Source organism: Epargyreus clarus, unplaced genomic scaffold (assembly GCF_041222505.1).
Source record: "Epargyreus clarus isolate Ecla_fem2 unplaced genomic scaffold, WU_Ecla_fem_2.2 ptg000005l, whole genome shotgun sequence".
In the NCBI taxonomy this organism is placed as follows: domain Eukaryota; kingdom Metazoa; phylum Arthropoda; class Insecta; order Lepidoptera; family Hesperiidae; genus Epargyreus; species Epargyreus clarus.
Genome location: NW_027332213.1, coordinates 10,993,594 through 11,061,645, shown reverse-complemented (window position 1 = coordinate 11,061,645; position 68,052 = coordinate 10,993,594). Strand labels below are relative to the sequence as shown.

Sequence of the window (68,052 nt, the reverse complement as noted above, 5' to 3'; positions counted from 1 at the left end):
ATATTTACACTTTTTACATTATTAGGATTTTGTAATCTTATAATTTTATTGAAAATATGAAAAGTTATTACTTAAATTACAAAGATATGTAGGAAGAAAACTTATTAGTAGCTGTACTCGGTAGTTGACTAGAACTGTCTGGAGTTAAATAAGAAAAATAAGGATCCTGTGGAAGCGCCATACTGGCTCTGCTCTCATCATACGTTGGAGTCGTCACGGATGGTATCGTTGTAAATCCATAAGCTTCTGAGGTAGCTGGTTGCATCACTGCTCCATTCGGGATTGAATTATAATATGGTGTTCCAACAGAGTAGCGCATCATATCATCGCTGAGTTTCAAATTTACACCGTTTGGTACGTAACTTTCCGATGACAACGAAGGTAACGTAGAATTCGGTTGCAATGAATCATCGGTGGCGTAGCGATAAACTTCGGACATTGGTGAGTAAGCAGCCCTACTCGTGGCACCGGTGTAATATGACGAGTATGACAAATTTGGCGTGTACGATGGTAGTTCCAGAGTATTTTGCGGCTCCTTTATGACAGATTTAAGAGTATTTATCGAAGAATATTCCGGTGGTCTTGCAAGAGTGTCGTTTGTTGATAGATATATTTTATGATGGCTTGCGTGGCTGTCTGTTAACAAGCGCCGATGACGATCGTGGCCGCCACAACTTCTCCCGTGGCTGGTTTTATGATCTTGACTTGGTGAACGGTCTTTAGAACTAGACGGGCTGCTATCATCTACTGAAGACGATGGTTTATTGTGCTTATTATCCTTTTTATATTTCATGCGTCGGTTTTGGAACCATATCTTAATTTGCCGTTCTGACAGTTGCAAGTAGTTAGCGAGCTCGATTCGTCTTGGTCTACAAAGGTATCGATTCTGATGAAACTCATTTTCCAACTCCACTAATTGTGAACTTGTGTATGCTGTTCTAGCTCTTTTAGTAAATCCCTTTTGATAAGACGATGATTCCGAAGACATATCTGAAATAGGAAATATTTTATTAATTATATATTTATATATTATATATTTACACTCCATGAGATGTTTAATAAAATCATCACTACTACTAAAATGATCACACGAATTTATTTAATAAAAAAAATAATAAATCTTACCGTTTGTAAGTGAAGATTCAGCATTAACCATTGGGTTACTCAGTTCAATTGCGGATTTATTTTCCCACGAAATATTCTGAAATACCAAAAACACTATTAATTTCACAGTATATATTACGTCTGACTTAGTCGCAGTTTGGTAAAGCAATGTAGGTTCAACCTATTTCTTAATTACCGCTATCTACTACAAAATTAAATTGTCGTTATAGATCCGGTTAGCCTGTGGTAAATCACATAGCGATAGAAGTCTTTATATCGTGGCTTTCGACCGTTCTGTCATTTGTGTATTAAGGTTTAAATTACTTTGTGGTTTATTTACCTCAGTTGGAAAACTTGATTCGTTTATTTCTCTGTCAGGGTCTTTAGCATCATCACTAATTCGTTGATGACATCGAACAGGTTCATTAGTTGAGTAGTTTCTGCTAAACATTGGATTTCCAATGTGATTGTTGTCATTCATGTTGATGCATTCTTCTGAAAGTATTTCTTCGGTTCCAGATGCATAGTTGTTATTTGAACTGTTGCTTATATTTTCATAATTAGGCATATCGTATTCGTATCGTGGTTGCAAATCGATGTGTGCATGGGCAGCGTTATACGACTGGTGCAATCCCAGTATGTCTTGGATGCTGAAACCAGTGGAGTCTCTGGAGTTATAATCTTGCACGAATGGATTCGAAATTGCTGCCAAGGCTTCCGTTTTGCAATCTTGGAGTGCAGTATCTTGGGCACTGTAGGCGGTACCGTCGGACAGAATATCTTGAACACCATGAGATGTAAGCGTGTTGATCTTGTAAAGATGCTTTTGAGCTGGATCAAAAGTATTTGAGAGATGTTTTGATGGGTCTGTCGATGAATATTCTGATGAAAGCGAGTCTCTGGAGTCTTCATCCGTCTGGAGACTAGGCGGCGGAGAAGGTGTCGTAGTTGACATTTTGTGTTGCAATTTTAGACACGCCTAACCACGTTTTAAGTATATTGACACGGATACGCACTAACACTAACGCGACCACACGGTAAACCATTTGTTTACTAAATGGTTTTTCTTCACCTGAATATCGTTAATTTGGTAATGACTTTGTTCATTTGTGTGCTACATTTCTTGGTTTATTCGTTTGTGTGCAGCCGATAAGACGGACATACCGGGTCTCTGATAGGAAACCAATACGAGATAAAACTTTAAAATGTATTTCGGTGGCTAAAATGCTTGTCACAATGTTTTAGAAAATACAGTACAAAAGAGATTCCACTTCTAGATAAGTACGAGTAAGTAGTGGACACTCGGACATTACCGAGTTACTTTACTCATTTGATAACGGACAAATTTAAGCAATCTTATCGAATAATTTTGTTTTTATATATTTATTAATACCTCATTAGTGAAAGACAATTAATACCTTATTAAGTTATTAGTGAAAGACATAATTTTGAACAGCGTTAGATGAATGTTAAATCTATTTCTGTGTCGATTTCTAAATAAAAAATAGACAACAACATTCTACATCAGACATCTAGTTTATAATAATACTTATCTTAATTTTAAAATTAAATCTTTGTCACCATGTTTATTTGTGTAAATGTTAGGAATTGCGTTAGGTACTTAAAATAACTGATCATGTTTTGGCAAGTAAAGACACATACGACAGCTAGTATGAATTATACGAAATGAGGGTGCAATATTCTATAAAATACTAGATTGAATGACTTCTTAGTTTTATTTAAAGTCATCAGATTTTTTACTTTTGTATGTATTGAGTAACTGCAACTTCTCTAACGTCAAAGGCTATGTAGGTCTTTGCGTGTCAGCCTGATAGCAAAGTCATTAAGATAAACGTATCACAGTGCATCATCGCGTAAAAATATACATTTTTAAGCAAATGTAACAAGTATGATGTCTCTCGTTTGTAGGATCTATGTAGCATAATTATAAGAAAGCTGACAACGATCTTCAGAATATTATTCAGATATCTGTAACATTGTTACAGAGGTAAATGCTTTGCGGTCGAAAAACTATTTATGATTATCTGCGACATCCCATTAAATTGACCTTATGAACATATTAAAGCTGTTCTGTGTTCTTGTTAGAAAATTGTCCAAAACAAAGATATGCCCTTACGGGCTAAAACTTTAGACTTCAACAATTTTACATAATCTTTTTTTTATATATATTTTTTTATAATATAGGAGTAGCAGACGAGCATGCAGTCCACCTGATGGTAAGTGGATATACCTAAGGTGGGCCACAGATGCGCCGCTACCCCTAAGGACTATGCTGAGCGCTTCGGAAAAGTATGTCTCCCTTACCACACAAACGGAACACAGCAGCGTCTAACACTACTGTTATTAGGTAGAAATAGGTGTGGCGATGGTGCCGCCGGAGTCGAACCACAAAGGGTTCTACCACCTTCAAATTGTTTAAAAGATAAGTCCTGTAGACGACGTATCCACTCGATACTATGTTTTTTAAGGTAACAAAAGCAATAAGTACTATAACTAGTAGGTTAGATTACTAGTCTTTTGCTACTTAGCTATATTTTAATTGTTTACCAATATTTAAAGTGGGTTTTCTACCAACATAAAAAGTACAGATTTTAGTAAAACTATTTCAAGAATTCCTTTATTGTGATAACATTGTATCAAGTCTGTTGCTCAGCTGCGGTCTATCCAGCCTCCTTTGTGGCGTATGATAAATGAGTTGCGTGTTTGATCGGCCCTTTCGAGGCTTACTTATAAACCTTCCTTGAACAAAATAAGTATGCCATGTACTATTATTAGTTATTATAATGATTTTAAAGTTTAACTAAGGGGTTTTGCTATAAGTTTAATAAAGAAATACCATATTGCTAAGTAAAAAGTAGTTGATAAACATAGAACACCTGAATACAATATTAATTATCGTAGATAAAGTAAAATAGACTGAAAATTTAAATAAATAATACTTTTTGTCAATTCGTCCTATAGTCGTCCATATATCTTATATCCGCTACGCTAATACGCCTTTAAAATGAAATTTATTATTCATTTTTTTTACTATCCACATTAACATTTTTAAGAGATCTTGGTTAAGTGCTCCAGACTCAATAAAACAAAATTTAGAGTAGTCTTTCCTTGATTCACATGTTGCAGTAATCATTGTGTGTGTGCGTCCGATGAGGAAATCTTACAAACCAACCATGTCACTAAGTACTAAGACTAAGGGAGCGTAGGTGACAATAACTATTTCCATGACTACTTTTGATTTCTTTACTATACTCACGTATCAACTGCTAACACTTCGTTGCTTTGAACCATCCAGCATCCATTGTTATTTTTGATAAATGAGTTCGACCCGTGAGAGCTCGGGCCTTATGTGGCTTATTGGGTCATTTTATTGTTGATGCTGTTACTACTATACTTATAAGGTTCGGTAACAAGTAAACGTAAGCGTAAAGCAGTAAAAAATATTTAAAACAAAGTTTTAAATAATAATGATATTTTGCCTTTTTGTGTCTTTTAATATTATATTCTAAATTAACTTACTCTAACTATAGGACGACATTTAAGGCATTTCGCTTATGAAAATATTTTTTTATTATTAAGTGGATGCATTAATATTGTAAATTTTAAAGTCAATAAATTTTAGTAGCATCAGAAGCAGAACTTAATCCGGTACAGGTATTGTACATACAAAGCGGGTTATGCGGCATTACGCCACCTTTTTGTATCATAAAACAACAAAAGGATAAAACAGTTCAAGTTTGGCGTAAGTTTGCAAGCTGGTCATTAAAACCGTTAAACCAATAAATTTGCCGCTTTTGGACAAAGCAGAACTATACTGGCCGAGGACCCTAAGCTCATAACGTCAAACCGATGATATATTACGATTTGCTCGAAGGGGACCCTTTTTTGTTCTCATGGTAATGGTTTAACTTTAATCGACACCCTTGAGACAGATGTATATGGGTTGAGTAAGAGTGAAAGAGAGCGAAGATAAAAGTGCATCCGTTCCCGCCAACAGGAATGATTCAGTCATTGAGATGGTTTACACACTGTCAACAGTTTGTTGTGAGTTGTCTGTGATGCTGGTCCATTACTGTGTTTTATTTTTATAAACGTATTAAATTCATGATTCTACGAGGACAATTGTAACACCGAAAATGTGGTTGAATTAGGAAGTAATCTTCAAATTGCCCGAAATGAAAAATCGATGAAGGAGATGGTTAATTTATTCAAGAGGAGTAAAGGTAGGTTACAATAATTTAGGTAATAACATTAACATAATCTCTGAATCAGGATGTCGAGAAGGAAACATTTCAGACTTAAAGGACATCCTTTTCATTGCGTCTTTCATGTTACATGTGTCATGTGTCACATCTCATTAACATTATTACAAGACGACATGGTAATGATAATTATTATGAAGTGTAATTAAATACTTCTAAATTAGTCAAGTGATATTTAGTAAAAACAGTTACAATCATTATTTGAATCGTAATGAATTGCTAAAATTAGTTGATTTTATATATGGTATGTGTTGTTGTAGCGTATATACTAACAAACAATAATAATTGAAAGCAGAAAGTAAATAGTTAGTACCTTTACAAGATTAGTATGTACGTGTTTGTTTAACATTATTTACTTATTGATATAGGTGAAATATACAATTGTCAAATGTTGTGTGATTATTGTATTTATAAGAAGTATAAATGTAGAATAAAATTATAAAAATTTAATGGAAAAAAATACTACATACTACCTATATTAATGACCGAATTCAGTTTGTACATAACAAGTTACTTAAGTAACAGGAAACCGTTTACCGTAAATAGTACATTACAATACGAGGACGAAAAATTTTTTTCTGACAAGTGTGAGTTTGCAGGCCGAGCCGCAGGCGAGGACTGCAATCACACGAGTCAGAAAAACATTTTTCGTCCGCGTGTTGTATAAAATTTTATATTACGGGGTCGGAAATGGGGGTTTTGCGCACGCGAAGCGTGCGTAAAACGTCAATTTACGCACGCCGTGATATAAAAAATATTTTTTCCAAATTGAAATATAGTGTAAAATAATGCCATCTGTCTTTCATGAACAAACTAACATACGAGTACTTGAAAATCTGATGCTATACAAAGCTATCTGAAACTTTAAACTCGAGGAGGCTTTCACGGCATCTAGTTCTATTACCAATCCAATAGAGGGCGTAAGTTTCAAACAAACCTTTAGATCTTTTTTGTGAAAATGTTTTGTTCATTTATTTATAGGTTATGACACAATTTGTAATAAGTTTTGCACAATATTTCATGGAAGTCGGCAAATGCAGTTTTAAATTTCCACGCCATCTGTTGTGTTATGTGTGAAACTACAGTTTAAACGCGCGTCACTGCGGACTTATAAAGGTTCCTTTTACATTGAACGACACGACTATAAATCGGGAAACGATATGCCTGTGTCTACATAGTGTCGACATAGGTCTATCTATATATCTAGTTGGGATACCTTGAGGGCATAATACACGTAAGTGTAGGATTCTGTTATAATAGATTGGATAAGTAAAGATACTTCGCCGCTTTGAAATTGAATGAAGCCACAAAAGGCTGATTTGTTAGTGTTTTTTTTTTATTTTGACAAATAAAACACATTTTTAGAAAAAAAAAATTGCGAATAAATAACTAATACTGCGTAATTTACATAATAAATAAATAAGTATTTCAAATATTTTAGGGACATTTTAGCATCGAGACGTGGCAAAACGTTTTTACGCAACTATTTCAATTCGCAAAACTGGTTACATTTTCTTGTTAGGAGTGAGTAATCTTTACTAATCTATAATAGAAGCAGATGAACTTACATTCCACGTGATAGTAGGTGTACGCTGCCACGTATGATCATCTATATCCAATTCCATGGGAGGCCAACATAGGGGTCTACCTGAATCGATTACGTTGCGTTATTTGTAATGTACATAGTATTAAGTGACATAAAATCAGTGTTAAGTGAAGGTAGTAGAACCCTTTGTGGTTCGACTCCGGCGACACCATCGTCACACCTATTTCTGTCTCATAACAGCAGTGTTAAGCGCTGCTGTGTTCTGGTTTGAAGGGTGTGGTAAGGGAGACATACTTTACCAAGGCGCTCCGGTTTAGTCCTCAGGGGTAGCGGCGCATCTGTGGCAGACCTCAGGTAGGAATATATAATCCTTTGGGTTGATTACAAATGTCCATGGGCGGCAGTAGCCACTTACCATCAGGTGGACTCCATGCTCGTCTGCTACTCACATATTAAAAAAAAAGTATCTCGTTGGCAGTTGTACATAATTGTTTTAGGTACGGTGTAGTTTTACAAATAGGTACATTTGTAACATACGAAAGCTTAAATATTTTATTTAAAACTTATTAACGTGCCCATTGACACTTACAACATACAGGATAAATTTCGGTCTCTTATGCGAGGTGTCGCTGTGTGCGAAGTCAGTACCCTTACCATGAGTTTTTACGTTTTGATAAATATTACTGTTTTGGTACTTGTTTACGTATTTGCCCATACAAATTCCAATCAGCGTCCCTAGAGGATTGTATCAGAACTATAGTGTCAGTAACGTAACATTAAATGTCTTAATTGACAAAATGGCGCTTTATGTTGTGTCGCTTTTTTTTGTGAACATGTGAGGCAGGCAGAAAGACTTGAGCACGTACTTATTGTTACGTTTACTCAGTCTACTATGTAAACGGAACATAATAATGGATTGAGTAAACGTAACCTAAAATTGTGGGATGTTTTGAAAACTCATGGTAAGGGTACAGTACCAACTATCGTCTACACTATTGCTTCGGATGGTAAAATTTGGTACCTGCGATGTGTCTCGTACCAATTTGCGCCCTCTCACCCAGTTATCGTTGTGGTGTGGTTTTGGTACATGTTAATAGGTTGTGAACACAACTTCTGACAGTATGTGTTGAAATTTCAAAAGCAGGTGAATATAACGTGTGTGTAAAACATCTGACGACCCGCGTGGCGGAGCGGCCACCATACCAGTCTGACGCGCAAAGGGTCCCGGGTTCGATCCCCGGCCAGACAGATATCTAAATGATGAATTTAGATTTCTGTTTCTGGGTCTGGGTGTGTGTATCTATGTGTGTGTCCATGGCACCCACGTCACAGGGAATCCTAGTGTGGGGCTGTGAGTGTAGAAAGCGTTTATCTACTTTATTAATTACTACTAATTGTAAGTAGTCATGACTTGATTGTTAATCTGCAAAAAATGTGTCGGCGACGACAGTAATATCGGGGTCGTGTCGGTGGGGGCAAAAGGGTCACGGCTATACAGATACTACTGTACTTACAGTTTTAACCCACGTACGAATCCGTTTCAATACTGAATGAATCGCAGGGTTAGAATTAAAATCTTTATTTCGAGATGATATAAGTCGTTACTTGTTACTGAGATAATTCGTCGTATTAGTAGAAAATAAAATATTTCATAAACCTATATATCGAAATATTAGATATTCTCGGTCCATTGGTCCCTCCATTTGTGAGGGAAGATACGTGCCTAGCAGTGGGACTAAAAATGCAATTTTTGAAATTACGGTATTGCGGTTTGATAGAAACTAACTTAATATTGATCGTAAATAAAGTGGGTAGGTGTGTAGCTTATTGATTCCCCATTAAAAATAAACTCCTTGCATTTCTTATCGCAAAAATATAGTATTGGCATAAATATTCAACTTAAAAATTAAATTATCGAATAAGCGAATTTTGCTTTACTGCTTCTGTTAAAAGTATTGCAATTTCGCAATCAGTGCTTCCATAACTCACGGAAATATTCACGAGGCGAGAAAGAAAGGAAATTCGAAACATTGTGGGCTGTCGACATCTAAATTAATTTCGTGTTGCAAAATTACAGACTGTGTTAAGTTGTTGGCGTGTAGTTTCGTGCCAAAATGTGCAGTTGAACTCGTGAATGGTAAAACTTTGTCATGACTGTCATGGGGAGAAGTGGGGTAAGGTACAGGCGGAGTATTAGCGGGGAGAAAAATAAATGTATCTAGTTCTTGATACTTTGTAATTTATTTAAAACTAGTTTTTGCCCGCGGCTTCGCCCGCGTTTTTCAAGAAAATAATATAACATACTAACATACATAATTCGTAAAGTACGAAAATTCGTACCTTCAACTTTACTAAAGATTATCACTCGATCAAATGCATAGTTTACGATTCAATACTTACTAATATCGATTAAAATAATCTATGTTTTGGGTCCAAAACATCGATTCTCCGATTAATCGATCTTAGATCGCCATCCCTAGTTCCCGTGGGATTTCTGGGATAAAAACTATCCTATGTCCTTTCTCGGGCCTCAGACTATCTTTGTACAAAATTTCATTAAAATCGGTTCAGTGGTTTAGGCGTGAAGAAGAGACAACCAGACAGACAGACAAACAGACATACAGAGTTACTTTCGGATTTATAATATTAAGTAAGGATTATTTATTTTATTTATTGCATCCATCGGACTATAAAAGTACATATCTTGTTTTTGGAATTTCATATCATGAAGTTCATGTTCATTTGTATTTAAGTACTTTCAAAAGTAAATAATAATGGCACGTGGATTACGAGTAAACAGTTCTTGAAATCTTTGTTTATAACATTATAAACATTTTAGCGAATTTATGACCTTATGACTTCGAACCCACTTGTTACATTTTCTAAATCCTGTACTACTCGTAGACGTGTATGACTCTTAATACACCTTTATTAACAAGTATAATATTATCAAATTTCGATGGTAAAATACCTCGTTCAATATTACTTACGTAGAACCTATTGCCAGATACGAATAGAATCTTTAGTGAGATAACGCTTCAATGATCGTTAAGATACTTTATCACACTATGTATTCGCACTGCGCTTCGGCACAAAGCTTGGTGCGCATAAGTGAATAGTTATTGGAACTTTAAAACGATAGGTAACTGTTTCTCAATTTCATACGCATTTTCGTAAACATTGATATTTTTCATTCGTAGCAATGTAAAGTAATTGACTTACAAATTATGTTCCTAATATGTATAGCGTAAGTCATTTAAATACATTTCCGACGTTCATAATGTTCCAATGAATTTGTATTTGAAAAATCGTAATAAATTCATTTTAATGTATATTTATGGATGAATAATAACAGCGTAATAACTCTAATTATTTCTATTAAAAAAAAAAAACAATTAATGATGTAAAGACTAGACATACGACATACATACGAAAGTGCGTAGACAACCTTATTGTGCTATACCACTATTTGGTTAGGTATGTAGTGAGAAAGTGTTATATTAAAAACGTTCGGGCGCATCCACACAGATGCCGGGAATGTCCGATAAAACCGCACTTCTGAACTCATGCCAGAACTTGCTACGAAGCGCCACACTCACTTTTATTGTTATGCCCTGATACTGATATTCGTAATATTCACCACTGGCTTCGCAAATGGCTCCATCCGAGTATAGAGTGGGACTTCTAATTTATGTCGCGACAAACACCGTGTAATCTCCGTGGTCATGCCTCCATATTTCAGTAAAACGAAAGTGCGAAAAGGACCTTATTGTGCTATAGCACATTTCCGTTATGTAGCAAGAAAGTGTTATATTAAAAACATTCGGGCGCATGCTCAATTGCACACAGATGCCGGGAATGTCCGTTAACACCGCACTTCTGAACTCATGCCAGAACTTGCTACGAAGCGCCACACTCACTTTTATTGCTATGCCCTGATACTGGTATTCGTAATATTCACGACTGGCTTCGCAAATGGCTCCATCAGAGTATGGAGTGGGACTTCTAATTTATGTCCCGACAAACACCGTGTAAACTCCCTAATCATGCCTCCATGTTTCAATAAATCGAAAGTGCGTAGAAGACCTTATTGTGCTGTAGAACTATTATGTTAAATATGTAGAAAGAAAGTGTTATATTAAAAACATTCGGGCGCGTGCACAATTGCACACAGATGCCGGGAATGTCCGTTAACACCGCACTTCTGAACTCATGCCAGAACTTGCTACGAAGCGCCACACTCACTTTTATTGCTATGCTCTGATATTGATATTCGTAATATTCAGGACTAGCTTCACAAATGGTTTCATCTGAGTATGGAGTTTGACTTCTAATTTATCAAAATTAAATTTAAGCTTTGTTATTAACATAGTCTTTAAACGTGACGTGTTAAATCCATTTGATATTAACACGTAGCTACATAGATATAGCTTATATGTACATATGATTGTCTGTTTAGTTATTATTAAAATAATTGTGTAGACCGTTTAGAATGTAAATATGATATTTAAAAGTACATTGGCACTTTCATAAGATTAAATTTTACTTAATGCGTTGAGACAAACATTGCGTAATCTCTCTAATTATGCTTCCATGTTTCATAAGTAGAATAGAATAGAATAGAATAGAATACTCTTTATTGCACACTTACAGTAGAATTTAACAGTAGTAATTAAGGTAAAAAGTAAAAACAGTATGCAATAGGCGGCCTTATCGCTAAGCAGCGATCTCTTCCAGACAACCTATGCATGGGAAAGAGAAAAGGACAAATAGTTAAGTAGTTGGCGTTATACATATTGCATATTTTTTATTTAATTTCATAGAAAGATTAATGTCATACACGTACTCCCATTGTCGTCTGAAAACACTGTATCGACAAAAGTCCGCAAAATGTTGATTTAAAAAGCTATTTGCAGTGTTTCATGGTAATTTTACGGCCGCTATAAAATTTACCATCCAATTATAGGCTGGATAATTTATTTTTTATGTCACGGACAGTACAGATTACTGCCAGAAGGAAAATAAAACAGCAAGCGGTTGTTCTTTGCTTTACGATTAGTAAATTTATTGGATGATTTATCGATATCAGGCTATTATTTTCAGCTGAATAAGAAAAATGGCCACATAAATTGCGGAATCGAGATAGCGGAGCGATTTATAAATATTTCAAACAAAACAAATTCTCTATGCAAAGTTATGTGGCGTTGTGATGTTTGCTTTTAAAGTTACAATCTAAATATAATATATAGAAGATTCTGTCTGCTTCCTTCTCATGTTTTATCTTAAGAAACTGAGGATAAGAAAGTTAAGTAACAATATTTTAGCATAAAAGTTTGAAATCCAAGAAATTTTACAGTAAAGAAAGTTCTTTAGATAAACTCAAGAATTAGTCAAGTGCGCATCGGACTTACGTACTGAGAGTTCAGTTACACGTCATTGTCCATATTTTCTTGCTATATATTTACAATAAAAAACAAACTGTATTTATTATTGTTTAAAACATAGAGAACAGACATTTTTTGTAAATAATACTTATTTATATTATTCTATGAAAATTTCAACTGTCTAGGTACCTATCATAGTCCAAAAGATATGATTATTGACGGCCTGACAGACGATATAAGGAATTCTACTAACCCTGCGTGTTTCAGTAATACGATTTCCTTCCGTACGGACCCCTAAAAATTCAGTATCAGATCATTAAGTTTGCAAACTAAACCAAATATTCTATCGACACATTTATCTAAACTAAGTATGAGCACGAGGTGTTAGTTCCCCACGAGTGCAGTTCATTGCCCCCGACTACCGCCGGTGACAATTATCTAGGGTGTACGTCCCTTGTACAAGCTGTCCGAAGCTAGGTACACCGGATTCTGTTCCGATAAAACCAACCAACCTGCTTTCTTTGACCTCCACACTACCTAAAAACAACATACCGTTATTTGCAAACCAGAGGTCAGCTTACATTAGTCACCGTTGTTGGGAAGTGTTAATCGTTCAAATAGATGGCCATTGTGGAAATAGTAATTCATAGCCGCCGTATGTAAATTTGGCGATATAGTTTAAAGTTTACAAATTTATTTCAGTAAAGTTTGTTGTTGTATACATTTTACCATGTGTTTTGCAGGTTTCATGTATGTGTTTTTTATTTTAAGATACTTTAGAAACTAAATCTAAATTATTTTAAGATTCAAGATTTTTTGTAACATAGACATAGCAAACAGCGTGTAATCCATCTGATGGGAAGTGGCCATTGCCGCCCATAAACATTATAATATAAATATAATCTACTCCAGATCCAACGGTAGACTAATTTGGAACGCTTTGGATAAGTATGTCAGAATTACCTATGCGAATTTTGTTTAATTAATCCTTTTCAGTTGGTTTTTTAGGTTTATCTATTATTTTATTTTGATACTCGTATACTACGTATATTTCTTTTTAAACTGGCTTTTCTAACGGTACGGCCAAGCCAGGCAGGCCAGAGGACTACGTATTGGAAGGATGGGATTGATTACCGTTTTTATAGTTTTCTGGGCCATCAGAATTTAAAGACGAGGCTTCTGGATGGAGTCTAATTGGTGTAGATTTTCACTGTTGTTGATAATGATCTGTCTCTAGCAAGGAACAAAGAGATACAATTCAAGTAAAATAATGCTATCACACTTTAAGTTTTAATTAGTAAATAATCTTACAAAAGTAGTCACGGCTCCAAATGAAATGCAAATAAAACTAAGTCTTAGCGATGTAAGCTTAAATGCAAGCGAACCAGCTTAATCTTCGAAACATGCTCCATCTGTTTGATTATAATATGGGGATGTTTAATTAATCGGACTAAACAAATATGGCTTGCAGCCTAAATACATAAACCCTCCTCCGTTTTCAAAACTGTTTATGCGACGAAAAAATATAATTTCAAAAATCCACACCCTTCTTCGATAAGTGTAGTCTTAGCAAGACTATATATTTTAAGATATTTTTCATATTTAACATCAAGTAATTTGGCCTACTGGCCTTAAACTCGATATAAATTAATATAAAGTTACATAAAGTTTATGACCTGTAAACAAGTACAGGTCATAAACTGTACATAAGTAGGAGCAGGTCATAAATTGTGAATTATAAGTACCATTTATAATGGATTGATTTATTGATAAGTAAAGAACGACAACTATGCCGATCTTGCCGGATGTACTCAGTTCTAACGGACTAACAGTTTTTTTTAATTAAACGATCACTAAATTTAAAACATATACTTACTCCTTGATCAGGCAGCGATAAAGTTGATGTATAAGAATCTAAAATCAAATTATACTTGACTTTTACTTTATGCATTAATAATTGCACACTATACTAGAAAAGTATTTAAGTTTGACATTAGTTATTAAACCGATACCAATACTATGTCATGCATCATAGCAGTAATGGTCATCTGTTTGTTGTAGCCTTTAAATCCATAACCCTCAACCCGGAAATGTTAAATTGGTTCATGAAAAAAAAAACAAAAATTTAATATCTTAAAACTCCCAAAAACATGCTCAATTCGCTGTATAATTGCTAACATCCATGGCGGAATGGGCCCCGTGGGGGGAGATCTGTACCCAATTTAATATCGGCATTATTTTTTATTAGCTTAACTTTATTTCGTTCATCCGATACAAGTTTATATTGAAATTCATAACTTTCCTGCATTGTTTTTGAAGTTATTGTTTCAAATATTTTTCGATTTATAGTTTCAATATGAGTGCGTTTTACTGAAACTTCTTTTTGAACAAGAATCATAATTACCTATTAAGATAGCAGAATATGAAGATGGCTGTAGTAAGAATAGTAAAGCTCTAGATATGTATTAATTTGTATGCCACTACCAAATCATAACGAACAATGTAGCTACCTATCTAAAAAAATAATGTACCGACTACATCAATGTTCATAACAGCTCATTATAAAAATGCGTGTAGATGGCCATGTATACATCGGCCTTCATTCTCATCACAAGAAAAATGCTAATTCACATCAGCCAGCCCATGTTTCCCTTTTAGCCGAATAATTTCATTAAAAACAAAAATGACAGGCGAATAAAAGCTTCTCTTTTTTCAGCCGTTGAGCCTTGTACATGTGACGCCCAAAGCGAAAATGGCATGAACCAAAATGGCGGGTGAAAGATCAATATGACCTACCAAAAGGTTAGTCTATCTCGTTCCCTCTTAGGGGGATAATGCGTACCTCTCTCTCCCACGCAATGTCGACACACAATTCCGATATGTCCTATGGAGAGGCGAGTTTTCATTGCGAATTTTCCTCGGATTCCTTACAAATATAAATCTCTTAGAGCTCCATGTAAGCATGCTTTCGAAGCGATTAGCGACGAATGTCGTACCTCTGGTTTAGATAATGCTTGATGATGAAAATTTGGTGGCGCTCAATTATTGTGTGACGTATTTATATAATGTTGCTCATTTTATCACTTTGAATATCTTACACATTATGGTCTGAGTGCAAAATAAACCATAAAAATATATGAAAAATTTAACATCACAATAAAGAAGGAAAGAATTTTAAGCATCGGTATTTCATGTTTGCGATGTCTGAGATTTATATTGATTTTATGTTTTGTTTCTGTAGTTGCGGTTGGATGATGCTATGGGTTGCGGCTGGGTCTCGTTAAACTTTTGGAAATGGACACGAAATTCATTGTCATAAAAAGGTAAGCGTAAGTTACACGATTATAATAAGATTGAATAAGACTTACCCTTAAATCCGGTTTTATACCAGGATTATCCGTATTTGCCTTTTTAATTTCCAAAATATAACAAAACTGAAAATATATTTAATGAAAATCTATGTAATTATTTTAAGCTGAAAATAATAATAATATGTGTATTGTGTACACTCTAAATTAGCCTAAAATACAATTTGTGATACTAAGTACGTATCTAGAACTTAAATAGTGAGTACTTACTGAAGTATTAATTTTCTCTAAAGTTCTGTCTGTACGAAGGTGGTTTTTGCGTCTAGACAGTTTTAAGATTTTCTCGATAACGATTTTCTTTAGTGTAAAGGGAGGTTGTGTTTCTACCGTTACAAAAACCATTACAACTTAATCTATTAAATCTATCATTCGTCCTACCGATTTTATATTATATTTGTGCCTATACACTTGTATAGTAAATCTGTATTTAGTAAAGAAATAATAACATTACACACACACACCCACACACCCACACACACACACACACACACACACACACACACACACGCGCGGGTTTGGGTTTGGGTGTAAAGGAAATGGTGAATCAATAAATCATTTTCGTTTTTATTTTTTTACTAGCTGGACCCGGCAAACGTTGTGTTGCCATATAAATAAAAAAAATTAAGGGTGAACAACCCTTATCTTCTATCATAACTTTTTCAATAAGGGATGACTGAGAGTGTTATAAACGTATATAAGGTTGTAGATCATTTTGTGGTTCGACTCCGGCAGCACCGCCACACCTATTTCTACCTAATAACAGTAGTGTTAGGCGCTGCTGTGTTCCCGGTTTGAAGGGTGTGGTAAGGGAGGCAGACTTTTCCGAGGCGTTCCAGCTGGGGTTGATTGCAGATGTCCATGGGCGGTAGTAGTCACTTACCATCAGGTGAACTGCATGCTCGTCTACTACTCCTACATTATAAAACAAAAAAAAAAAAGAAAAAAACGTAGGAGTACACAAATATAATCAGAAGGCTTCGAACTGCTAAGCTATCGGGAGTTACACGTGTTATTGTGAGTCAACCATAAAAGATAGACATATGCTGGCGTGGCATATTTTTTATATAATTTTAAGGAGAACATTTCCGTCATATATCATATCTGTGTAGCTTTAACCATTAAGGTTTCACACGCGACGAAAGCTTAAAAAATGGAATAACTTCTCCCGTTTTCCCAACATTTCCCTTCACTGCTCTGCTCCTATTGATTGTAGCGTGATGAAAAGTATACTATAACCAGCTCAGGAGTATGAAAAATAACTGTACCAAGTTTCGTTAAAATCCGTCGAGTAGTTTTTGTTTCTATAACGGTTATACGGACAGGCAGACAGACCGACAGACCGACAGACAGACAGACAAAAATTTTACTGATTGCATTTTTGGCATCAGTATCGACCCCTAATCACCCCCTGAGAGTTATTTTGGAAATATATTTCATGTACAGAATTGACCTCTCTACAGATTTATTATAAGTATAGATAATGCTCTAAAGCAGCTAGTTCACTTCATTAAATCTTTTATATTTATATGTGTTGTAAGACAAAGCAAAATAGAAGTTGTTAGACAAGTTATATGAAGAAATAATGTCATGACAATATCATGTCCTTATGCACCAAGTTTTGCGGTCAAGAATATTCCACGTACATTTCGAATTCATGAATAACAATATCATATTTATACGGGACCTATCATTTTCTTCTCTGACAATATTATTACCGAGTGAGGAATAAATGTCTGTTTTGCACGACAATCGTTTTAGAATAAATACGAAAAATTGGTTTGACGGCTTTAGTTACAAACGAGTATGCTGAGCCAACTGATGGTAACTGGCCAATACCGCCCATGGATATCTGTTATCAACCCCAGATAGATAGTTTTATCTGAGATTGGTTGTAGCGTCGTTATCCTTGAGGACTAAGTTGGAACACTTTGTGTAAGGACCTATTTCTATACTTACATTCTTAACATTCTTCTAACCAGAATACAACAAAGCTTAAAACTAATTTAAAGAAGAAATTATTATAATTCGAAATTAAGCGATCAATATGTCGATTTAATCTGTTATAACAAATGAAATGAAATCAATAAGCAATTTAGATCACGGAGATACGACCACGATAACACTATCGCTAAACGTTCCTGAAGTGACAAACGAGCCTGCGGTCAAATGTTTCAAATGGGAACGGAGATAAAATAAACCGAGATGGGATACCATTTATAATAGGATAGATAATTGGCAATTCTTCCTCTTTAGAACCTCTTTTGTTCTTTTTGGACAAAAATCTTAGTGGAAATTTTATTATAGTGAAGTTTGTATATTAATAAGCAGAGATTATAAGAGAGAGATTATAAGAAATTTGATAATTTCTAAATGAAAAATTTGTCAAATATCGATCTTTGGTTTGGAAATCATTGGATAGATTGAATATTAATAACCGGCGTAAGGTAGGGCAAATAAAGTTGTTAAGTTAAATTTTAGATTTATTTCACCATTTTTAAACCATACTTAACTTAAGCCGTAAACAGTTTACCTATACGCCCGTAATTACACCTCTTCATATAAACCAAATTCATATACTACGAGTATTTAATGACCTATTCAATAGCGTTATCGATTTTGCAGAAAGCGTGGAGAATCACATTCAGTTTTATATCTTCATTAAAGCGCTGCTTAGGGTCGGTGCGGGTCGCCGGTAATCGAAGAGTTAGTGCGGGTAAAGGTGGTGGATTTATGGCCAGCTTTCATTGATTCCAAAGCCAATTTTTCTAGGAGCAAGCCAACCACATTAACAGATAATATATGTACTTACTAAAGAGAATTGCTGGCCAATGTAGATAAATAGAAAGGGTAATGTAACTAGGAGAACAGATTTAAGTTTTAGCTTTTGGGTATTGAAAGACAATTTGATACTAATACAAAATCGGGAAAATTATGTCGGCGGTAAATGATTTGTTTGAAAAAGTTAGTGATATATAGCACACGTTCATTTAAGTTATCATTCAAAGAGTTCAATAACGATTTGATTTAAGATAAGATACAAGAAAAAATTAAAATTGCGGAATATATAAAAATCTCTCGTTTCGTCATCCTGAACGGACCGAATACTTAACAAAAGCTTTCCAAATCCCACAGCAGCAAAAACAAGAAATCTAAGCTTACACTTAGTAGGCATATATCTTCCAAGCGGCTCTCAAACTCATCGGGACTGTAATGCCTTGTAACTTAGTTCCTTTTCCAGTGGTTCAGATAAGTTGGTTGCGTCATTTGTAATGAAATGAGGGATCATCCCAAGAGGAGGTAAAAAACTGAATAATTCGCGTACACATCTCGTGACATGGTAGGCATCTTGGGAGTGGCAACAATTTCCTATTTGGACCAAACGTCAGGCACCGCTATAAAATACGCCATTTACTAGAACGAATATGAGCCGACGTGATTGTGAAGCATGTAGATTTGTTATAATATTCCCATTCCATACATTGTCAGTTGTTTGAGGATCTATTCAATGGATAATATAAAGAAATGTTTAAATGTAGCGGTTACTAAAGTTGTATTTTTAAGGTATTGGATTATGAAAGATTGAATTAAAAAGTTAAACATGCAACCTCAAAATATAAAGCTTAACTGTCTTCATTGAAGATTACAGAATCTAAAGATACAGTTCGCTTTTAATGCTATATTGCTACATTGGCTTTTACATGTCGATAGAATATATCCCAATTTACTTATCCCTTCGTGAAAAAACGCTAAGGCAGCATTTCGCTGGGGATGAATAAAATTGTAAGAATTAAAATTCAGACAAAATATTACAGGTATATTACACTTATTCAAACGAATTCTATGTGATGTTATCAAATTTAAAATAATGTTGAATTGGATAATATTACTGTTGTTTAACTTTTTTAATTAATTCCATTATGAATTATATATGACGTTGCAATAATGTATATTTTTTTTTAGAAAAACGTAATAATAATAATATAAGTATGTTGATTAGTGTACATGATAAAAACTATTTAATATCATAAAATAAATATACACTGTTGAATAAAGATAAATAGGTTATTGGACATCACCGTTGACTTACAAAAGATTGGCCACCCTTACAAATAGGCGTTATAAATTGTTGATATTGGGTCATCTTGAAAAGTTTATGTAACAAAATTAAAGGGTGGGATCCCGATGATTCCCGGCAAGTTTGCGAGGGTCGGTCGAGTGCAGATAAAAAGGGTGAGGTGAAGCCGCCAATATCGGGGCCGGTGACAGGTCATGTTGAGTGTTCAACTACTTTCGATGATCATGGAGTTTTTGAAAAAGAGCTGTATAATATTTTAATATGGTTACAAAATTTTACCCTTTAAGGGTGGTATACGACTTATACGAGTAAAAAATTAAAATATTTGTGTTTAGAGATTATTCCTTATATTCGCTGGTATGGTAGTTAATGTGGCTCTTTTATGTATCTTAAGAACTCAGTGTTACTTTACTTTACTATTTATTAAATGTATTACTTACCCATAGATAAGTAAAGATACTTCGCCGCCTTGAAATTGAATGAAGCCACAAACGGCTTATTTTAGTAAGTTCTTTTTTTGAATTCTTGACAAATAAAAACATTTTTAGAGAAAATTTACGAATAAATAACTAATTTACGTAATAATTACGTAATTTACGTAATAAATAAATAATTATTTCAAATATTTTAGGGACATTTTAGCACGGAGACGTGGCAAAACTTTTTTACGCAACTATTTCAATTCTCAAAACTGGTTACGTTTTCTTGTTAGGAGTGAGTAATCTTTACTAATCTATGTACTTACCTATAAAAAGTTAGTACAATTAAAGTGCGTAAATTTGTAATGTGTAATTTGTAAATGTGTCAATTGTAGATTTTTTTGTATAAATCATTTGCACTTAATTTTTACAATGTACATCACATTTATATCGATAAAGTCACATTTTAATGTTATGCCTAGAAATTTTTATACAATATTATTGTTAGGCTTTAAATCAGGGTTGTTTTGTAGCAGTAAATTGTTGGTTGTGGTTTTATTACAGGCAAAATACTATAATTTATTATTATGTTTGAATTTCGGTTAAACAATGATTTTTGGCAATGTTCTGTGTTCAGATATCAGAAGTTTGTGCCAAATGATGATTTTGGCTTCATTATAAGTCTGATAAGCTTTAAATGTAACAGAAAAAGGTATTTAAATTATGTTAATGCATATCTAAATGTTGTTAATAAAATATTACATGAATAGAAACGATGATAGTTGTTCTATAGTATATTTTATAGTATATAGTGTAATATAAGTAACTCTCAATCTTATATTAAGTGCAACACAGCTCATGAACGTTCAGAATGTTTGTAACTTATTTCTAATGGAGCATGAAAGTGAGTGAAAATTGAAGTTACATGAAACTTACGAGTTACTACTCTTTACTATAAAAGTTTATAAAAAATATATTACTAAAGATATACGTGTGAAGGTGATGCCAATAATGAAATTATTAAAAAAAAAATTCATAACCGACTTCTATGTCACTACAAAATAAAAAATAATTGAAATAAATGTTGGTTTAGTACATTTTTCTGAAGTCGGCGCTCAATATATTTCGTTGGATAACGATGTAAATAGCGTGTCTAATATGAATAAAAGAAAGAATTATTAAAATCGGTCCACTAACGACGGAATAATTCGTGTACATACATAAAAAAAAGATACCGGCCGAATTGATAACCACCTCCTTTATGAAGTCGGTTAAAAAAATACATACTATTTAATCTTGTAAATGGTTAAGAAATAGAATTATATTCATTTTTTTAACCCACAAAACTTAAAGAAAACGGATTTCCAATATCAATGTTATTTACACGAATGTCTGATAATATTCCGAGGATGAGCATGGCCGTACCTTCGGGAGCGCATGATACGCGTAATCTCTTGGAAAGGGCTCCGCTCAAATCATACCGGTCAGATGATGTCAGCATATCTTATGAATTCGACCGAGAATTTTGAATAAATTACCATTTCCGTAAGGAATTAATGAAACTAGTAAATTAATTATCACTTTCTTTAGAGGGTAATGAAAACAGTATCAGCCAGCGTGGTACTCTATGACCTAAATCTTTTTATTTTAAGTAAAAATCCAACAATGGAATAGTAGCGATTTGACGATAATGAAAATCAAATTACACCAGTCTCATTTCTTATAAACTTATTGCATTTAATCATAATATCTCGGGTTTATTTAATTCTAATATTCAGTACGTCTGTAAGTACAAGGACTTTTCGGTCTGAATGTTATTTACATAAGTTTCCGGCCTATTTACCTTCGGCAACCCATAACACGCACGATCTACCGAAAGGGTTTTACTAAGATCACGCTAGTTGGACACACTTCAGTTTATTTCACATTAAAAATCTTTATTTAAGTTACAGTTTTTTCATTTTTATATGTACCTATACATAAATGTATAACAAAATGTCATTGTACCTATATCAATTTATTATGATGTTACGAATGTATCTACAATGCATTATACTCGTAAAGCAGCAAATTAATTATATTATCCACACAAAATCGGTATCCAGAGAACTGACCAGCTTATACGCGCTTTTGTTAATATCTTCGATGCACCTCTTTAAATTCTTTGAATTTTAAACAAGCAATGATTGTAATATGAAAAATATATAAGAAACTACTGAAACTATGCATATTTTTGGACACTTAAGGGCAATAGTTCCGACTTCATGACTATTTCGAAAGAGACTGGATTAACTTTTAACTTGAACTTGATTTAGGGCTAATTCTTGTTAAAATCATGTAATCGGATGATCGCTAGCCATCTCCTATTAGAAACAAACATACAAGTTTTTACAAACCTAACTTTAATTTCTAGATCTGTCATGAAAATTATGATTATGATAGACATATTGCAAATTCATGTTTCAAGATTCATTCAAATCTTGAGCATTGAGGTGTTATATCTATGGAACACCTCTGTTTGTCTGCATAGCTACAAATGGCTGCTGTATAATTATTATCGGCCTGATTTATAGCGAAGGTACCGTCCGCAGAATATAAACGTGGGCATTACACCGATATTACGCGCTAGTTGCTATCGCACACGTGACTGCGTTTCTATCGTCAATAATTAGCTATTAGTTTTATTTATTTCATCTATAATCGGTTTTGGGGTTGTAAATCGCGGTAATGCGATTATGGTGTGCTAATTGAATGTGCATGAAATTCTGTCAATTAATATTAATTAAGTATCGTTTGCAAACGTCATAAAGTGTCGAAACAAAAATATTTAAAAAATCTTTAATGGTGAAAACCGCACAAGAATAAAACTTTACGATGTAGGATTCAGAATTAAGGGTTGTATTAGAAGTGTATCGACTACGCAGGAAGGATTATTTATCGAGGCGTAATTATAAGGCAAAAGAAGTACATAGTGGAAAACTAGTTCTAAAAAAGTAGCTAAATGCCTATAAAAAAAGCAATAGAACAAGTTGCAGCGGTGATAATTAGGGAAAGCACAGCAGTGGACCCCCGAAAAAATGTATATCGGCATGAAATTCGGCGTTCACATACGAAACAGACTTGACTATATGCGGCGCTAACATATCTCAATACTTTTCAGACCAATCACTGAAGACTAAAACCATCCAAACAGTTTTATTAATATAATTCATCTTGTTCAAATATTGTATTATATATGCATTATGGGAAAATTCTCTTTCGCCGATTGTTCCTTATTAGGGACGTACGTCAGAATGAATGTCAATTAGTATGATGCAATCGCTTGCAACGTGATTGACCGGGAACCAGTGCATCGCTCGTCAGCAATCAACCTCCCTGATTCATATTGTCGGTTCAATTACCGGTATCATTTCAATTGAACCGTGCTTACTGGTACTGAGAAAGCAACAACATATCTTTTACAAATTCGGTATTTGTTAGAAATCAAAAGTAGGTATGTATAAGTATTGAAGGTGTATCACGAAAGTTAATATGATTTTAAAATATATAACTTCACTTTAAGTAGTCACTGCAGCAGGATACGTTTTTTGCACAATTGTCTACTTTTTAAAAGTTGCTTAAAATATAACTACATATAAATTACTTTTTTTTATTTATAAAATTTGTTGAAGACTTTATATTGTTTTATATTGCTAAAATTAAAACGCTGGCACGAGACATGTTTTACAGAGGAACCAACTTTTTGTCATCTACGAGGAAAGTAGCTAAGTTAGGATTTTTTGCAATTAAGTTGCTAGCAAGCGTGCTCATGTGAAGTTTAAATTATAGAACAGCTTACCAAACTTTTTGAACTTTTTAAATACTGAAAAAAATTAAATATTAAAATAAACCATTTCTTTATAGATCAACAGTATTTGTAATCCGAACCAATTTATTGTTATGATATGTAACAGATAGAAATGTTAAATCCAATGATAATTCATTAAGTGTAGATATTTTTTGCTTTTTTAACCCATGAATGTCCCACTATAAAACAAAGGACGCATTGGTAGATTACGCAATTTGTTGAAAATATTTAATTTTTCAAATCTACATTATGATATTCGTATATAAAATTATTTTTATAATATGCGAATATTATTAAATAACATTATTATTCATTAATTAAATATTCTATTAGGTACTATGCTTCTGACCGTACCACACATTTTACTCTGCACTATTTCTGCATCAATTTAATGACGTCATAAATCCTCAATTAAATTCGGTCTGCTTGTAGGTACTCGGCATAACTACAAATAATACGGCTTTCTACTTAAATGGACTTAATATATAAATTTGCCTTTAGTGAATTTATGTCGGTTTGTTCCAAAGTGGAGCCATGTAGTGATAATATCCTTTTCAAGAGCAAAACGTTGTTAGTGTTGCACTTAGACGAATAAATAAAATATTATATATATGTATGTACTTTTAGTAGCAATTATAGGTAAGCCAATTATAGGTAGGCCAATTAATTAATGCGATTAGAATGTGTATAAGTAAAATTATACACTAACTCAACGCACTTTATATTTTATTTCGTAATCAAGTTTAAATGATAATTTACGGGTTATATTTGACACATTAAGGATATGCTTGTGAATTCGTTTTTTTTATATAAACAATGTACTTTATTAAAATACATACATAAAAAAAATAATAAACGTTTTTGTAAAGCATATTATAGTTAGTGAATATTTTACCATCATAATATGAATGTCATACTTTCTAGTAATTTTCTGAGCTTTTGTGTTTTCCGGTCCATATAGGTAAAACTTTCAGAGTTTGCTCTGTTGAAAATTTTCTCGTTTCGGTTCGGTATACAGAGGAAAAATTTCGCACAGTAATCAATAGTTTGAACAGATGCGCACTGCATTTGGCTCGCGTCTAGATATTTCGAGCAAATTGCCTTTTTGCATCTTTTGAAAAAGGTCAGCTAAGATCGAAGTAACTTAGTGAATAATAGACATACATACAGGGTTTATTGTTTATATGTCTCCATGAGGTGTTAGCAATTACATTCGCTTTATATTTGTTATTGGAATTGGAAATAACGAACGCAGTCTATCTGACAAGTGCCTATAACTGCCCGTGGACATCTGTAATCAATCCCAGATAAGATTACGGTCCTACTTAAGGGCGACCACAGGTGGTATCCCTAAGGACGAAGTTGAAACGCCTCGGATGTTTCGCCTTGGATGTTCCTTAACACACCCTTCAAACAACAACTTGAACACAACCCTTGGTACCAAACGGCGCTGAAAGATGCTGTTATTAGTTGTAGAAAAAAGTATGGTGGTGGTGCCTATTTCCTACATGGAGTTCCTGATTCTCTTATGAGATTGTAAATTGTGTACCTATTTTATATAATTTCAAGCATAAATTTAAAGACTGCAGCATAGTTCTCATCAATGTAATGAAAATTATTTGAGTTCACTAAATTCGGTAGGTAAGACAGTTCATTTTCAAAAATGCTACGATATTTGAAATTCCGTAAAACACCGCAATGATACACCGTTACTGTCTGAGAAGCATAAAAAGAAACTCTATTTTACAGTATCGTATTTGTGTTAAAATTTCCAATAAACATTTATATCTTACCAGCTTTAAAATTTAAATTCAAATTTTGATGCAATCGCCTTTGCAGCATACAGATTCCTATCTACCAATAGAGAGTGATTTATCCGAACAACGCTCTCAATCGCAATATTTTACAGAAACAGTAAATGCTATAAACCACGTAGATGTCAAAATTCTCTATTACCATATAAATCGTTCGAATAGACGAGTTCGTTTGAAACGTTCGTTTGAAACAAAACCATGTTTCGTTTTGTGAGATTTATATCGATTATGGACTAACCATTAGTTCTCTTTGCTAATTAATAGAGTTAGTGAGGTTTGAGTTTAGAGTGAGGTTGGGTTAGGTTGTTTAAGGTCAAAAGATTTATCGACAGCAATGTAATATGGTATGAAAAAGAAGCTTAATTTTTTTTTCTTATAGCGTATTTTATTTTGTACCTAATTGTTACGTTTTTGTTTAGAAAACATAAGAAGAAGACGTGGAAAGAAGATTGGATCTGCAACGCAATTTCAAATTCTCGAAGCAAGAAGTTGGCAGACTTTTTCAAGTGAGTATGTATTGCAGAATCAGATCTCGCCAATTTTTGAAGTATGTTAATAATTGTATTGTTTCGGTTGATGGATTTAAAAATTTATAGAATGTTAATAGTATATTTAGTCATAGCAATATCTAGATATTAAATCTGTCTAGGACCACAGTGTCTGCCAAATAGTACAAACTGAATTCATACTTTTCATACCAGTACCTACCTCCCCTCCCAAAGGAATAGTCGGCTGACATTCTACGATTCCCAATAGTGTGCCAAATATATATAAAGATTATGTATTAGAATAAAATCTGATCTGAGAACATCGCCATAAACGTTTATTTTCACTGACAAAACGGTGTGGTCTGAAGTAGTTCCAGCAGCAGTGAAGTAGTGAAGTAGTTGAAGGTGGTAGAACCCTTTGTGGTTCGATTTCGGCGGCACCACCGCCACACCTATTTCTGCCTAATAACAGCAGTGTTAGGCACTGCTGTGTTCCGGTTTGAAGGGTGTGGTAAGGGAGACATACTTTTCCGAGGCGTTCCAGCTTAGTCCTCAGGGGTAGCGGCGCATCTGTGGCCGACCTCAGGTAGGAATATCTAATCCTATCTGGGGTTGATTACAGATGTCAATGGGCGGTAGTAGCCACATACCATCAGGTGGACTGCATGCTCGTCTGCTACTCCTATATTATAAAAAATAAAAACTCCACATGTATCCATTAGGTTAAGTTTAACATTGTGTTATGGAGTTTCTTTCGCCGCTTCTTCTCAAAAACGAAACGCCTTGTGAAGTGGTGGTAGTTGTATTGACATTCAAAAAGTGCTCTGTAAAGAACCTATTTTGAATAAAAAAAATATTTGATTTGATTATTATTATCACTTGTCACGACCACATATTATATTTACGCGACCAAAACGGCGAAGGTGTTCTTCTCTTTATCCGTGGCATAAACAAACAGACAGACAAATCTTCAGGCGGCATAAATTAGGGTAATTTTCTATAAAGTACCTACTAAGAGTCCGTTATAGTACTTTAATGCCATGAACTGTATATTGCCAAATTCTAGAAACAGGCTTGATATACGACTGTAATATGTTGCGACGGTAATTACGCTCTGTCCTTGTAAATCACACTGGAACAATGCATCCGCTAGTCGATGCGGCAAATTGCCGAAGACTAAGTAGGTATACGGCTATCTATATTATTTAATTATGCACTAGGCAATTAACTTCTCGTAGATATGTTGTATAGTAAAGTAATTGTATAGATAGTTGTATAGTAGGTAAAGTCTTAGCCTAAAGTTTCTTATGTCGTAATAAATTAATTAAATAATACAAAAATGCTATTAATGCGCTTTGTTAATAGGAAAGTGATATTGCGTTATGGCGTTTTTGTATCTACATAGACAGTTTGTGTCTACATATTAGTTTTATCGCTGGGACAATTGTTAATATTTGGTGTGGAATATTTGGGGATCAGATGATTTTTCATTTTAATTAAAAAAAATAAAAAATGGTATTACGAAGCTCTCCAAGTGCAAGTTCGATTCAAATTTTGACAACTGTTTCTACCATACATGGAGAATTTCAAGTCTTTTTTTTATATTTAACATTATAGAATAAAAAATCAATGTGACTATTAGTACAGGTACTGGACTAATAAATTGTATTTATTCGTACATTTATTCATTTTTTTTTAAATATATTTATTCGTACATTTATTCAATTTCTTTTTCTTTAAACAATGTGACAAATTCAATTTTTTTTAAATATATTTATACGTACATTTATTCAATTGGTTAGGTTAGGTAAGGTTTTTTTTTTTTTGTTTAAATTGATTTCGAACGGGCTGATGGCGATCGACGTCATTTTTTGATGTTAAGAGCTTAGTTTCTAAAATCGATCGGTAGAGCCGTTTAAAAGTTATTAAAAAAAAACATTTAAAAAAAAAAATGTAGTTTTTTTGAGATTTCTCAAAATCTACCGGTTCGAATCGGATAATAATAAATTGTTTGTCCAGTACCCGTATTAATAATTATAAATTATTCGTACGGTAACCGTATTAATAATTATAAATTGTTCGTACAGTACCTGTATTAATAGACTCAGCCATAAAAAATCTTCGTGAATAACATTGGTTACTTTATAAATAGCAAAATAAGCGTAGTGTAAAGTAGAATAACACAAAATATAATAAGGCAATAAAAACTTATGTAACTGGCTACTTACTCGATAGCCTGTAAAAGCATTTGCGGTCCGAGGCACCACTAAACAAAGGTTAACCTCTTATGTCTTTTCAATAAAACACCCACTTCCTTTCAGAAAAGCCCATAATTGGCGTAATCACCGCCCGCCATGTATTATTAAGGAATGTTCGAGATTTACTTGGTACGTGTAAACAAGGAAAGGTCTAATTACGAGAACTTGGAGCGTCGATAAGCAAAATAGTTTAACAGAACTTCAAATTCATACTTTATGGAATTTATTTGTAAGATGTGTTTATAAAAGCTTAAGTCGGAATTTATACTACATCTCTGTATGCTTAGAGGATGTTGAAATATGAAGACAAGAATAATAAGATTAAAAGTTAGAATTCAAAACCCTGGTTGGTAGACTATACCCGTGTGACATATCGATGGTTCCGGGTTTGATTCCCACTTAAGGAATGCTACTTACTGAAAGACTTCATAAAACGATTCATATTATGCATAATAAATATTTGCCTAGCGCGAACTCGAATTCGGAAACATCAAAATGATTCACTGCATTATAACATGTAATAAACAAATTACTTCATATTCGGTTTAATCTACGATTACAAATCAGTTGGAAATAGCTATTATAATTTCATTCGAGGGTATCATGTTCGCTGGAACATCCTGATTTACATACTCTGTCCCCGTTATCGCTGTATGTTGTTCGGAACTGCCTCCTAAATATCGTCTAGCTGTTCAAAGCGCACAGTTACTGCACTTTATGCAAAATTAAACCGAGCCGGGACGCTGCCCAAACTCCATTGACAGCGGTGACCCCATTAGCTATCTAGGATAGGCTTATTCTGGTCAGGCAAATATTCGCATTTGTAATATTTGTGAACTCTGTATAAAAGATTCTTAAGATACCTATATGAACGAAGATGTAATGAATAAAAAATAACAGATTTATCTTTAAAACTATTTTGGACACTAATTAAAGTAATTTGAAATATTTTTTTAAAAATAATTTAATTATAATTTGTCTTTAAATTTAAAGCGAATAATTAAGGTGATATTTTAAAATTGTCTCGAAGAAAGATAAATAATAATTAATTTAATATAGGGATCTTTTTTGTAATTAAAATGAAAAATTTGAACTTAAATATATTTCATTGAAAAGTTAATTCACGCTGAAATCACACAGTTAAAACTTGTAGTACAATTTATATCGATTCCATTATAAAAATTTCGTGCAATCTTTGCTTCGTGTTTAAGCAAGTTCCTTAGAAAAACAATTGCGCTACGGATACCTTCAAGCAGGGAAATGCAGATAAGGCCGGCCATTCCAGAAGTTCTCCGAAAACTGTTGTAGCGATGCAAATGTGCGAAGAACTTTACCACGGCTTTATCTTAATTAGTTCTCTTGCACTTTACAGAATAACGGCGCCCAGCTGCTATTTGGACGGCTACCAAGTGAACGCCTTCGGGTCCAATTAACATGTTGATAATAAAACTAACGGTCGTGAACTTATTTTTACATGTAGGTATACGTACCCGCTGCGAATGTTTGGCGAATGCATTTTGTAAGAAACTTTTAATATTACAGCCAAATTTACATTTTAACGCCGTTACAATTTTTCCCTAAATGCTTTTTTTGCGAGAACGTTTTTGCATTTTGTGCATGTTTATTTAAATATTTGAATTTCAAATTGGGTGGGAATATACAGCCATTTTAATTCCATGCACTTTTTAAAAATGTTTTTTAGGCTTATCTCAATCCTCTATAAATTCACATTCATACAACACTAACGAATACACTACTGTGTTCATACTGATAGTCTCCTGGTTACTAAGTCTTTGTCCAGCAGTGGCATATAATTATCTAAAATTCACTGTTTCTTTTTACCCAACCGTGGAGGGTAATGTTTTACGTGCATTTGCTTGTATGTATGTCGCATTCTTTGGCATTGTCTACAGCATAAACGGCTTGAAGGATTTTAACATATCAAGTGTAGTTTGATTCGTCTATATTGTGGAAGTGATATAGGCTATCATCTCACTTATCTGTTCGATCGAATCAAATCAAATCAAATAATTTTTTTTTATTCAAAATAGGTTCTTTACAGAGCACTTTTTGAATGTCAATACAACTACCACCACTTCACAAAGTGTTTGGTTATGGAGATGAAGCGGCGAAAGAAACTCCATAACACACATCTTTAAAAAAAATGTTTTTTACAATGTCAAACTTAACTTAATGGTACATGTGGAGCTGGAACTACTTCAGAACATACCGTTTTGTCAGTCAGATAATCACTTAGTTTATAGTACGCTTCGCTATTAATCGGGCTTGATTTACAAGCAAATATGCAGATTTTGGCGAAGATTCTTTAAAAATTGGAGCGCTTATAATGAGTAAATATGTACATATAAACCATATTTTTAAACCATTTTTAGGTAATTTAGTTACTTCTTTACTGTCAAAACTTATCCACTAGAAACCGATCAAAAAACTTCGGAAATCTGAGATTTTAAAGTTCAATTAATAAGACTAGGAAGAAACGATCTTATACTCAAAATATTCGCTAATACAAGTATATACTTCTCAACGAGCCAAGATACATCAGCGCCATTGTCTGGTTTAGAATAGCTACCGCCTACCATCATAATATCTATTCAACATTGGATTACGAACGTGCGTCGCGGGCCAAGTAATACATTAAATTGGCGAACGCCCAAGCGAGCATAGCGGTAGGGTTCAATTAATGGGGTTTTACGAAGCGAATCAGTATTTGAAACTCGGGTTATTTGTTGCGAGCTTCCTGGACATTGTTTGAGTTCTTACTCTAATGCTCTGGACTTCCAACGCGACTTATTTCAACGGTGATTCATGGTTTACTTTTGTTAATGTTTCGTTTCGTTTCGTAGTTTGGCCATTGATGCTTTCTATTTATTTATTTTAGTTTTGTAAAGCGCTCTCTTGTTAGTTGTTAACTTACTTCTGTTTCTCTCCTTTATATTTTTCTTCATATTTTAAAATTCTTTTTTAAAATATTTTTACACTTATTATATTTTTTTAGCTGTATTAACAAAGACGTCAAAGCGTGCAGTATTTTATTTTCAATCTTATTTCATGATATTATACATGTAAGAAATATAACTTCTGTCACGTGTAACTAGAAGGTCCTTCTTTTTATTCTAAGGAATTTGAAAACGGGCATGAATACTCTTGATATACAATTGAACTATCTAAAAGATACATTAACAAAGCAAACAACAAAAAATGACATACTTTTGACTAGGTTGCCTTTTAATAGACGCTGTTCTCAAAAACATCTTAGAAGCTAGATCTAAAAGAAAATATGCAAAGTACTAAAATTAAATATTGATGAGCGAGTCGTTTTATCTCGTTTTGAGGTTTTCGCCCAGAAAAGGGGCCCCGAAGTATAAGTAATCTGGGCGCTTAACAACGTCAGATAGGTATTAATCACTTGCTGTCAACATCAGTCGTGTTACGCTTTATAAGGTAACTCTCGTTACTATTTGCGTGGATTTGGGCGTTTAATGTCGTCTTGATAATTTGTGTAACAGAGCGAGTAAATAGATGCCATATTTTGAGGATTTTAGGACTTCGATATCGATTTTTTTCATACCTCAAAATTCTTCATTGCTCTTACACTGACTTTGATCTTATTCGAGCTCCCTTGGTCTACTTGTACATGCCATTAAAATTTAACATTAAAATCGTTATTTCATTATCGTCCTATTGCTTGGCATGGGTACGCTAGTTCACCACAGAGATGTTCTTGATTTCTAAATCAAATTTTTTTCTTATAATATAGGAGTAGCAGACGAGCATGCAGTCTACCTGATGGTAAGTGGCTACTGCCGCCCATGGACATCTGTCATCAACCCCAGATATTCTTACCTGAGGTCGGCAACAGATGCGCCGCTACCCCTGAGGACTAAGCTGGAACGCCTCAGAAAAGTATGTCTCCCTTACCACACCCTTCAAAAAGGAACACAGCAGCGCTTAACACTGCTGCTATTAGGCAGAAATAGGTGTGGCGGTGGTGGCGCGGAGTCGAACCACAAAGGGTTCTACCACCTTAAAAAAATTAGTTACTCATTTTACCATTTTTTTTGGAGAACTTGTGGAGAACTTTAATTCACGTAAATAGCCTTATGATCTCTTTCCTTATCCACAAAAGTCTTCTTATTTTTCTAATAACTTTATTGTTGATGATGATGGCAACCTCAATAGACGATCTAAATTCATACTTATTAGGCTATGGCTTTTTAGTATTAATGTGAAGCTGAAATCCTAACTTTAAATAAAGCAATGGATAACATGTTAATGTTACATGGCATATAGTACATGCTACTTATGTCTTTTTATTGTTTTGTCATGAAATTTTTATGCTATGGCATATTACGAGTACTTTAACATCGACCAATTACATCGGGTTAATATTACCTAATAATAATTTCAAGCTTGTAAGATACGAATTATCTGCGGATTCCATTCCGCTGACTGCAAGATGAAGGATTTATGGCTACTATCATAAGGCTTGGGTACACTATCCGTACGCGAAATTGTCATAGTCCTAATAATGAAAAAATATTCACTAGTTTTTTTTTATCAAAAAGTGAGTAGGTTAAACCATATTCATTCCAACAGAAGTTGGCCTGACTACGATATTTTCGGTAGGTTTCAAAAGCATAAGCGTCAAAGCTATAGTAAACTATTTACTTGCTCAAAGTTAAAAACAAACCTTACTTTCTTACATGATGAAAAAATAAATTTCTTATTTGAATTTATTTGAAATATTTTAAGCCAAAATATATTGTATGCAATAGCCATTTAAAGTAAACTGCATAAATATGTAACGTTTTTAATCCATTTTTATTGATTAAGGCCTCCGACCTAAGTTCTGGAGCTTACCTCGGCCAGAAAATTAGTTTGTCAATTCAGCGAGGTAATGCTGCAAGTATCTTGGGTACACTTCCTCGGGGCAGCGATTTGACTCGTTTATTTTATTTATAAAGTTTTGTAATATTAGTAGTTTTAGTTTAAATATTGTTTAATTGTATTGTAGTTCATCTGAATGAGCAATTAACTTTCATCCTTTATTTAGTTACCAATCTACTTAGTTAAGGAGATGAGTTTGAGAAAATTCTTTATTATTGCTAACTTTCGTTACATTTTTATTTCAAGAGTTTTAGTAATAATACCAATCTACTTATTTACTCGTAGTTAGGGAGAGGAGTTTTACAAAACCCTTTATTCCCTTACCTTCTTACAGATGAAAGTCCTATAAACATTTTAAGTTTTTTTTTTTATATAATATAAGAGTAGCAGACGAGCAGTCCACTTGATGGTAAGTGGCTACTGCCGCCCATGGACATCTGTAATCAACCCCAGATAGGATTAAATATTCCTACCTGAGGTCAGCCACAGATGCGCCGCTACCCCTGGGGACTAAGCTGGAACGCCTCGGAAAAGTCTGTCTCCGTTACCACACCCTTCAAACATAGAACACAGCAGCGCCTAACACTGCTGTTATTAGGTAGAAATAGGTGTGGCGGTGGTGCCGCCGGAGTCGAACCACAATTCTACCACCTTCAAAATTTTAGTGATTAAGTACAATCAATTCAAGTTTTAGTCATTAAGTACAATCTCATCCCTTTACACACTGCGTTTAGGTACCTATGAAGGTCGGATCGTGCAAAAGGGCTTAACACGCGTGACCGTTGGATAATCCTCACAATTTGTTGGCATGTGTGTGATGTTCAATTATGCATATAATGAAATTTCGCTGGCCTGATATGTGTCAGACCATATTAATACGCTCCGTTGATATCCGTCATAGCGTAAGCTCTGCCTTTGTTTATGTTATATGCAAAGAGCTTATGTGAGATTGTCAGTATTCTATGTATACATACAGCAATCATGTGCCGATTTGCGACCCGCGTGGCGGAGCGGCCACCATTCCGGTCTGACGCGCAAAGGGTCCCGGGTTCGATCCCCGGCCAGACAGATATCTAAATGATGAATTTAAATTTCTGCTTCTGGGTCTGGGTGTTTGTGTATACGTCTATGTGTGTGTCCATGGCATCCACGACACAGGGAATCCTAGTGTGAGGCTGTGAGTGTAGAAAGCGTTTAAAGCGTTTATTTTAAATATTGTTAAATGTACCAAACGCGTTATACCGTATATGAATCGTATCGTATTGCTCATGGATATCGGATATCTTTCATGAAAAAATTTCAAAGTAGGTGATTCAAATAGATTATCATAATAATAAGTGATAACGTCTATTATGTAATGTTCTTATATATAAAATTCTCGTGTCACAATGTTAGTTACCGTACTCCGAAACGGCTTTACCGATTTTCACCAAATTTTATATGCATATTCAGTAGGTCTGAGAATCGGCTACAATCTATTTTTCATACCCCTAAGTAATAAGGGTTGTTCACCGTTTACATTTTTTTTTAATTTTTGAACAAAATTTTTTGTTTTTATTTTTTTAATGTGGCATTAAAATATATAAAACTCTGAATTTTTACCCTTTTATCACCAAACCCTATTTTATAATAGACATTTCAGTAATTTCATCATTTTTCATACAGCTCGATGTTAAATTTTTAATTTTTTTATATGTACGGCAACACAACGTTTGCCGGGTCAGCTAGTGATACATAAACTATCTATCTCCGAAACAATTGTATGATTTAGAGTTAATTACAACGAAACACTTAGTGTTACATTTTTAATTTCAGTGATTACTTGATTTAGTATGCAAATGCTAAATCAAGTAATCACGTTTACCTACTAAAGCCTGGCAAGGGTTGTTAGAAAACAACCCTTGCCAGGCTTTTTACTCCCCCAATATCAACTTGCATAGAAAACAAAGAATCCATTTGTATGTAGTGGTAGTAAAAGAGGAATTGAATACATTTTCCTTAGAAACATCTTGCTTCGCAGATAATGTAATGAGGGTAAATTCAATTATCCAGCGCTCTTTTGTTTTTTCTAAGAGGAACAACCGGGAGTTCTGATAAAAGCCGTGATGGAAAGTACACATTTGTTGCGCACTGTACATTGCCGATTTGTACCGTGGAGCGTGGTTCCGACACAACAGCGCTACCCCCCGCTCCCCTTGCCCCTCGGCGGCCCTTCAGCCTGCGAGGTCTATTCAAATATCCCCTGTCTGTTCGCTCCCCTCCCCACCCGCCAGCGCCTCGCAGTCTCGTTCATATTTCGTGCTCCTGTTTTGCGCAGCATCCCCGGGTGCCCAAATGCATGTAGCAGACTTCGAAATAGCTTAACTACTGTAAATCCCAACCCAATTTCAACCTTACCACGTCCCTCCATAGTTTAAAATCGTGTAGCAAGTTGCGCGGAACGTAAGCTGTTTATCGATTCGGCATTACCGCCTCCCGAAGCCCGGAATAGGGGTAGAGATTCAGTACAAGTAGCGTGTAGGGGCGCGGCTCGCCGCAAAGTTAGACGCGACTCAGCTCCCGACGATAACACCACTTCATGTCGATTGGCCTGAGAATTTTTATTTCCAAAATTCCTTTACTGCAATAGTCCACGCTAAGAATAAGGTACGTTTGATATTATTTACTAAAATAACTAAAATTTGTATGTATAAGCATCGTGAAAGGTGTCGAAGGGTGAAAAGTTGGTATAATTCGATTGCGTGAATGCTCCCCAAAGATATTCCGTTCCCTCGCCGTTTATCGTGACGCGTAAAGTGTTGTTGACTTGTTGTTTCTATTTTGTTTTGTCTCGTTTTCAAACACCGTTCTATTTGATTGACATATCATTTTAGCAGGTTTTGTATTATAGTTGAGGTGGAAATTAAAGTTAATTTATTTTTACAGGAGCTGAGCAGAGGCAGCATCGATCGGAGGGAATAGGTAACGTATAATACCTTCTTTAAATATTCCATATGTATTTATATATTTATTTTAATTATTTTTATTGCCTTATAAACCTCTAACAGGGGTTTCGGCAAAGTAATCCACGATAATGACACTTGAACACTTTGGTCTTTGAAGCGTTGTTTTAAAACTTTTCTCATTTCCGAAATGAAAAGTCGCGCCTACTTTTAACAGAATCATTAATTTTCCATGTTTAACAAGGGAAAGTTTTAGGGTTTAGTTATACTGCTCACTTTTCCTTTTTGATACTACTATACTATACTAGCTTACTACTTTTTTATTTAAAAAGAAAAAGTAATTTATAATTATGTCGGATTTTTTCTGTTGCATTATTTCAATCACTAGTTTTATTAATAAACAGACAAATGTCATTATGTTATTAATTTAAAACGATAATTTCAGAAGGTAGATATATATGTAGATAGGTTGTTATAATAAAACGAGAATTGTTTCATCTCTAAATTTATACTTCCAAAGTAACGGTAAATTATTCTGCTTCTTTAAATTATGTTTTCTATTCTTTACATTATTTATTTACATTTTAGCAAAATACTTGATGTATTTGCATGAACATCAAAAAAAATTTTTTTATAAGTTTACCGGATTAAAATGGAATATTATCATTCAAAATTTGAATATGGATTACATGGTAATAAATTATTTAATTCAATCAATAATTCATAACTATATTCATATTTTTTAAATGGTTCAAAAATATATTTCCTGTTTACTTCAAAGTCTGACTGGAAGTACTGACTTTAAGTACCTACTATTAATAAAGGGATTAGAAATTAAAAAAAAGAAAAATGAAGGATTAAATTACACTGACTGTAAGTACCTACTATTAATATGAAACAATAAAGGGATTAGAAATTAAAAGAAAATTAAGGATTAAATCAAATTATAAAAATAAGTTTATTGATTGAAATTGTATTGTGTTAATATTCAAATACAAAATTTAATTATTAATAATATAATAAAAATATCTTAAGAACCGACAATAATGTATTAATGTCAAAAAATACATATTTAAACAAAGAAAACATTTAATTCGAAAAAAAGCCTAAAATGGACTAATAAATAATTCCCTGTTAGTCTTTTAGTTTAGTTATCATGTCTACTATAAATATCTACGTTAATTTAAAAATCAACATATTATTATGCAGATAAGCGTTATTTAATTGTGATTTATTCAGTACAATGCATAATATTTTTTGATTGTTATCATTTGCTTTGAAAAACATTTTTACAAAATATCCTTACGACTTTGATCAATGGTATTAACATTAAGCTGTACCTATTCTTTTATTTCTATTAACAAAAGTATAGGCCTTATAAAATAAGTCGATATCACCACTAGGTATAGTCATTAATACCACTATTATGAAATAACCTAAATAGGTAATCAATTAATTTGTTAAAAAATCTACTCTTTTGAGCAATAAGTCAATTAGCAAATTGTCTTTATAAAAATATCCAATTATCGATAGTTCACAGCACAATGCGTAATGAACAAATCGCCCATATCTCATTACGCCTGTATAGGTAGGTACTTAGACACGATAATGTGTAAAAAATGACTCGGAATCCAGCGTACATTTACATTGTATATTTGTCATTATAAGGAAAGTAATATTCTAGACACATTTTTTTACTCACGTCGTCGACTGCCTGCTGTCAAATAGACGGATTTGTGCAGATATATTCGTCTTGCTCACTCCAATATAACGCCAAATGCTTAATCCTCTAGCGGCTACTGATGTGGCGAAGCAATTTGGTATACGACTGGTTACAAGCCTCCGAGGATTCCTTTATTGACCGAGATAAGAAGGATTTACAATAAGGTAAATTTGTTTCCTTCTCTCACGTCGAAATGGAATCATTTCGTAGGAAATCGTATACTTTTTTTTATGCATATTGGCGTTTATTGAACGAAGAATAAGAATATTTTACGGGTTAGCGCCTTATAAGGAAAGAAAGATTTTGTGTTTAGTGGTTCGCTCAATTTTATTTGCATTTTATTTGAATCATAAAGGTCTAACAATTGCTTAGGTAAAATGTCATATTTAAGCATTTAACAAAGAAATCATTTTATTATGTTTAATAAAATAGCAAAGCTGAATAAATATAATTGCTCAATCGTATATAAAATACTTACTGTATCAATAAATTAGTACCTACCTAATATATGTTTTTAAAATCACCAAAAAAACTCGTGTCAAATGATTATTAAGTTTTGGAATATAATATGTATCGATCTAAATATCTGTGTGAATCTAGTCGTGTATAACGATTTAATACCTCAAGTAAGCTAAAAAGTCTAACTTTACAAAATGTCTGAAAACATGTATCGATAACTAAACCATACATTACAATAAAGAAGCTAAACATTTTTCAATAAACGTTTAAAGCTGTACGAAGTAATTTAGGTCAGAAAAAGCGCTTAAATATTTGAAAGTATTGACGAATTCTGTTGCCAAGGACGGCTCGTAGTCACACTAACGGGGTGGAAATTAGTTAAAGTGGCAGGCTACGAGAAACTAACGATAAATATTTTTTAACTACAATAAATTCTGCCATGCATTTCTGCGCGAACGAATTCTTGGCTCGATGCCAGCGCTGTGAATTATCACTGAAGATAAAACTGTATACGTACAATACGTGCTACATTTTTAAATTAAATTTTAAAGTTGTAACATTTTTAAAACAATACAAACGTATCTACTAAATGAACACACAGTGTATCTGATGGTAGGTTATGAGTGAATGAGCCTAAATAGGATGATAGTTGTATTTGAAGTCATCTACAAATGCGTTCCTACCTTTGAGGACTAAGTTAGAATTCCTCGTGCACCAAGTGTCTTACGACAACCACTGATGTTGTTCCACAAAAATTGATGTGACAGTAGTGCCTTCGAGTCGCGAAGGATTCTACCATCTCAGACATTTTCGCCTTCTAGTTAAAATTGAATCTGTTCAATATTGAAACGCTCATATTCAAGGCAATAAACAGCAACTCGACGGTCGAATTTGAAATTCAATTTCACACGAAATTGAAAAGTAGCCAGTAGAAGTTCATAGCAGTTGGTAATTGGATTCGTATTGCGTCGGATTTTATATTGAATCCTTTCGAAGTGGCATCTGAACGGTAAAATACACGACACATTGCCCAGAAACCCGCAACTGCATTTGTTCATGTTTTAATACTATTGTCTTACAACGAAATGGAAGCGATAAATGATTGAATTATTTTATAAACAGAAAATGTTCTACATTAATGAGCCAGTGCAGCCTTATAGAGTTGTAGGGAAATACAAGCGTAGTGTCAGACTTACTACAATACTTACTGCTATATTATTGAGGTCTTAAAATATATCATGGGTCGAGTGCGGTCGTACCATTGCAATTACAATTTCTGAAATATAAAAAAACTGTGGTAGACAATTCAACACTGCTATATCTTTTAGTTTTAAAAATATCTATGTATCTATAGTTAAGTTTAGGTTGGACTTCTACCTTGTTTGAATTTGGCGACGAGTGTTAATTGCAATGTTCACTTTCAATTTAGTGGGTTCCATTCGTGTCTATAGTGTAGATGGTTTTCGAATCAAATCAACTGGGCATTTATTTTATAAAGGAGATGTGTATAGTTATTTCTAGCTTTTGTTGAGTGCTACTTACATATAGACGGTGGAACAACTTCCTTAATATGAATTATCTATCACTAAAACTACTTACCCTAAAATTTTATCTCCGCACAACCATAAACCGTCAGACGTAAAATTAGCAGTATAACTACGAAAATTAAAATTAATAACTAATGAGTTAACTCAACAAGTCTTATAACAGAACTTTTATTGCCGTAGCCGCTTCCCTGGTACCTTATCTCATTTCTATCTCATTCTAAATTATTCCCGTGACTTTTGTATTAAAGTTCGAGTTTAATTGCCAAATTTTAATATAAATTTAGCTATAAATTCGTTAGGCAGTTGTAATAAGTTAAAACAGCAAGCGTCAGGGCGGCCATAATCTGTAATGGCCGAGGGTGAACAAACATTGTTTATTTGATATATTGCGTGAATACTACGTGACAGATCAGGGTAATGCTTTATTGATTTATAAATATGAAATCAGGATTAACGGAGCTACAAAAAGTATTTTTATATTTTTAACATTTTTGGTAGCTTTTTTCCTTAGTGAAATGCAAAACATGCTTAAATTTTTTATTCAAATGGAGAGAAGGTTACAGATGAAGTGGTCAAGCTTTACAGAATTTTGTAAAACTACTGTATTTTTAATTTAATCTGGTAAGTTGCACTATATCAGTATTCTGATGATTTCACATAACACTCTTCGTATTTAATTAAAACTGTTGTTCCAACATTATATAATAATAACTTTACCCAATCGTACAATTTAGAAAAACCTTGTTTTAATAATTTTCGCGCAATACATTACAGTTTTTAACCCATCGTACAATATAAGATTTCCATTTTAATAATTCCTCCACCATACATTAATTTTCAGCTGAAAAGCAGAACTGTCATCGAAATGAAACTTGGGCGGCGAAACCTTTTAGAGCTAGATATTTGCTGAAGCAGCCGTGTCGGAGGAAATAGACGCGATTTATCATCTATTGCTTTTCTTGCTAGCCTTTCAGTAAGGAGTCTTCAGTTTGAAACTGTCAGAGGTCACTGATTTATCACTTTATTAAATTCTTCGGTTTAGTACCTACTTTTATGTCTTTCGCTTGTATGTTTTAGGTTTTAAAAGTTAGTGTTTATGAAAGCGAATTGCGGGTAGAGGTTTCTCTCAGCAGTTACCTCACATTTAATGACAATATATGGTAGTAATAAGATTTCTTTTTAACATTATGTGAATTTTATTTGATTTGATTTAAAGATCTAAGTAATTCTTGGGTTGATGGGTTGAAGCATTCATCAGTGTGGCATTTTGCCATAATTATGTACTGCGTTCACTTTAGTCTTAGGAACAGCACTTGAAAATATTTGGTGAAAAGGTACTTCTATGTATCGTCTGAATTTAATCCCTATCTCTAATTTAACATCGGGAAGAGAGGAAACAGATTGCCTACAAAGATACCATTAAATATGACTCAAATGCAATTATGTCTACTATATCACATTTTTTGAGTCACAACATCCTACCATTATCACTTTCTAGTATGTATCTATATAGAATACGCTATTTTTTTAAAGCAAATCCTTGTTATTATTTCCAAATTAAAATGCTTTAATTCTTTGTTGGGTAAATTATGCTAAGAGTGGTTTATCTCTTATTCATTTAATATTTGTGTGATATTATAAGAAACCCCGAAATTCTGGCTCGTTTATATTCCCATTTAATGATACCAATAGCGCCATTTATAACCGAGTTTGATGCCTGTTTTGCATCGCAAATAGACCGCCTTTTATTAGGATGCAGTGTTTATTGAGGGAGTTACTGCCTTTGTATAAAGATGTACCTCTTCCTGACGTTGTAGGTAATGTTTCCCTTTAGGTGATTATCAACTATGAAATATATATAAACTATTTTTGTTTTATGCAATCCATTGCAGTGACCAAAGAAGTATAAATTTTTATCTATTTTTACCGGTATTAGATAGCTATTAAGGTATTAAAATAAATTCATATCTACACGAGCATTAATCCTATACGCTACTCCGTAAAAACTCTGTTTAAAATTAACAACTTTATCCATATCAAAAATTAGCTTATACAGGCAGGCAAATAAAAATATAGGAAAAAATAATTATTTATTTGACACGAAAATACTCGTTTAGAAAACTGCAGTTGTTCTGGAATAAAATCCAGACTATTTATTTGTTTAATGCTACTCTAATGAACGCACGCTGCTTTTGAACCAGTACAGAACTTTACACTAATTACAAGTCACCGCGCCTGGCTATTTCGCATGCACACTAATTTACCAAAACCGGAATCCTCTGTGTACAGTCGTGCACAGAATTTGTACTCGCTTGCGGGGCGCAATCTAATACGTATGCTAATTTATGATAGCTCTGGAATTATAGATATCGCCCGCGCGCGAAATTACGACCCTACCCCACCAGCGCACGTTCGCCCGCCGCCATCTTGACTTTAGATTCGAGCGTGCAAATTAAATGCTCCAACTACGAACTCCTAAGTGCAAATTAATCTTCTTTTTGCGCTTAGTCTGCTTCCTGTCTGTTAAAGTTTGGTTTCTTGTTCTGTTGGCATACCTACTTACACGTTTTCTGGGTAGAAATACATATTATGTAAGAAATAATTCTGTTTTTAAAACCATTCTGTTTTCATAAAGTCATTTGAACGGATTTGACGTGATATGGAGTGTAACAATATATTTTATTACAACGTAAAATATTTTCAGTCTCGTAAAAAGCATAAGTAATAAGAAAAGCTAACGTAAACTGTAAAATATAAACGAAATATAAATAAGGATAAACTTAGCTTGAACGTTTCGGATAGCTAAATCCCTTGTTAAAATTCAGACTTTAAAAATGTTAATGTACCGTGAATTTTGCACTCGTATATTTTTAGCAGAGCGATATAATTTAAGTTTATATGGACGACGTCTCGCATTAATTTTAACTGCGCTCGAAAACTTGCATAAATATGAATAACGACTTTCACAACTTGACTACTAATGTTTTTTATTTCTTTCTTTCTTTCGCCGTCTGTCTGAAAGTGTGAATTCCATTTATTTGTGGACTGATTTATAATGCAGTTGTTTTCTATTGTACAACTTCGCTATTTTTATAGCTGTTGAACGAGTAAATTTATAGTTATGATTCGAATATATAATAATTCAAATATGCGAATCATCTAATACCATATAAAATGATATTTTTCAATTATTTTTTGTTTTAAAAACGCAAACCATCATACCTCTTTTTTTTTTGCAAATTCTACGAAATAGTATCACTGTTAAATGTTCCTATTCCGAATACTATTTGAAACAAAATTCTTAAGGACTTTTTCCTTGTCCTTATTTAAGGAAAGCTCTGCTATATCCTTTGAAGATATTGTACACACGTATTACATCCTATAAGCTGAAAACCATAACCTCGGTACAGAATCACCGGATAACATGTTTTCATCGGATTCTTGTATTACGAGGATTTTCCTCAGAACCCGTATAAAGGAAAGGAGAAAGCGTCGTTTATAAGACCCGATGATAAATGAAGGCCTTTTGTGGATAATGACCTTGTTCTACGTCATTGTGTTTGATAATGTTGAGGAAAAACTGTTTAATCTTAATGTGTACCTATCTATCTATGTGTTATAATGGATAAATTTTGTTATAATGGATTATGGTATTCAAAAGAACAGGTTTTATGTAAAAGCATACTGTTCTTAAAGGTTGACGATATCTACTAATCTAAATAATGTAAATTATGGATCATGTTGATTCATAGAAATTAATAAGATGACAATAATTAATACGTATCTACGCTTTGTTATTAGTTACTAGTAAGAAATTAATAAGTTGATGATGATGAAATTAAGTTATGAGAAGTGGAGTAGAGTTTACTTGGTATAGTTCAGGAAAGCCCTGACTTTTCCCAAAATATTACGTTTAAAATTTAAAACAGGGTAAAGTTTCATACGTGAATTATTAATTATTACCTCTTAAAGGTAGGTGGGTTGCCATAAAACTTAACGAGCTGCGAAATTTGCGATAAAATAAAATTATATAGCTTTTAGAATCGTAAAAAGTGGACTAGTTACGTAAATATAGTCTATGTTAGAGGGATGATAAAAGCATCCCTGTTTATATTACTTTATAAAATATTCGTAAACAAAACCACGGAATTAAAATATATTTGTAATTGTTAGTAGTAATGTTTTTTTTATTTAGTACGAAGAAATGATATAAAAGTTTATATACTTTTAAATACTCTTTTAGATATACTTTTAATTATAATTTATTACTTTCCTGAATACAGTATCTCAGCTTGTGCAAATAATCATTATATCCATCTGTACGATTTCAATTTAATAAAAAATATTTTAATTTAAATAATTGGTTTTAAATAAGGCATCGACACCAGCTCATAATCATATATCACATATAGTGAAAGATATGCGTATATACTTAACCTGATTAAAAAAAACATAATATGGGTAAATTGTAAGATTAATATATTAGGTTGGTATTAAATAAATAATAGCATAAAATAAAATATATAATAATATTATTAAGTAATGGGGGGATCCCAGAGATATATCGTAATCGGTGATGTCAATCCAAACAAACCACAAAGCACTCTACCACATTCAAAATAACGTTTCATTTCCATTTCAAGATAGCCAGTCAAATACACAAAAGCCATTCACAAACAAAACGCTATCTGAGGATTGTAGAGCAACGCAGAGATTGCACTCGCGTCTAGCGACAGACAGATCAATAAAAGTATATAGCTGTAATATCAGTAAATGGATCTTCCCCGTCTAAGCTAGCAGGAAATGTACGATATGCAAATGCAATTTGCACTAACAGTTCTGGCTGGCTTTATATCAGGATTACAGTATGCCACGAGGATGTATAGCTCTGGGCGTGAGGTCGACGAATTTTCTTATAATATACTATAAGTAAATTGATGATATAAAATTGTTTATAAAGTTATATTAGAATATTTTTTGGAGACAAGATTTATGGAGAAATACTTCTTTGTGAGGTCGACGAATGGAATAAGTAAAATGGTGTTATAATATTGTTTATAAAGTTATATTATTATAATGGTTATAAGGAAATATTTGAGGATAAACGCTTCTTTTGTTATATATAGTACTAGTAAATGCCCGCGGCTTCGCCCGCGCTTAAAAGAAAATAATATAACATACTAACATACATAAAACTGTAAATTCTTACCTTCAACTTTGCTAAAGATCATCACTTGATCAAATGCATAGTTTGCGATTCAATCCTTACTAATATCGATTAAAATAATCGATGTTTTGGGTCCAAAAGATCGATTCTCCGATTAATTGATCTTAGATCTCCATCCCTAGGTCCCGTGGGATTTCCGGGATAAAAACTATCCTATGTCCTTTCTCGGGTCTCAGACTATCTTTGTACAAAATTTCATTAAAATCGGTTCAGTGGTTTGGGCGCGAAGAAAAGACAACCAGACAGACAGACAGACAGAGTTACTTTCGGATTTATAATACTAGAAAAAGATTTAAAGATACTGAATGATAGTTATGAGGTGATAGGACAAACATTATTCCGTCCAATACGATAGATGGCGTAATAAATTTTATTTTTTAATTATATTTAAGTGTCCTGGTTAACATTCAAGAAAATATGAGATCATTCTTAACTTGCTTAAAGCGCTAGGAAATTATTAGTTAGTAAGTCAAAATTTGCTACGAATATCTATAAATTTAGATTTTCGTAAGAGCTTTACTACAATACCTACTGTCTTTCGAATCCTAGCGTTATCATGAACCACCGTCGCGACAAAACACATTTATTATGCGAATGTGACCTCAATCGGTCAAGTCGTCTAGAAAGCACATGATCCAACTATTTTAATATAACAAAGATTTTACTCATGTCTGTATTTACATATTTTCGGATTGAATGAATCCATTATGAAATAAAGCTAAAAATTATACTCCGGTCCTTCTCATAGTTTTAAGGCTATTCATAACTATTCATGATAAAAAAATCCAAATTCAATTTGAAATTCTACATTGTAGCAAATTCTACAAATTGGATTATTCGGCGTAGCAAGATAAAATGGTTAAAGTACCTATACCGGTTATTTTTTCTTTGCATTCCCTTTCATGTTGAATTAAAATCAATTTTGAAAGGAAATTTATCGTAAGTAATTTTACTTTTATACTAAATTGTCAAGGCTTGTAACGAATGTGCAAAATAAAACAGCTCTATGTTAATTCCATAATATAATACTTAGAATTTAGTTTCGTTCTCTTAATTAGTAACGAGATTTGTGACTAAGTTTATATGATTAAAAAAATAAAGGATTTATTTAATCCTTACTATACATTCCAATTAAATTCTGTTTTCTGTTGTAATCTATGTTAGCATAAAGATATTTCTACAAAAATACATATTTGAAGAATACAATTATTATTCCTCTATTTACCTACATATACGAGTACTTTAAGGGTTTCACTTACTGTACTTAATTCCAAATATTTTATTGCACATACTAAAAATAAATACAATTTAAAGTAAGGCTATAATTCTGAGACTAAGGCCGAATCTCCAAAACCTACAGATATTGCATACGTGCCAAGTTCCGTTGGCACAACTGTGCACATAGTTTTACTCTAATGGCTTCACTATGCAGATGAGGACTGCAGTTTAGAACCAGATTAAGTTCAAGTAATTGCCTTTGTTTCGAGGATCTTCCGTGTAATTCAATTTGTCTAGTTTCAACAATTAAAGCATATTATAAGCTTTGCTTTCGGATGGCTTTGCTTTGGCTTTTCAAATTGCATGTTTTTTCCCGAATTGAGGGGAAAGTTCTTTTATTCAGATGGGTGAAGAAAAGAATACTTTAATGACCAACCCGTGTTACATGTTTTCAAATCGCTTATTCAGAATATTTTCTTTACGTATTTTGGTAACATCATTCGTATTTCAACGTAGTTAAAGAAACCAATAATATTATAGAGAACGAGAAATCATTTTCTACTTACTACAAAGTATCCCCAGTGCTTTAACAATACGGAAAAAGAAATAGTCGTTCTAAATGAGACGTATCTCACTGAATGCTTATTCAACAAATGTTTGTTACATATTATATGAAGCATAAATTACATGGTAACAAAAGAAAAAAGCGTCCCTAGGAAGTCGTTAAACTTCAACCAGTATTTCCAGACAGTGCTAAAGCATTAGCTCAATTCCAGAAGGTGAAATAACAAACGGACTTTTGAATTTGGAATTTGGCACCCAGCAAAAAGCCGCAATTACAAACGACTTTTATTTTCTTTTATTTGACGTCAGGCTTAATTTCCTCGCGGCCAGTGTCTCCCTTTGTTTGTACTTTAAAGAAAAACAATTTTAAAAGTTATACGAATCTCCGTTCTTTTTCTTTGCTTAGTTATCTCCTTTAGATAATATTAGCCTTCGGTTTTTGCCTTCGAGTCTTCAAAAATTGCTTTTGTTCGTTCCCGCTAATAATGACGTGCAAATTTGTGTTATTAATTATTTACTTTAAACTTTTTGCGAAACTTTAAAACTGACGGATGTGTTTCTAAACTGATAAAATACATACAATTTTAACAAAAAAGTAACCAATGAATATATTTTGTTCGTGTTGTTGTGTTAATGTTTAGGTATTAGTTGGTAAAGACACATACACGAATAGGCTAATGTAATCTATGGTAACAACACTACAAAACCATTATTTCTTTTATATAATATACGGAAGAGACAACAAAACATCAGAAACATTTACGATCGACTGTACATAGCGTGTATATGACGTAAAACTACCCAGTGAAATATTAAACGAAAAACTGTATATCGACAAAAACGCGGCGCCATAGACGATGGCGTATTGATCGTATGGAAATATGGTACCAAATATAAATCTTGTGTGGCCTGGCGCGTAGCCAAGCTGTGTCTGGCCTTAGGGCGTAATGGCCGCTGCGCTTTTATGTTTTATATGAATTATCTGCAATTATTACACGCTGTGTGATGATAAAGTAGGTAGCGATAATGATAAATCAGGGTGGTAAGTGATTTAGTTATTCTGGATATTAAATTGTAGTAGTTCTTATGGTATGGAAATATTGTACATGGTTTAAGTATTGGATAATGGTACATTTAGATAGGCTTAGATAAAAGAGTTTGCTGGTATAACATCTTCCTCTTTCGATTATCAACATTTTATTTTTTTGGTAGCTATGGACGATGATGAGAATTTGACTAAGATTTATTTTTTATTTGATTTTCACACTATCGTTCCTTTGTCATATTCAGTATGGCGAAGAATGCCCCAGGCCTCCCTCATTTGAGACATAAAAAGGGTTGCCACTATTATGATCATTAAAATTTTCTTATCCCTACAGAATAATACCAAAGGAAGGCATTTAGAAAAGGATTCGATTTGTGAGACCCGCTGAAGTTTGTTCGGCTCGTCACGTATAAAAACACTTAGTCTAACGAAAACGTTTCAAGAATTTTCATATGTTGCATCTACGTGCTCCACCTTTTTATGTTACTTCCTAGTTCAGACGATTATGGTAGGAGTCTTTATATATAATGTAACTAAAGGATAGCAAATATTGTACAAGGAAATGGAGACGTAGAAATTACAGAAGTCAGAAGTCAAAAAGAAATAGCGCGATTACTGAATAAAATAATACAATATTTCGTTCGTTTTTACGTATTGGGAATTGTATGTAGTATTTAAATAATGTAGTACATACATATATTGTAGTGTAATAGTGTATGTAGTTTTGAAGCACTAAATGCAAAAAATATATTTCAATTCAGATGCGTCGACTGCAAAATAAAAAAAATGTGTCAATTATATAATTCCAGCTTCCCTTATAGACTTTTCATTTCTATACTGGAATCCTACATATGATTTCCTTCTTTGTTCGGTAAGAATACGTAGGTAAGGTGTATTGTACGGTACCGCTATTATTCTACGTCAACCAAATCCTTTCATACCTTTAGGAATAACCTTCAAATCCGTTCAAAGTACGTGAGGATTTGCAGGAAAAGGAATTTTCTGACGTTTGCTTTATCCAATAATAAAGGACGATACCTTTTGTCGGTTTGAAAGAATGAACGAGTAGCTACTTATAGGTATTCATACTATGATCTAAATATATGTATATATTAGTCTGGTGTTGTAAACCAGCTTGCAGTCTATGCGATGGTAAGTGGCCATTGTTGTTCATAGACATCTGCGACAAAGTCTTAAAACTAAGATGGTTGTCAAATACAGACGAACCGACATCCACACCCTTCCACGAAAATGGTGATCTGTTGCATGTCGCTTCTGCCATCTGCCAAAATAGAGCAAAATTACATATTAATTAAGTGAAAAAGTAAAACACGTAAGCAAAACAGTACCTATGCAATTGTGCTAATACTTTACAATTTTGTAATGTACAATATATATTATCAAATTAAGTGTAAAATATATTTACATCATTTACTTCAGATTAAGAAGTTCTTCCTTAAGCAGTCCACCTTATGGTTAAGAAGTAGTTAGTCCTTGTTAATGTATGATAAAATTTTAATTAGCAACGAAATAGGTAATCTCTGTAGAGCATACACCCAAAGTTGGCTCGTTAGCCGTATATTAAGAGAAAAGTTTTGTTTAATGGGAATAAGTTTAATGTGGGCGGATTGCGTCGGAGTGCAAAGTGTATGTCGGCGATATCCCATTACCGCACTTTATTAATAAACTGAACGAAACGACTTTAATATGAGAATCACTTTTATTCACTTTTATTTACAATTCGGGCAGAGTAACTGCCTACACGACTGATTAAATACGAATGTACCACGCTCTACCAGCGCGTGGACTTAAATACTACTCGAGTGACAAACAGCATAAGAACTACCTCACATCACTTGTTTTGTTATAACAAGTGACGTGATTCACAATAAATTTAACTGTTAATAAAATAACATTATATTGAAAATATTGTTTTAAAAATACGAGAATAAGTATTTTAATATTATTATAATTTACATAATTTATTTGGTATGACTAACAAAGTGTTTTTGAAGTACTACCGGAAATCGTCCATATTTTAATCTAAATATTAATTCCACATTGACAATCAAAATTGACATAATAAAAATTAATAATGAATTTTATGTTACTCCAAATAATTTATCTTACACAAATTATATTTGTTTTAATAAACAAGCGCGTTACAACACGCAAACATTCCTTACAAGTTTTCATAAATCGCCAAAAGAGGGCGCTACTAGTAGGATGCAAATTAAACTAAGTTTTGTTTATAAAACAATAAAATTGGAGTCATAATAATCTAATCGATTTTTACTTTGAAGGTTTGCAACAATATGAATTATTAAAAATAAATTACAAAATCAATGTTTTAAAATCAGTCGAAAGAGTCACTGCAATGTCTAAGAGACATTGAGGTTAGATCAATAACAGTATTGTAATTACGAATAATTATTTTAAACATTAAATATTATAATATAAACGTAAGATACAGATTTACACCCATAAATAATTATTTTAAACATTAAATGTTATAATATAAACATAAGATACTGATTTGCGCCCATATGTACGTAGTGTACCTACATATGAACAATATACATATCGTTGCTTATTTTGACCTTAAATTAAGTAAAAATATTTATCTACACTAATATTATAAATAGGAAAACTTTGTTTGTTTGGTTGTAATGAATAGGCTCAAAAACTACTGGACCGATTTTAAAAATTCTTTCACCGTTCGAAAGCTACATTATCAACGAGTTACATAGGCTATATTTTATATGAAATGTATTTGATAAATATTTGAGAATTTGAGGCGGTTAAAGTTTGCCGGGTCAGCTGGTTTCTGAATAAGATTGTTGTCTGTGCATTTAAGAAAGTTTGAAAGTCTTTTTACGTGTCTCAAATACTATCTTTTTCTTAAATAAATAACGCTATTTATACTTATAGACACACACCTGGCTCTTTACTGTATCGTAGATGCTATGGACACCAAAATACACAACATATGATTACAAAAGCACCGAGACCCAGACCTTATTTAGATTTGCATTGAAATTCAGTTAACATTCGTATAATCATTTTCATACAATACTTCGATATTTAATGAATATATAAATTGTTATTACACAATTAAATACACATACATTTGGGTGAACTACAATAATGGATTTATCAACATTTAAAAGCAAAGTTCTGTTATTATACTTCTGTGAGATCACAATGACTTTACATCTATTTTTGTTAGCAAAATCTCTCATCAATCCGATTCCACAATACCATAACGTGGGCGATTTAATGTAATCCCAAGATAATCTATCTCCTATTACATAATACAGATCATCGTCTAATTGCGCAGTAGATTGAAGAAAGCAACTCAAATAAATTAAATGTTCAAGTTCAGACATAAAATTTAATTAATGAAGGAGTGGAATGAAACATAATCTCTCTGGAATGATCTTACATTTCTTCGCGGAACAAATTGTGTCTAATTCGTTGAGGGTTCTACATCTTAATGTATATACGATGCGATAGAAATACTGAAATTTTATGTAATGGAAAATACTTTAAAAGCTCTACTGTAATAAGGATTTTGAAGTTGTTGGATTAGAGTGGGCTATTGATATCTTTCCAAGGATTTCGTGGAAGGCGATATAGAAATTAATTTCATGGGATGGGTGGCTGTATCTTATGAGTCAATAATGGTAACGATTATCAGGTTTTATGTATTTGTATGGACTCATTTCACTAATCATTTGAGACGGTCTGCAGCCTAAACGGACAGATGATAAATTATAACAAATGAGGTGTCGTTGGATTTGTCTAAAGTTGTGAAAATAATATTGCTATTTTTAAGTCGTGATTTTTGTTTTTTATAATAATACTACTATTATTCTATCGTTTTTGATGAATAGTAACTATTCTTCAAAGACGATTAAGAAGTAGCAAGAAGTCGAAAAAAATGTAAAGCGAAACTCTGACTCCACTCGTACGCTACGATTCTACATATTATTATTCATGTTCCAATACCACGTTATATCATAACACATCTGGTAGGTAAACGTCAATAACTTTGGGCGTATCGTAAACATTTTTTCATTTTGACATGCCATTAAACTTTCTTACTGTAAATATGATATACGGGGGTGTTTTACTGGCGGCGTTGGAGACATATTGCTTTCGTATAAAATATGGGACAGGGTAAAGTAAAAGTTGTTTTAGTCAGCATATTGAAATGTAACATTTGGGCTCGTATGTTCCAGGGGCTCACGGGAAAACAAGCTGATATGAGACTTCGACGTGCTCGGAGAAAAACAATTGAACAGGTAAGATTTAGTGGTTTTGGGAGATAGGGATATTTATTACCTTTTTGTGGAATGATCATTGCATTTGCATGATATGAAAATGAAAGACTATGTATGTTTTACCTACAATGTTTGAAAAATTGCTAAGATTTGTTTAAATATAAAGATACTCACAAAGAAGCAACAGACAACAAACAATGAAAAGCTTAATCTGCTTAGTCTGTTCAATATTCAAATAACAACATTTTAAAATACAATAAGAATTAAAATAAGTTACAATAGCTTTTTAACAATTTGTAAAATACATTAAATTATTTGATTACGAAATAAAAAAATATTTGCGTTACAACATTATTAGAACGAAGTAGGTGCCTACATAAAACAGATTAAAACGATTAATCCTATCAAACTCACAACTTCACTGTAAACTTTGCAAGTGTAGTAACTATGGCGGGCAGGCCGTCCGAAAACCAATTAATTACTTAGCTTCCTTCGCTGGTCGTAACCTCCCAATTCCCGGCAGTTATCGTTCATATCTACAATGGTATTACATTATCGACACCACCAACTCTCAAGTACACTAGAGGGCACTGTTTGCTCGACGCAAGATTAATGACGGCAGGAGGACACTACACAACGGGGAGGCAGGGAGGCTTCGGGGATTTGGTACCCCCGAATACAGTAATGCGCTACGTCTATTCGCTCTAATTGCTCGTAGATATTTACGCGAACGCTACCCGGGTTCATTGTTAGGTTTATAAATGAGCGTCAATTAAGACGTAACACTTCACGTAGGTGCTAATAAATCCGACGCTTAAGTTACAAATTCATCATCGTTTGTGTGACTGAGCTTGCGAACGTCAGCGGTGAGAGCCGTTCAATTATTCAAGCTGTTAAGCTGCGAATATTTGATTTCATGTAATCCTAGAAGCAAGAAATTCAACCCGGTACACTGGCATTTCGGTTTTGAATCTCGAATATACGTGAGCACTGCCGTCTTAAAAACTTAATCGTGGATTTATTGACTTAAAGTTAGTTAAAACAATATTAGAGTTTTATACAGTTTTCCATAATGTTCTCAGCGTGGGTGGAGTCCATTAACCAAATTCCACAACGTCCAACGCTGTGCTACAGAATTTTGTTCACATTAAATAGCGAGCGTTAGACAAGCTAGATTAATGAGCTCGATAGCTCCGAGTGTACTCTAGGCGAACTGTTTTTCACTCGAGTGGGAAGCGTCGAACAGCAGTGATAGCCTAGTGGTTAAGAAACTCTGCTTCTCGATCGAGGGTTCCGAGGTTCAAATCCCAGGCACGCACTTCTGATCTTCAAAAATTATGTGCGTATTAGAAATATATTATCACTAGCTTAAACGGTGAAGGAAAACATCGTGAGGAAACCTGCATACCTGAGAGATTTAAAAAAAAAACTCAATGGTATGTGAAGTCTATCAATACGCACTTGGCCAGCGCGGTGGACTATGACCTAATCCTTCTCATTCTGAGAGGAGACCCTTGCCCAGCAGTGGGACAGTAATGGGTTGATGATGATGATGGGAAGCGTCGAGCCTGAAGGACGAGACGCCGCACGTCGGTCGGAATTAGTTGGGAAATGCGAAACTAAATCTCAATCGGTCCGCTGCGTCAATCTGGGGAAATTGATGAGTCAGGCGAGCGAGCGCGTATAAAGGCCTCGCGAGGAAACAATACTCGTTCGCCTTTCAGCGCTTCCCTCGTGCAATTAAGTGAACCTTTTTGTTAGCTCCGCTCTCCTCTACATTATCGGTACACAATAGTCGCCGCAATGATTTGCGGAAAGACGCCGAGATTATTTTTTGTAAGTCCCAAGAGTGCTCGGTGCCGATTCGCCTGATTTGTGATCCTTCGTCATGCTATCTTGACGAAAAAATATATTACGTTCTAGCTCGCAAATTGAATTTGGAAACTGTTGGGAATTTTGGCTAGCTCTTAATGTCTTCGCAGATTACTTGTGATGAACTACTTTGAGAACATTTATTACATGTCTTTAAATTACCTCAACTATCATAATGTTGTTTACAAATTTATTATAAGTAACATTATGTGTGCTGGAAGATTTTGGTAATTTTGCGAGAAGCCGACCGCCTTTGTCATGTTAATTACATTTGCTCTAGTGTAAGCTTTATGTTGATATATGGGCCTATTGTACTTTAGTATGCCTCACGGAATAATTAACATGATTTAAAACATTTATCATTATATGCTTTAATATCGCACAACAATATAATTATCATAATTATTATAACAGAACAAGATGTTCTGGGAATGGGAATACGATTTTCTCCTTTTAAATGGTCTGTCATAATCTTTAAACAAATTAACATATAATGATTTTTCAAAATAATAATTATATTGTATAATATAATAAAGTAAACTTAATTTTATGAGAACTTAAATAATATAATAATAAAATTTATAGAATTTAGTTCATAATATTTTTAAAGAAAGTGTTCAAAATATAATAAGCATATCCCCAGTGTATAAAATAAAATTTTCGTTCTTTCGAATAATTTAAAGAAATAATTATGTCTAATGATATCTTTATGGCCATTTCAGACCATGGACTACACTAAAGGACAACATCAGAAGAGTGAAGAACAAGATAATAAATAGAAATAAAAGAAGAAACAAGATTAAAAGAAGAAAGAAAAAAGAAAAAACTAATGGCACATTCGTGATCTACCCTGTAGATCCGGGCTTTTGTAGTTTAGTAGAGATCAGAAGCTCGTCTCTACAGGTATCTCACGGCTGGAAGACCTCGCTACTTGACACAAGAAAGAAGAGAAGAGCGAAGAAGATGCAAAGACTTCGGACTTTTTACATTTATATTCATTGTCATTTGGAAATTTTCTAATTTAATTCTAAAAGCTATCATAGACCTAGGACTTGTAGGATCTATGTTTTTTTTTTAAATCTGATACCATACTACAAAAAGTAACTTTCTTAGACCTTCGTTTCATGTAAATTGAACCGATTATGGTCAGTCATATAGTATAACAAACTAAACCTACCTTGAAGTGACTGGGGCAAAAATAAATCAAATCAAATCTTATAGTATAGAAGTCTAAAATTTAAGCGTCCATATCATTGAGAGTTACTAGACATCATTTAAATCTTTGTGGCCTATCTGTTTCATTACCATTAATTTAAGTTTTTAATATAAACCTAAAAAATACAAGCACATCATCACAAGTCACTAAGCGTAGCTTAATAAGAACTTGGGTTTTATTTTGTGTTTCTGTAATTGGGGTACCACACGTTTAACTTGTAATTAGCAAAAATCCTTGAAACTGCCCTCAATTACACGTCAGTTTGACCTCCACGGGAGTACGAACAAGGGCATCCGTCCAACCCTTATAATCCCAGGGCTCCTCGCGAGTGACATTTTGATATTGCAGGACTTGTAGTAAGCTTATTTTGTCAGATCAGTGAGCTTAATATATGTTATATATCTATCTATCTATATATCTACCCACCTATCTATCTATCTATCTTTCTGTCTACCTATCTATTTAATACCTTTAAACCAGCAATTCTTCTATATAATATGTATCTAATCTTCTTGGAAATGGCTCCAACAATACATGAAATTTAGTATGCAAAGGATTTTGGGGGCTATAAATGGATCTAGCTAGGTTTCATTTTTAGAAAACGTCATTAAAACATATCGAACTCAGCTCGGCCATCTAGTTACTATCTTTTAATTAAAAGATAAGATTTAAATTAATTAATCAAGCTTGAGGCTTCAGTAAAAAAGATAATTATTGATACGTTGATAATTACTAGTTTTCTTATGTAACAAGTTGTAAAGTAATGTTACAAATGATAAGAAATAATATAAAGATACTTTTATTCATGGACAATATGGATATCTATGAAAATGAATCCCAGCTGCATTGCGACAGCCAAGTTGAAAAATCCTTTGAATTCGTCAAACTCTAAAAAAACGCTGCGGGTGATTTTTTTTTTATTTTACGGCAGAATTACTTTAGTAATCGTTTTGAAATATTTCAGATTTCTAAACCTAATATATAAGGTTTAGAAATCATTAGGAAAGAAACGTCTTACTGATTGTTAATGATGTTTGTATTATCAAGTAAAGAAGTAGGTTTTGAACTACATAAAAAAGCTAAGGCACTTAGGAAGGTACATCTCTACAACATTAGCGCGAAGCTTGATAACTAATTCATATTCAAGAAATTACTTACATATAAAACCACTAACTATCTAATTTATGTGTAATAATAGTTAGATACGAGTATTACGTCTCATTAAATAAGCCTAATTACGTTAATTGCAGTATATTAGTCTGTTGCATAATTAAAAGACATTCTGAATCGAGCTTACAATTAGTTATTAAACTGGTAAAAGCCTCAATGTATACATTACATTATTTTACTTACATAATGAGGTTAAATGGTCATGATTTTTAGGAGCATCAGTATTATATATATTTACGAAGCAAAATACTTGTTTAGTTTTTATTTTGTTATAATAAATACGTAGAAAAAAAGGAAATAGTCAACCTAATCTTAAGGTTACCTGGTTCCTGCCGCCCATGGACATGTATCATCATCTTATTCCTATCAATTTATCCCAGATATGAGAAGAGTCCTGCCTGAAGCTCGGCTACATAATATGCATTGCTATCCTTCATGACTAGGTTGGAACGCCACTGATAAGAGTGTCTCCTGTACACCCATAGATTAGTAAAGATACTTCGCCGCCTTGAAATTGAATGAAGCCTCAAAAGGCTGATTTGTTAGTTATTTGTTTTTAATTCTTGACAAATAAAAAACATTTTTAGAGAAAAATTATCAATAAATAACCAATACTGCGTAATTTACATAATAAATAAATAAGTATTTCAAATATTTTAGGGTAATTTTACGCACGGTCATTTACGAGGCAAAACTTTTTTACGCAACTATTTCAATTCTCAAAACTGTTTACTATTTCGTGTTAGGAGTGAGTCTATACTAATCTATGCACCTTACAAAACGGAACACAGCAGCCCCTAACACTGATGTTGTGCTGATGCCTCTGGAATCACACGAAGGGTTCTACCGCCAAGAGCCGCCAGTTAATTAACTCAAAGTAAAGTGTTACACGGAAACAAATCTAAATATAAACATTTTATATTAATAAACACAAAATACAAATTACACACAAATTACAAATAATTTGTTATTAGCTTCTGATAGTAAATTACAAAAAATATCTATATACCCTTCTGGTTAATTAAGCAATTATTTAATAATGTCAAAACCGAAACAAAATTCGGTGATTAATATCAGTAACTAAAAACTTCCTTATTGTGATCACAATGTTTAAACTTTATAATTGCAGACAGGTACATTTAGCTTATTAACCCTTTCATGATTTCTAATGAAACATTTTCAAAAAATCTAGTATCTAGTAAATCTAGAAAGCGTAGGCAAGTGATATACTTTTTATGCGAATATTTCATTGGATTATAAATAAAAAATATTATTATTATAATTAGTAGATAGATACTTTAGTAAACACAATTGAGTTAATATTACGTTTAGGTAATATACATACGTAGAAAGCGTAGTACCTAATAGTTCTGAAATAGTATTTTTGAAGCAACTATATTTTAAAATGTAATCCACTGTAATGTACAAAGTTAGACTATGTGGAGAGGAACGTGGCTTACATAATATCTGTAGTTATCGATTAGTATCCATCAATAGTGCGTGACCTTTAGCTATTTGACAAAAGATGGCGTTAGACATAACTATATTGAACATTTGATATTTATTGAATAGTTAACAAAAAATCCTGATGCTTCAGACTTATGTTCACCTACCTAGCTGAGAATAACATACCCCGGTCTTGTCAGCATAATCTTATATATAAAATTCTCGTGTCACAATGTTAGTTACCGTACTCCTTTGAAACGGCATTACCGATTTTCACCAAATTTTATATGCATATCCAGTAGGTCTGAGAATCGGCTACTATCTATTTTTCATATCCCTAGTGATAAGGGTTGTTCACCCTTAACTTTTTTTATTTATATGACAACACAATGTTTGCCGGGTCAGCTAGTAATATTATAATGAAACTTATAAATATTATTTTACATGAAATAAATAAATAAAGGAAAATATATACCTACCTAAGTCTAACAGATTTTTGGAGTGTCTTTTTAGTTAAATATGTGCATTTACTGATGTGCGCAAATAAACAATGTAAATAAATATGATACACGCTTATCTCATGAGGAATATCACTGAGAGAGGCCTCTCGGGACGTGGCTAGCGTTAACATGATGTTAATAACATCAGCGCTGGCCGACGTTGTCGGGTCGCGAATGTAATGCTAACGCTTCTCGCGACCCGGCATCGAGCGTCCAGAGGAACGCCGCGGAGTTTTAGTCGGTAAGAGTCCGACATATAATAATAATATTAGTAATATATACACATAATAATATTTTGATTGGATATGAACAGCGACATGATGGCATAATTAACATCTTACTTATCTAATTTATTGTACTGAAATTGGGCTGACTTATATTATGTTTCAATTTAATTCAATTCTGTAATCTTCTGTATAAATAATTATATGAATATTTGTATGTCATGATTTTATGACTATATATAATGGAACTATCAGTTATAGTAATATAGTAAACTATCTTGTTGTAGGTACTTATATCTATTAACAAATAAACTATTTGATTTGATTTGATTTGACATATCCCTTTTGTTCCTCCGGGCGGAAGGGGATCCATGAGGATTTCTCCGCGTAAAAACAATGTAAATTAATATACATGATCTACAGTATTATGTAATATGTGCAATATACATCCAATATACCTGCAATATTAATATGCGCAGTATACGTTTCCATTAAGATGAAACCATAAAAATATTTTAAAACTTTAGCAGTGTAATATATTATGACATGTGCAATAATGTGGTAGAGTAGTGTTGTAATTTATTACGCTATATATCGCTGTTAACGACTTATAGCGCTTTCTAGATTTACGATGTCACCGGCTTTCAGTATGAGTTTTAGTATGAGTTTTTACGTTTTTACAAAAATGACTGTTTTTGTAAAAACGTGTTTTTGTATCTGCTTACGTACTTGCTATTTAATTTGTCTTTTAAGTTATCACTGATTCTCTGATAAAAGTTTATACAATATTAGTATATTGCTAGTAGTAGTCAGCTAGTGCTGACCCGGCACACGTTGTGTTGCCATATAAATAAAAAAATGTTAAGGGTAAACAACCCTTATCACTTAGGGGTATGAAAAATAGATAGTAGCCGATTCTCAGACCTACTGAATATGCATATAAAATTTGGTTAAAATCGGTAAAGCCCTTTAGGGCGAGTACGGTAACTAACATTGTGAAACGAGAATTTTATATATAAGATTTTTTAACATATGATACATATGATACATATAGACATTTCATCTAGATATGTTTTAATAATCCATCGACAGCAGTGGCCTATATACAGACAGACATATAGCCTTCGTTTTTCAGAAGCATCTCGCCATTAGCCCTGCCTTGTACCATACATGCAATATGTCCTTAATAATGCATTTTATAGCGCTATATATCGCTGTTAACGAGTTGCGAAGCTTTTCAGAATTTACGACGTCACGGGCTCTTGAAATTACCTACATTGGAGATTTAGATGCACTTCTATGGGATTGAACATATTAATACCTCTATATACATATTTATGTATTTTAGTTTACTTCACAACATTGAATAGTAATAGCATTTTATAGCAAATTAAAAAGCACTTCTATTATTAATTATTATAAATACTTCTTTTATTACTATTATTCATTGTAACTATATTTTGTCGTCTATCCATTTGTCTACACTAATATTATAAAGAGGAAAACTTTGTTTGTATGATTGTAATGAATAGGCTCAAAAACTACTGGACCGATTTTAAAAATTCTTTCACCATTCGAAAGCTACATTATCCACAAGTAACATAGGCTATATTTTATATGAAATATATTTGATAAATAGATTTTGAGGCAGTACAAAGATTGCCGGGTCAGCTAGTATCTTATATGTGGGAGAATGCTTCATTTCATATATATAAATATTTCGTTTTTAAAATCACATGATATTAATTTCGAACTACCGCTCCGTATTAACAATTGGCTACCTGTATCATGGTATAAAAAAGGGGCGCGCAACTGTCAACAGATCAGAAGTTGTCCAATAGTGGGCACGGCACGGTGGTGCTCTGAACTGTTTGGTGTTTTGCTTGGGTGTTATTGTTACTATGGTGGCATTAACGCTTATTCATTTAATTATTTTAACTATATTTTTATAAATATTGGTTAAATTAGTTGAATCGCAATACCATTGTAGATCTACCTACCGGCGCGCCCACATATATTGACGTATCTTATAAGATTTACTGGTACTCGTCGTAAATTCTATTAAAAATATATTTTTCAGAAACTGATAGTATTGAAATTACAAAATCTAGTATGCGGCCTTCATGTGGACTTTTTACAAATATATGTTTTTAGGCAAAGCGAATAACAAAGATCATCTTATTGTTACTTTGCCTTTTGGATTTCTTATCTGTTTCAGCGGCTGTGGCAGAGTATCCCTAACTCCTTGCACAATAAATAAAATATGATATTTGACCAATGTTTCGTTTTAATTTCCTCTGTATTTATTTACAAAAAAAAATGTAAGTATAGGTTATTGAAAATACCTGTAATTGTTCAGTCGGCGTATGTAAGATATACTAAGATCTAGAAGTATTAGAAAAAATATATTGAAAATATTCTAGTACTTATCATCACAAGAAAGCTACGTTGTTCCAAATGTATAATATAAAAATGAAGTAGAAACTGTAAGTTGTATTGTCCTATTTTTGGTCATAAAAATATTTATGTAATTAATTCCAAATATGAACAAAAACCGTTCTAACTGATGTTGATCATACATGCGTTAGGAACACAAGGAGAACATAAGGCACGTCATCATCAACCTATTACTGTCCCACTGTTGGGCACGGGTCTCCTCTCATAATGAGAAGGATTAGGCCATAGTCCACCGCGCTGGCCAAGTGCGTATTGGTAGACTTCACATACCTTTAGGCACATAAGGACATAATTTATAAGATTTTTATATTAGGAATTACCTCTATATGCATTATATTTTATGAATGTAGTATTAAACAATTAGTCTGCGTGATGTTAAGTAGTCAATGCAACCTATGGATTAGTTATTATCGCGTAATGTAAATAAATAACACTCTTTGCAGAATTCAATAACTAGTACAAAACCTATTTACCTGCCTATTTACCTACTGCTAAAAAGCGTATAGGCTCCTAAAATAGTTTTTATAAATATTTCATAATATTTGGCTTGTTTTAAAATAATCATTACCAGAATTTTCAAAATATATACGGAGAATTATATTTTTAGACCTTCATTTGAAAATTTATACACGTGCTCTACTACCTACTATGCTGTAAAATCACGCAGTATGCATTTACTATTTATAAAAAGCAGGAGCTATTTATACTCTCTAGTTTCCCTTGCCACTACAAGGAAGTAAATTGAAAATAGTCCTATTATTAGTGTAGGTTAATTTATTTAGTCTTAACACATATTGATATTATTATATTAACTATTTCAAATTTCTATATGACATTAGGTTTCTGATAATGGAAATGAAAAAAAAAACAGGCTCTAATTCTATCAATTTAACAGATAAATATAGGTACATAAGAGTATACATACATAGATATAGTTATAATATAAAAATCAATATTGAAAAAATATTGCCAGTTTTTTAAAGTTTCTATATTTAATTGCATGCTAAATAGGTACTTAACTATACATGAACGTGAGATTTTGTATTAAAAGTTATTTTATTAATACGTACCTATGTATTTAGTTAAAAAAAGCTGCGTATTTTAAGAAAATCATAAATAAAATAGAACAGATTGATTATTTTAAATGACTACCTAAGAATACAAAGGGCTTCTTTTAACAGGTTTATTTTATAATTTTGATGCATTAAGTTTACCCTTTTTATCTATTATATTTTATAGAGGTGCAATGAATAAATTAATGTGAAATTGTAAATATTTATTATACTTATATTCAATAAAAATAAATGTTATATAATTATAGTTAGGTTCATGGCATAGACAAGGAAGATGGTGTCATGAACAGGGAAGAAGGAGAAAGAAGACGTAGGTGTTTATATTACATCCTTTACCGCTCTGTGTTACCTTACTGAATCTTCCATTTTTTGATTTTGACATATGAGTGTAATTCAACAATTTTAATGATATGATAAATAAAATTATAGTAAGTAATTCTATTCTGTAATATGATAATTGATAACTTCGACTGTATAATTGAATTAAATCACTTCATTATCCGGTATGTGTTTTGAATCTGTATTTTCTTAGTAAGCTTTATAAGTAAAAACTTCCTGCTACTCGGCACTAGATGGCGTTATTATTAATCTTCTGGTATTAATTTTACTGGTTTATTATACAAAGCATAAATTAATGACTACGAGAATATTCCAAGAAACCTTAAATGTACAAGTGCTATTATTTTAGTAAACATAAAAAGTGTGGAAGTATGTTTTTCTATGATTTCATTTCTTTCATTTTGTATTGTTTCCAAGAGACCAAAATTAATAAAAAAACCGGAAAAAATCAATTTATGCATTATTCCTGCAATCTATCTATTTAATCTGAAACACTGTATGAAGTTTGATAGTGTCCATTGTCCACGTGATGTTGTCAATACTATAGTCGCTATCAAACATCACCAATATAAAATAACCAATAATAATGACCTACCTCACCTCCCTTTGCAAGAACAAATGATATCCCAAACGCGGAATTTAGTATCACAATAGAGGGTCATTTTAAATTGGACATTGCAACCTTTTAAAATAAATCACCTGGGTTAAACTCAGACCGCCCATTTTGGGTTGCCTTATCGAACGTTGATTAATAGCTTATGACAAGATATTCTTTAATAGTTGCCTAAAACTGTCTCTAATCTGGAGTTACGAGATGTCTTGAATCGTGGGTGAATGAAATTCGATGAACCACTGATGCCCTTTCAATAGCATATTAAGAGGCGTAGATGTAAGAAGATGGATGCTATTGACTCTTTTAAAAATATTTTTCGTAGTTATAATATAAGTTTTATAGTGAGATATGGACCTCAAAAGTAGAATAAATGTGATAGGATTATGATACTTAATATTACCGTATTAAACTCCACTGTTTTAGCAAACCCTAGAGGATCCTTAGTAACCAAAATTATCCAAAAAATCATTAGAAAATTATGAGGGAAACCGCTTACAAGACTCAGTTTAATTGTCTGTAGCATCCTTAATCTACGCTAAAAACAGCTGATCCTACAATAAACAGCATAATATTATACACATAAGGTGCTTGGTCGTAATTTTCATCTGTTACTAAAATTATTTAAGTAGCATCAGAGATATGTAAACAAAATAAAATAAAACAAGGTTTTGGATTATAACTTCTTATACTAAACTGATGGCAGCCAGAACTACCTCCATCTTACTGAAAACTGGTAAATTAGAATCAGCAGCAACAACAAACGATGATGTAATAATAGATGGCGCTACATGCCCGTTTTCAGCAAAAGCTACGTAGCTTCAAATAGTAGAATCTCTTTGACTTTTATTGGTGTCCATTTTATAGTATCTAGTATCGACTATAAAATATTTTTTTGCGAGTAGACGACTGCACGCAAAAGACATGATGGATCATTTTATGCACTTTCTACCTACTGAATTGTCACAAGTATTTTTAAATTTTTTGTATAAAAAGCTTAAGTGAATAGGTAGGTGCAGAGTATACATATAAACGTTATAAGATATCTTCCCATAGTAGGTACATGATTAAAATCATCTTCTTTTTGGTTTGGTTCCAACACAGTAGCTAGTTGATAGACAGGGTAAGTTACGACTATGAGTGGTCTATTGTCATTTACATGCACCTTATCATAGATTGTTATTGATTCTAATTTTTTAAAAAGATAAGAGTTTAATTCAGTAAGAACTCCTAAAATAAATGATTGTAAGAAGTACCGACTACTGTTTTATTTTTATAATGACGTGTAGTTATTATTATTTATCTTTTTCTGCGGGTGTTATTGTAAGTGTATTAATTAAGCTTCATTATTCATTATTCATTCATGGACTTTATATTTACGAGTATTTACTCATATTACTAAAAATGATTAAATTATTTGATTTTGATAACTATGGAAGTTAGATAGCGTAGATAGCTACTATTGGATAAAACACTGTAGTACGTAAATAGTCAATTTTGTAATCTTTGGTTAAGATCTCCATAAACATTTCTCTTATGTATGGCATGATGCAAATTAATAATCACTTGAGTTTCAGAAATAGGAGTAAGTAAAGTACCTAGTTTCCTGTTTTTTATTTAGACTATACAATTTTATTTATCTGTATCGATAAGATAAAATATATACGACTGCTGTTACTTTATTGTAATGCCACCCAAGTGAACTGAATGTACTTGTTAGCTACTTTGTCTTAAAAAGGAAAAAAAGTTTTCTGTAAACAGAAAAAGAATGAAACTCCTCAGCCATAACATGGCAAGGCCCGTGTTGGCCTGACATGTCAAATAGTGTCCAAGGGTGAGTCGGCGTTATCCTATTACTGTTCCGTATTTGCCTGAGTAGTATGTCTACGCATGTATTTTTTAATTGGCATATGAACCTGATGAAAATTAAATTTCGGGATACCGTTTATACCTAATTGATGAAAAAGTGTATTGTTATTTTTCATTTTGTTTCACAAACAGAAAGATGGGGTTTCTTGTAGACATCAATCAGTATGTATTGGATCAAATATAGTTCAAAATTTAAATTTAAAGACTTACATAACATAGGTAGTTCGAATTTCCTAAAAAGACAAATAAAGGTCGTACGTATTGTATTTTTATCTAGCAATGTCTTTGATGATCTTATACTGAATACCTATCATTTTAGCTGCAATTTAATAAACAGACAAACAAACCATCAAATTTGGTATCGAACACTAGAAATATAAAAAGTACAATAAGGGTGCACACAGTAGCCGAAGCAGTCATCCACTGATAACGCATTATTAATGTCCTGTTGTTACACGTTCTTATCGTACTGTAAAAGCTTATCCTGTTCTAAGTGATTTTCATTTTTAATAAAGATAAGGGATTAAATAAATGAATTCAATTATATTTAACTATTTTTAAATAATGATTTTTAAAACGATTATTATTTTGTCGGTAATATCAATCTTCTAAACTGTGACTACTGGCTTACTGAGATGTTAATTATTTAAATAGCAAATGATGATCAATATAAGTAAAAATAAATACACAATTCACCGATTTTATTACAAACTTGAAAATCAAATGAGATGTTAATGATATCAGGTACCTATCCTAAAATCTAAGTATTCCTGAACAAGTCATTATCATCTGTCTTAATAAGTCTATCCTTATTAATAACTATAATAGTCAGTTGATTTCTAAATCATATGTTTTTTACATAAATAATTTTATTGATCGACATCAACATTAGTATCAACAATTTAAGAAGGTCTAATGAAAAACATAAAAAATTGTTTTTGTAGTAAAACACACCTCGTAAACTCTAACGATTCCTACAAATGAAGGAACCCCTAACTCTTTCACTCCATCCAAATTGTTCTATCATTCAAAACATTGGAGTTTCTTAATAACGATAACTTAGGGATGCGGGTGAAAATTTGCAACACTTAAATTCGTCTGATTGATGTTGTTCATTTATCACTCCCCTCGTTTGCGATGGCCGTTCGTATAAAACTTTTAAAATGGGTCACAAGGTCTCTTCTTGATTACTTCGCCGCGAATGTTTGAGTAATTAAAATTTGGGAATCGATACCATTGAGCGTCAGATGTTTTGCCGAAATGTTACGAAATCTTGGATTGTTTACTTAGAATTATCTTCCTTTCTAAAATTAACAAATTTTGATGAGTACTTTTAAAATATAATTTTGGAGGTTGACTTAGGAGGTACCAGGGTATACGGCATTATTAGGAGTTTTTTTAAAATCTAAATATATATAACTCAAAGGTGACTGATTGACATAGTGATCTATCAACGCACAGCCCAAACCACTGGACGGATCGGGCTGATTTGTGGCATGCAGGTAGATGTTATGACGTAGGCATCCGCTAAGAAAGGATTTTGATCAATTCTACCCCCAAGGGGATAAAAAGCGAAGCCGCGGGAAAAAGCTCGTTTATAATACAGGAGTAGTAGACGAGCATGCAGTCCACCTGATGGTAATTGGCTACTGCCGCTCATATACATCTGTAATCAACCCCAGATAGGATTAGATATTCCTATTTGAGGTCGGCCACAGATACGCAGCTACCCCTGAGGACTAAGCTATAATGCCTCGGAAAAGTATGTCTCCCTTACCAAGCCCTTCAAACCAGAATACAGTAGTGCTTAACGCTGCTGTTATTAGCCAGAAATAGGTATGGCGGTGGTGCCGCCGGAGTCGAACCACAAAGGGTTCTACCACCGTCCAGCTGCTGTGACTTACTTATCTGAGGCGCTCCTCAGGGATAGCCGACCTTATGCAGGGCTCTAACTTTATCAGGAGTTTGAGCTTATAGATTATAAATGTCGATGGGCTACTGTGTATATTGCTACTTCTATCATAAAAATATAAGTTACGTTCGATTGATGCAATCAGTATCTATAGAAAAATATAAGAGATTGGACAGAATAATGAAACTCCTATATTGAAGTGTCTCTATATATTATAAATAGACTTTTCTGATATTATAACTTTTTTGCTTGCTATACTTCTTCGATATAGAGGATTATATAAGAACTAGTGTGAAGTATGCTGTATATAAGTTCAAGATATGATATACATAATCTCACCGAAAACTAAGTAGATATGGAGAACGGTCTTTAAATGTAACTTTTAATAGAATTTCTTTTTATCAGATTATTAACAACTGCAACCAATTCAAAAATTGATTTATGAATTCATAACACAACTGTACTCAAAAATGCTTTCAGACTTTGACATGTTTCAAATTTTGATTCAGACGAAAGAGATTCAGAACAAAAAAATAAGTAGGTAGTCGTAAACTGTTTGTCTCAATGCAATAAGGATATAAGCTGGTATTATTCGCGTAATCCCTCGTCCAAACAATCGGAGATACCTAGTAAATCTAGGATATACGTACTTAGTAAAATACTTTCAGCTTTTGACATGTTTTAATCAATCAACTAAAAAATCTATTCAGACCTAGCAAATTCAGAATCTAAAATAAGCAGACATCACTCTAGGTATGTATCATTCGCGTGTACCTTTGGTAAAGCACAATTCGATACCTAGGAAAACACTTTCAGATTTTGAGATGTTAATAAACTGAATATGAAGTCGGTTAAAAAG

At 33.0% G+C, this 68,052-nt stretch overlaps 1 protein-coding gene and 1 long non-coding RNA gene across 2 annotated transcripts in view; one reads left to right on the top strand and one right to left on the bottom strand.

Moving 5' to 3' along the window:
• zen (zerknullt) overlaps positions 1-2,059 on the bottom strand; it is a 6,315-nt gene extending 4,256 nt beyond the window's left edge. Inside the window, exons 1-3 of the mRNA XM_073093714.1 lie at positions 1,445-2,059; positions 1,126-1,201; positions 118-990 (exon numbers count right to left, since the gene is read on the bottom strand). Coding sequence (XP_072949815.1) covers positions 118-990; positions 1,126-1,201; positions 1,445-2,059 — 1,564 coding nt within the window. The remainder of the gene's footprint in view (positions 1-117; positions 991-1,125; positions 1,202-1,444) is intronic.
• A 12,972-nt stretch (positions 2,060-15,031) lies between these two features.
• LOC140757768 (uncharacterized) lies at positions 15,032-55,222 on the top strand. Its single transcript, XR_012104029.1, has 6 exons — positions 15,032-15,119; positions 15,559-15,640; positions 26,260-26,346; positions 36,420-36,455; positions 52,464-52,526; positions 55,100-55,222. It is a non-coding gene; the product is annotated as an uncharacterized LOC140757768 (long non-coding RNA).
• The last annotated feature ends 12,830 nt before the right edge of the window (positions 55,223-68,052 follow it).